We start from the raw sequence: 71,073 nt of genomic DNA, 5'->3' as shown, positions 1-71,073 counted from the left end.
AGGAAATGAATTTATTCATTCTGGCTGCTAGTCATCAAACCAACCGTGAAAAGTTGACTCCGCCTACTTTAAAGAAAAGGTAAATAGACTCACTAGTAAAGATTTGGGTGAAAATATGGAACTGGAAACAACTATGGTCATTTTGGGAAAATACAAACTGCCACAAATGGAAAATCCACACCCACAAATCTTTGGGTAGCTACTTTGCAGAACCCTGTATCCTGGAATATAAAGTTCTCAGTATACTCAGCGTGTGTGTGTGTGGCAGAAGTTGGGGGCATACCCAATGATGCTCAGCGTCAACTTCCAGTTGTGCTTGTAGGACCATATGGTACCAAGAATTTAACCATGTACAAAACAATTGCTGAGACACTCCCACATATGCACTAGCCTTTTGAGTTAACTCTCTGGCTTCTACAGTATATCCTTAACATCATACATAGATACTGGAATTAGAATTTCTTTCTTAACAGACTAAGTTTTGAAATTGGAGTTCCATAAGTGGAGGTTCATCCTAGAAATAAGCAGACACATGTGTGTTCACACTTATCTATATAGTCAAAGGCCATAACAACTGCACACAATTTCCATTTTTATTTATTCCTACAAAGAGAAACTTGAATTTGAATTTCACTACATTATCTCACATAAAACTATGACAATATAGGTCAATCATCCATTTTTCATCCTAATTTTATAAACTGCATAGTGCATGAAGTTGAGATCTGGGGATGCTGAAACTTTCACTCCTGAATGCAGCTAATTCATACATTTTGGCTGCCTGACATGGTATATGGGCTGTGAGATTTAGTGGTTTACACCAAACAGTCCTCTTCTGCTTATGTTCAGTGTCAGTAACAACCACCCTTTAAAGTACAGGTCCTTGCACTCACTGTAGAACTATGGACAAACTGATGATGGCCTCTGTATTATTCAATCCATAAACACTTTTCTGGGCACAAAGTAGCTGGAACTATTCTATAGTTCAAGTGTCCTCATTTGCTTATATTACGCCATGAGGTTTTATGCTTTCATGTTATGCCAGAGGGAAAGGGCTGGGAAAGGGTGGGGAAGCACAGTTTTAAGACAGAGGAAGACTCAACTATTTATCTAAGACAATGTCTTCTGTTCATCTGATATTGGTCTTATACTAGCCCCCTTAGTTTGGAAGTTCTGTTTGATTGCTTCAACAACTATGTATGTATGACGAAATTCAAAGATACGGATCCAGAAATATCTTACTGTGGGACTCAAAGTCAGTCTCTGAAATATTCCAATCCATATATTATCCTTTGGTGTGAATCTCTGAATCCCTGGTACAGGTTAAGGGAGGGAGGATAGGAAGAGAGTGGGCTAGAGAGTAGGCTAGCATAGTCAACCCTGGCACTTTATAATGTTTCTTGAGCATCAACAAAAGTATACCTAGGCACAGTACTAGCAGTAAGCCCTGACTACAGCCAGCTGTGACATAGGAAGGAAGGAAGGATGGAAGGAAGGAAGGAAGGAAGGAAGGAAGGAAGGAAGGAAGGAAGGAAGGAAGGAAGGAAGGAAGGAAGGAAGGAAGGAAGGAAGGAGGAAAGAAGGAAGGGAGGGAAGGAGTGAGGGAGAAAAGAAGGGGAGGAAGGGAGGGAGGAATGGGAGGGAGGGAAGGAGGATAGAAATAAAAAGAAGGAAAGAGAGAGGGAGGGAGGTTTAAAGCCAGGAATAAGTAGAAAGGGAATATTCCTTAGTCTCTTCTTTTTATTTTTCACGTTTTTTTAGTGCCAGAAGTTAAATCCAGGACCTCCCATTTGCCAGGTATATGCTATAACACAACCATCCATGCCTTCTTTTTTCATTCTTCTCCTCTTTTCTCACTTCATCAGCCTTCCCATCACTTTCCATCTTATTTTCCTAGTCCTTGTGTGGCTGCACCATGAACACCTCCACCAAAGATATACAGTGACCTCTTTGATTTACATGACTATCACACCAGTCACCACAGAGCCATGCTCTGAAAGTTCCTGTCCCAGAAGATGCCCTTTCTCCCTCCGTCCCTCCGTCCCTCCCTTCCTCCAGTAACAGATCTCAAGGTTGAGTGCAGCTATATTCCCAGGTAGACGAGGATACAAGCAGATCCTCCTGGGTTTTGCCCCACCTCTCATAGCCACATTAAGTAGCACACCTGCACCTGACAGCCACTAGAAGAACTCTGTAAAGACTCCTTGTCCAAATCTGAAAATGCAGCTTCATCTTTCTCATCGGTTCTTCCAAGGCTTTAGTCTTCCCTCTCATCCTCTGGCATCTCCCTGCTAAGAAGCAAGAGGAGGGAAAGGTGATTTTTTTTCCTTTTTGGGTCAATGCACTCCTGTGCACTCCTGTGCAATGCACAGGAGTCACTCCTGGTTCTGCACTCATGAATTACCCCTGGCGGTGCTCAGGGGACCATATGGGATCCTGGGAATCGAACCTGGGTCGACCGTATGCAAGGCAAATGCCATACCCGCTGTGCTATCACTCCAATCCCAAGAGAAAGGTGATTCTTGGTTTTCGCCTTTCAGGACTTCAATGCCCCCAAAAGACAGTTGAGGTTATGCATACTTGGGGATACAGGTAAGTTTTATATGTTTATATATGTTTTATATAAGTTTTATGCATATCACCTGCCAGTATCATGCAAATGCTTGAGTTCACTGGTATTGAGATTGAGGGCAGGCAGATAACCAGTCAACATCTTAATTTGGGGATAGAAGTTGAGAAATATCCAGAGTCAATTTTTTTTTCTTTTTGGGTCACTCCAGGCGATGCACAGGGGTTACTCCTGGTTCATGCACTCAGGAATTACTCCTGGAAGTGCTCGGGGGACAATATGGCATGCTGGGAATCGAACCTGGGTCAGCTGCGTGCAAGGCAAACGCCCTACCCACTGTGCTATCACTCCAGCCCCCAAGAGCCAATTTTCTAACAGTGCCAACCAGCTTCCTTCCATATCCCTGGGTTGAAATACCTACTGCTTCACTAAAAGTTTACACAGCTTAAACCAAGCATCACACCATTTCACAACTCAGATATCTTTAACTCAACTAATTTTTACTGTGTCAGCCAATGTACAGAACATCCAAACAGTTCCCTTACAGGTGAAGAAGGTTTGAAAGAGTTACAAACTCATTTCCTTGCTGCTCCTATTGCAAAAGAACTTCTTCATGGTCTTCATGTACCAAAGGACTCACATTTTAACACCTCTTCTTCTCTTCCTTTACTGTAACAGTTCACTGTCAGCAAAGTCCACACACTCACACATACTAGCACCTCTGAAATACAAAGGATGGTGAAGGGATTATAAATCTTCAGAGACCAGGACATGCTAAATACTTTTGTTCACTCTGCTTGACCCAGGAAAATAATGCTTTTTCAAACAATTCAAAGGAAAACAACACTTGTAATAGATATACTGGGTAGAGTAATAGAATTGAAATACAGATAATAGATTCAGTAAATTTTATGCCAATATTAGATTTCCTAAGGTTGATATGGGTATGTCTAATATGGGTGTATAAAGAAACCTACCTTGAAAATCAATTCTGAAAAACTCAGGAAAAGAAACTAAATGTTCACAACTTAGTATGAAATGTTTGGGGGAAAGATGATAATTATCTACATCTATTTCTGTAGCTGTAGCTATATGAAGAGTAAGTGGGGTAAATAATTTCTTAAAATTCTTGCAAATATGTTGCAAGTTTGCAATGATCTCCTAATAAATTACTTTAAAATACTATCCTATCGGCACTGTGGACTCAGACCTCAGAGACCACATAAGAAAAAAAGGCTACAGGGAGAAGCCTGGGGCTAACACCAGAAATTAGATCATTGGATCCCTTTCCTGGGTACCCACCCCTCATTGAACAGCCAAATTAGTTTTCTTCCTTCTACCTCATCTCTGCCTCTGTATCTTATCTCCAAGGATATGGGGGATTCATACTTAATCTCTGGGGATGTGAAATTCAAGGCACATTGAGCTCAGAAGAAAGATACACAAGAAAGTAGTGTACCCTTAAAACCCTCTTCAAACACACTGCCACTTTAAAACATCCTAGCTTTCAACTCCTTAAATCCGGGGGCCTTCTCCAGAAATCTTAATATTCTAGAAAAAGATTTCCAGCAACAGATTCAAGAGGGCTATCGAGAAACAAGACTGAGAACACCCCCAGGGTACCGACATGGAGAACACAGGAAACCAGAATGATACACAGACTGCCAAGGGGGACCACACTGAGCGAAGCCCCAGGGAACCCAGTAACTGTCGCTGGGAGAAACCTGGACCTGTGCCAACTTCACAGCAAGTACCTAGGAAGTTGGCCGGGGTGGGGGTTGGGCAAGGGGCTGATGTTGGCACTAAAAGCTCGGAGCCTTGGGGCCGGAGCGATAGCGCAGGGGGTAGGGCGTTTGTCTTGCACGCGGCCGACCCGGGTTTGATCCACGGCATCTTATATGGTCCCCCAATCACCGCCAGGAATAATTCCTGAGTGCAAAGCCAGGAGTAACCCCTGAGCATCGCTGGGTGTGACCCAAAAGGAAAAAAAAAAAAAAAAAAAGCTCGGAGCCTTGCACTGAGATAAACTGATGAGCTGAAAATCAGCACTCCGACTTAAATGCCCACGCCAAAACCTAGGCTGGAGGCAAGACACAGAGCCGAGAGGAGAGTTGCAGCATCTGCCTTCACCGGGCCCCAAACAAAACCAAACCCCAAAACATCCCCCTCCTTTCAACCCGCTGCAGGCCTCCTGTCGGCAGTGAGCTGAAAGGGGATGTTTGATCTACAGAGACAAAGGGAAGATGGAACCAGACCTACTCTGCCTGCTATTGTGACCAAATCTGGTTACACCTAGAGTGGGGCCACAGGACACCCCTAGGTCAGCTGGAGGGCTTGGTACACAAACTGGTTGGTGCCCAGCAAGCACTAATGGCCTTATCGAGACTGCGCTACTTGGTGTTCCAAGTGTGGTAACACTGCCTTGCCCAGTCTTACGGACTCAGCTGGCACAGTGAGTTTGTGGCCACAAGTTCCTAGCAGCATTGTAACTGCTCCACGTGCGACTCCAGGTCCCTGGCGAGCATGAGGCCCACACAATCTCAAAGGCACAGGCACAGACTCACTGTGTTGAGCTACTGATCATTGCTCAGGCCAGCTTGTGCACGGATACCAGCCTTCACGCAGCTACAGATGAGAAAACGGAGACATTCACTGTCATCCATGGAAGGGGACAGAAGGCCAGAAAAGTCCCCAAACATGTCAGAACTTTCTAAACTACCTGTGGAAGAGATCCAAGCAGTAGTCCTACCCATGTTTTTGAAAGAAGAAATCAGTGAAAGAGGTCGTCCATAAGCATGAGACAGTTTGGGAGCATGAAAACACTCCTCCAACCAGAAACAAGTACCCTAAAGAGAATACTAGCTGAGTTAAAAATCAACTTAGTACTTGGCAGCAAAAGAGAAGAAGGTGAAATTGGAATCAGTCACCTCAAGGACAAGACACAGGGCATCGTGAAGAAATAAATGGGAAGGAAAAGATTTTTTAAAAATTTTTTAAGTACTGTGATTTCCAAGATTTTCATAGTTGAGTTCTAGGCATACAATGTTTCAACACCAATCCCATCATCAGTGTCAATTTGCCTCCACCAATGTCCCCAAGATCCCTCCCACACCCAGGCTGCTTCCTTAACAGGCACATTTTTTAGCTTAGGTCTTATGCTTACAAAATGAAAATATTTTAATTAAGAAAACAGGGGCTAGAGAATTAAAAGAGGGGTTTAAGTGCTTGGCTTGCAATGTGACCAATGCTGGTTCATCCCCGGGACAACAAAGAGCCTCTTGGAGTCAGTCCTGGGCACAGAAGCAGGAAAGCCTCCCCCGGATACCACTGAGAATGGCCCAAATCATCTCTCCAGAGTGGAAAAGCATAAGAGATATGTGGAATAGGATTAACAGGATCAACATTGTCATCATAGGAACTCCAGAATCAAAGGAAAGAAAGGGGAAGAAATGCTGACAAAAGAAATAATAGACAAGAATCACTCCAGTAGGAAAAGAGAGACATACACTCTGATCCAGGAAACTCCGAGTTCCAAACATAATAAACCCAAGCGAATCACTCTGAGACATTATGATCAAAATGGCAAGAACCAAAGAGAGACAGACTTCAAAAGCAGCAATAGAAAATCCAAAACTAACATGTAAAATGAAGATATATTTATTTATATATTGAACTTTAAAATGTATAAACACATATAAAATATATAACCACATAAAATAAATATATATTTAGTTTTTAAATAAAGCTCTTCAATCTAGAAGAGAATGGTATGATAGAGCGATCCTCACCAATGGAAGGGGACAAAAGGCCAGAAAAGTCCCCAAACATGCCAGAACTTTCTAAACTGCCTAAGAGAGAGTTCCAAGCAATAGCCCTATCCCTGTTCATAAAGGAAGAATGATCTCACTCATAGGTGGCATATAAGGAAACAAAAGGATATGGTCCATGGAAAATGAACCCGTGGGCTCTGGCAACAGAAATGAGGGTGAGTGTGAGGGTCAGGGATCAGAGGAAGGTCACCAACAGTGTGAATTAAGGCAGACAACATTATCAGTATTAGAAATATAGCACTGTAGCACTGTCACGCTGTCATCCCATTGTTCACCAATTTGCTCGAGTGGGCACCAGTAATGTCTCCATTGTGAGACTTGTTACTGTTTTTGGCATATCGAATATGCCACGGGTAGCTTGCAGGGCTCTGCCATGTGGGACTAGAAATAGAAAACAAAAATATCAGAAAATAAACACCCAAGATCTCCAGGAACAGATATTTGCATGAACAAGTCTTTTTTTTAAATATTACATTAGTGAATCATCATGGGACACAGTTACAGATTTACAAACTTTTGTGCTTTCATTTCAGTCATACAATGATTGAGTACCCATCCTTCTACCAGCCCATTCTCCACCACCAATGACCCCAGTATCCTTCCCCCACCCCCACCCTCTCCCCCCCACCCCACCCCACCTCTATAGCAGGGCATTCCCTTTTGTTCTCTCTTTCCTTTGGGGTGTTGTAGTTTGCACTAGAGGCATTGAGTGGCCATTGTGTCTGATCTATAGTCTACATTAAGTTCGCATCTCCCAACCTGAGCTGGTCCTCCAAATACCCTTTTTTTGGTGTTCCCTTCTCTATCTGAGCTGCCCTTTCCTCCAGCATTTGAGGCTAACATGCAGAAGTCTTAAAGGAATTGAATCACCAGTCTCTGGAGTAACACACATCTATCTGTACACAGACTCTCTATATACAGTTAGTTTTCAATGTCGTCTACAGGTTATTGGAAATTGATTTAAGTGAAACAACTGATAACAAAATAAATTTAACCATATATAAATTGAAGAGTCCTACAGCATATTTCTGGTTTTAGAAACATCTTATGAAACCAAAATTCTAAACACATACCTGAAACAGTTTTAGTGATAAACAATAATCTGTATTTATTCATTTACTAACCTGCATGTTCTAGTTCAGGGTCAGAGGTAGCCAAATTCTTTTATTGGCCTGTTTGTTTGGTTTTGGTTTGGGGCCAACACTTGCTGGTGCTCAGGGCTTACTCCAGGTTCTGTGTTCAGGGATCACTCTTGGCTGTACTTGGAAGACTGTATGTGGTGCCAGGGATAAAACCTGAGTTGCACACATGCAAGACAAGTAAGTGCCTTAATCCGTATACTGTGATACTCTCTCATTCAGAGGTAACCTGATTCTTACCCTGGCGGCTCATGGCTCAGGGTAGGAACCAGCCCTGAACATTTCAGGATGTGAGCAGATAATACCCAATTTCACTCAGACTGGACAATTTTGACAGACTTGTGAACCTAATGTGCATATCCTTAGGATGTAGCTGGGGAGAGCAGGTGAGGGAAGGGCAAGGAAAGAGGAGAAAATGCAGTCTGCACATAGACACTGGTCTTGGCCAGTAATTTATTCTTTTTCTCATCAACATTCTACAAAATGACATTGAAAAAATGCTCATTGTCACTTATTATTAGAGATATACAAATAAAACCCGTTGGAAACATTACTTCACACCTGTGACAATAATAATCTCTCTAAATGATTGGATAGAACTATTGGTGAGGCTATGAAAAAGTAAAAAGAATCACTGATTCTGACAAGAAAGTAAAGGAGTTAAGGCACTTGCCTTCCACATGGCCTACCCTGGTTTGATGACCTAAACATATAGTTCATGGAGCAACTCCACATGTGATGCCTGAGCACAGAGCCAGGATTAAGCATTGAGCACAGCCTGGTGTGACCCTAACCTTCTCCCCTCAATAAAGCAACCACTGAACACAGATGGTGGGAAGGTACATTGGTACAGCCTCTATCGGAAAACAACAAGGATATTCCTTTTAAAAATTTATAGTGGGCTGGAGTGATAGTACAGTGTGTAGGGTGTTTGCTTTGCACGTGGCTGACCCAAGTTCAATAGGCAGCATCCCATATGGTCCCCCAAGCAGCTCCTGGAGTAATTCCTGAGTGCAGAGCCAGGAGTAACCCCTGAGCATCGCTGGGTACGACCCCAAAAGAAAAATAATTATAGTAATAGTGGATGAAGTCTGGGAGACAGTTCTAAGGGCAAGTAGATGCATGTTTTACATGTGGGAGGCCCCACTCTTATCCCAAGCACTTCATGTTCCCCCAAGAACAGTCGGGATCCCCAGCACAGAGCCTGGAATAGTCTCTGAGAATCACTGGGAGCAGCACCCCAAAACAAAAAATATATACAACTAAAAATCAATAAGAGTGGAAATGCCAATATCAAATGGTTATTTGAAATTATATCTGCACCCTATGTTCACAGCAGCATTATTTACAATAGCCAAAAAGTGAAATCAACCTGAATGTCCATCAACAGCTGACTGGATAAAGAAGCTCTAGTACAAATACTCTAATATATACAGTATGAAATTATCAATATAGTATGGAATACTTTAAGACTCCAGTATTATATGTGGTATGGAATACTCAATATAGTATGGAGTGCTTAAATGCTCTAATATTATATATGGTATGGAATACTCAACATAGTATGGAATGCTTTAATATTCTAATATTATATGTGGTATGGAATACTCAATATAGTATGGGATGCTTTAATACTCTAGTATTATATATGGTATGGAATACTTAATATAGTATGGGAAAGTCATGCCTACCTCCCACATCCATTTTCATATTGATTCACCCATCAGCCCTGTTTTACCAACTCCTGACTAAATCTCTGGGAAGATGCATACCAAGCGCCTAAAACTTGTGTAATCACCAGTCCCCCATGACTAAACACTCTGGGGCATCCTAGAGACATGGATGGGCCAAGTATCCACCCAGTGGAAACCTAGCAGCCACATCCACTCCTCACTGCTGCAGTCACGCCAAGGGCTCAACAGATGTTCTCTGCAGAGATGAAAAACTGCCAATAAATTCAGGTACCCGAATGGCCAGACTGAGAGCTCTGGTGTCTCTTGGAGTTGGGGTGGGAAATCTATACCACCTGATCCCACGGACTTCTGGAAGCCCTGGCAGCTATGCCCACCTCCTACAGCCACCACCATGTCGACTCATGCACTGGCCCTGCTCTACCAATTCATCACTAAATCTCCAAGCAGATGCACACTAAGCAGCTAAAATTCATGGGAACACTGGTCCCAGTGTTCAACTCATTCTCCCAGACCATAGATCCTGAAGTCTTTGTACTATGTGGCCATGTATGTGGCCATATGACACCTCCTAATTTTCAAACTGAAATTCCAGTAGGAACACACTAAATTAAATGGAAAAGTGACATAGAAGCCAGGTAAACTCAACAAGCAAACACAATAACAAAGAAGGCTAAACTACCCACAAGCAGCTTAATAAATTTTTAGATAAGGAAAAATTAGATAAGGAAATTATTTAGTAAGGGAAAAAAGACTCAACAACCCTTTGATCAGATATAATAATTTTCACATAAAACAATTGATTTTCATACTTATTTACTTTAAACTGGAACTTTGTTATCTAATCATTTTCAACTCTAGAATTGTAGCAACAGTTGTTGCTTTTATCTACATTAAAATCACTGTATCACTGTATCACTGGCATTTACTCAAGCAGGCACCAGTAATGTCCTTATTCCTCCCAGCCCTGAGATTTTGCAGCCTCTCCTTACTCGTCTTTCCCAATGATTGAAGGCTCTTTTAGGGTCAGGGGAATGAGACCTGTTATTGTTACTGTGTTTGGCATATCGAATACGCCACAGGGAGCTTGCCAGGCTCTGTCCATGCAGGCAGGATACTCTCAGTAGCTTGCTGGGCTCTCCCAGAGGTATACTATATATATAATATAGAGGTATACTATATATAATATATATCTATATAACTCTATGATTTGTTGCCTACTGTCTGAACTCCATCAAGTATGGTGTGGTAATTATGGAAAATGGGTAGGAAGTGTCTTATAATGTGTTCGAAATTGGCCTGGAGTGTGGCGGTGGTTGGCTAGTGGAGTTCGGCTGGGTCTCTAGGGCCGGGGAGGGTTCTCACCTGCTCCCCTCTGGGGCGCCCCAAGTGAAAACAGCCTGGTTCAGAGTCCCTAGGTTAAAATTAATTTTAAAAAACAAAAAATTATTGTTTAAATCCTCTTGTATCACTTGTTTCACTTGTCATCCGTTGTTCATTGTTTTGTTTGAGTGGGCACCAGTAATGTCTCCATTTGTCCCTGTCACATGCTAGTGTAGCCCAATGGCATCTGCTAGCTCTAGGAATACGAAGAGCCTCAAACCATTCATTCAGGATCTTGACGAAGAAGTCTGACCATCTCGTAGGTGGGCGGCCATGCGATATTTTAAATCTTTTAAATCCTCTAAAAATATAATATGGGATACTATAGTAGCACTGTACTGCAGCACTGTTGTCCCATTGTTCATTGATTTGCTCAAGTGGGCTCATTAACATCTCCATAGTGAGACTTGTTGTTACTGTTTTTGGCATATCAAATATGCCACGGGTAGTTTGCCAGGCTCTGCCATGTGGGCGGGATACTCTCGGTAGCTTGCCAGTCTCTCTGAGAGGGATGGAGGAATCAAACCTGGGACAGCTGCATGCTAGGCAAACGCCCTACCCAATGTGCTATCGCTCCAGCCCCAAATATTCTGAGTTTTTAATGAACGTTTGTTGCTCTAGCGTAAAGAGTATATGTACTACAATAATAATTGACAGAAAACAATGTTATAGGAGGGAATCTAGGACTACCTATAGTTCCTTTTCCTTTTAACCAGGTTCCTAAAGGTTGAGTAGAGATAGGAAGTTAACGATGTGGGTTAGGTTTTTCTCCCCCACTAAGCCCAGTTAGGTCTGTCTGATTGCGTGTTTGGGAGCGCAGGATGGGAATGACACCTTGGCTTGGGAAAAACAGCAGGATTGTGGGTACTAGTTTGTTTCAATGCCAGGCATGCGCCCTGACACCCGCACCATCTCTCCAGCCCGTGCCTTTGTTTTTAATTACAGGAGTGACTTAGGTTGGGATCCTAAAATTAGACTCTTAAGAAGGACCAGCTGTTCTAGATGAATCCAGGGGTTTCCAGTCTGAAAGTAAGGCAGAAAGAGGGTGTATTTAAGTGAAGTTCTTGAAAGTAACTATGCCTTGGAATGGACCAATAAGAGACCAGACCATAGAAATATTCTTTTGGAGCAAAACCCAGCAGTGCTTAGGGGTTACTGTGGTGCCGGGAGAATCAGATGGGATGTTGAGGTATCCACGAGTTGGCCAAATGCAAGACAAGCACCCTACCTAATGTACTATCTATTGCTCTGGCCCCAGACTGTACGAATATTTATACTCCTGTCAGTTATTTGTTAACTGTGGGCATGGACCTGGCGTGTGGTTTATTGGTGAAGCATGTGCCTTACATGGACCTGGCGTGTGGTTTATTGGTGAAGCATGTGCCTTACATGCAAGAGACCTGTGCTTCCTCCCCAACAGTTCAAGAAGGAAAGGAGGAGAGGAGGAAAGGCAGGAAGGAAGGCAGGAAGGAAGGCATGAAGGAAGGCAGGAAGGCAGGCAGGCAGGAAGGAAGGAAGGAAGGAAGGAAGGAAGGAAGGAAGGAAGGAAGGAAGGAAGGAAGGTGGAAGGCAGGTGATTTTAGCAGGCATTGATACCAAGGGACAGCTCTATTAACGTCTTAGAAATTATAAGTTGTATATTCTAATAAGATTATTTCTTTTCTATTAATTAGAATAGTTCTGTGAAGGACTGGAGCCATAGCACAGCGAGTAGGGCGTTTGCCTCGCACGTAGCTGACCCGGGTTCGATTCCTCCATCCCTCTTGGAGAGCCTGGCAAGCTACTGAGAGTATCTCACCCACACGGGAGAGCATGGCAAGCTACCCGTGGTGTATTTGATATGCCAAAATCAGTAACGACAAATCTCACAATGGAGACATTACTGGTGCCGACTTGCGCAAATCAATGAACAATGGGACGACATTGCTACGGTGTATTTCTGTGAAGAACTCTGTACCCTCATCTATAACTTAGTTATACAGAAGTATAGTACACAATGGAATAGTGGAATAAAGCTTGGTTCTCTGCTCCTTGTACCATACCCATAAAGATACATATTTCAGTTTGGGGGCCAAGTCCAACAGTGATCAAGGCTTACTCCTGCTGTATGAGCAGGAATCACTTTTGGCAGTGCTTTGGACCATACAGTGTGCTGGGGAACAAATCCTGGTCAACTGCATGTATAGCAAATGCCCTACACCTGTGCTATCTCTCTGGCCAACAATTATAAAAAAATATGGACATGGTGGGCACTGCCAGAATTGAGTCCTGTGCATAGAGCCAGGAATATGCCCTGAGCACCACTGGCTGTGCCCCTGAAAGAAAAGAAAGAGGGGATCAGGGAGACAGTACAGGGGCACCAGATTGACTCCAGACATCACATGGATTCTGGCACTGCAGGCCCTGAGCACCACCATATTCTTGGACCCAGCATCCAACCATTTGGTCCTGGGCAAAGAATCACTGGGTGTGGCCCCTAGCTCTTTGAGCACTGCCTGGGAGCCCCAGCCCATCACAGTTTATTATAACATTTCCCCCAGTTTTCCGACCTTTTCATATGGCCATATAAACCCATGATTTTAAGAGTTTCTCACTATGATTATACATATTGAAGCCAAAATAATTCCATTGTCTACTGAGGGCCTCTTCCCAACTGGCACCTAAACTCAGTTCTCAGGTTATGGGGGTGGGGGGTGTCATCATTTAAACAACATTGCATCAGAACTGATGTTAAACTGTATTGCAAGCCACAATGCCCAAATGGAGAGAAGGGCGGGAGAGAGAGAGAGAGAGAGAGAGAGAGAGAGAGAGAGAGAAGAGAAGTGCCTATCATAGAGGCAGGCTGGGGGTAGTGGACACTGGTGCTGGGAAATGTACACTGGTGGAGGGACGGGTGTTGCAACACTGTATGGCTGAAACCTAATCACGAACAGCTTTGTAAGCGTCTATCTCACAGTGATTCAAATTTTTTTAAAACTTAAAAAAAATAAAACTACATAATTTCTTATTGTGTTCCAGGCCATGTCACTCACAAAGCAGGCTCAGGGTAGCAATTTTAACATTATGACTAATAATCCATATAATAAACTGTTTATGAAATAAACATTAGACAATTTAATAAGCAATTAGATGGTTTAATAAACTGCTCATTGGAAACAGTTTTAACTTCACCTGAAATTTGTTCATTCTTATCTCTCATTTAATGAACTGATTAAATCTGTGTTGCCAGGGATTAAAGCCATTGTAGGCTATATCCTCTTCTTAACTCTCACTTCAAATTCTAGGAGTGACCATAGTCACTTTTGGTTTTGTTTTAGTTTTTGGGCCACACTCAGCAATGCTCAGGGCTCACTCTCAAGCTGTGTTCAGAGATCATTCCTGATGGAGCTCAGGGGACCAAATCAGCATGCAAGACAAGTGCCCAACCCTCTGCATTATCTCTTTGGTCCACGAGTGACTATTTTCTCACTGTGCAATGCTAGAACTAATATTGATGTCTCAGGTCACTTGGTTGTATAATGTTCATTCTTTTTTATTCCTTGGAACTAATTATCCCTCCCCCCTCTCTTTTTTGGGGTTTTGTTGCACTCACACTCTGATGGTGCTCATCAGAGGTCACACACTTGACTATAGTATTTGTGCACATTTTAGCTCAGGTGCTCACCAGCAGATTGTATATACTCAGTTGTGGTACCCAGAAACATATGTGTTGGGGTGCTACGGACCCCAACTGGCAATGCTACACCACTAGGATGCACTCCAGTATATGAGAGACAGCCAGGTCAAACTCAGCTTGAAGCTTGCAAGGCAGATGCAGTCATTGAAGTACCCCTAGGAACATGATGCTTCTTTGTGGAAGCTATTGCTATATGATGGGAATCCACTGAGAAATTAGTTGCTAGATGGTTTTGCAGAGTTGTTAGATGGTTTCATATGTTTTTATAGCAAGGTTGTCATAGAGTGTACTTACACAGACCTAGATGGTATAGCCTACAACAGACCTGGCCTCTAAAGAGGAATCACTATGCCATCAGCAGTACCATCATTGACTGAAACTTCATTATGTACATAGTGGTAATCATTTCAGAAGTGTCCCTGGAATCAAGATACTCCAGGAAATATTTTTTATTGAGTCAACACTGGTTGACAAGACTGTATATATGCCTTGGGGTTATTGATTCACACTTCAAATGTGTGTTACCATATTACACCTACCAAAATATCAACAACCTTTTACCCTATCAATCACATTCCCTCTCCTCCTTTTATCATTCGCCTCCACTCCTAGCAACCTCACTCCTGCAGTTTAATGCAAGCATTTGTTCTGGTTTTGCTTTGTATGCTCTTTTGATTTGTCCAGTACTTTTCTTTCTCCATCTACTTACTTTGCTTAGCTAATTGCCTCAAGCTTAACTCACGTTTGTACACATGACAATAGCTCATCTTTTTTATATAGCTGAATACCATTCCGTTGTGAATATACACCATCTTCTTATCTATTCATTGACTATTGTAAATAATGCTGCAGTAAACATAAGAATGCCTATATGTTTTTATATTAATACTTATATGGTATTTTTAATTTTATTATATATTAAGGCATCTTGACTTATGTAGTTATTCTTAGCTCAGTTTTGGGAGTACAATGTTGCAGCATCAATCCTACCAGCAGTGTTGACTTCTCTCCACCAATGTCCCCAGGTTTCTTCCTACCCCTCTCCACCGCATCCCCAGGATGACTCCTTGATAGGTACATTTTTTAAAAATTGGTTGTTGTATAGTCTTTGAAGAGCTACTGGAAGTGGAATTGCTGGGTCATATGCTAGATCTATCTTTAAAATTTTAAGCAGCATCGTGATGCTTCCCACAGAAGCTGAACCAATTTACTTTCCTACACACAGGGTCTAAGTGTAAAAGTTCCTTCTTGCCACATCCTTGCCAACGCTTGTTTCTCGTCTTACTAATAAGGATTATTCGTACAGACGTAGGTGATATCTTACTGAGCTTTTGGTTGACACTTTGCTCATAGTCAATAACGATGAACATATTTTCAGGTACCTTTGGTCTTCTGTCAGCTACTTTGGAGAAATCTGTGTCTATTCAGTTCTTCCCATGTTTCAGTTGGCTTATTATTTTTTGTGGTTGTTGAGCTGTATGAATTATTTATAGATCTTGAACAGCAACCTTTTGTTGGAGTTCGTTGGGTGAATAACTTTCCCATTTAGCAAAATGCCTTTTCATTCTCATGACAGTTTCTTTGGCTCTGCAGAAACTTTTTAGTCTGATATAGTCCTGTTGTTTGTTTTTTATTTTCTTTCCCATGACATTAGGCAAAAGTTCCCAAAGACTGCCTCGGGTTTAGGGCCAGTGCTGTAGAGTGTCATGCCCATGGTTCCTTCTAAGTATTTTATGGTTTCTGGTCTAACATCTGTGTGTATGTATATGCGTATGTGCATGCATGCTTGTGTGTGTATGTGTGTGTGTGTGTGTGTGTATCTGGGTGCCAAGTAGTACAAGTAGTGGCCTGCTTTCATTTGTTTTATTTGTGCTTTTTTCCAATTTCATTTATTGAAGACACTTCTATTTCTCCACTGTGTGCTTTTAACTGCCTTGTCATAAATTAAGTGCTCAGATACAAGTCTGTTTATTTCTCAGTTATTTATCCTGTATGTGCATCTGTTTTTATTTCAATATCTTGCTGCTTTGATTGCTACCACATTGTGGTCTTGATTGAAGACAGGGAGCAGGATACCTCTATTCCTTTTTGTCCTTATTTTAAAATAAGCATTGCTGCCCAAAGCGAGAGAGAGAGAGAGAGAGAGAGAGAGAGAGAGAGAGAGAGACAGAGACAGAGACAGAGACAGAGACAGAGAGACAGAGAGAGACAGAGAGACAGAGACACAGAGAAGGAAAGAAAAGGGAGGCAGGCAGGGAGTGGGGTAATGGGAGGGAACCTGGGGACACTGGTGCTGGGAAATGTACACTACACTGGTGGAGGGATGGGTGTTGGAGTACAGTAAAACTGAAATCCAATCTTTAGCAGCTTTGTAATGGTCTATCTCACAGTTATTTAATAAAAAGGTTTAAAAAACAAAAAATGAAACGAGCATACTTAGCCTGAAGAAGCATTTAGGACAATAATTATAATAATGCTGGAAATGATGCTTGTGCAAAGCATCATTAAACTTGAAGCAAGTTTGATGAAAAAGAGGAAAGAAATCATCCAAATAGAACTAAGAAAACTTAAAACTGTGGTAGGAAGCCTTAGAAACAATATGGATGAAGCTGAAAAGTCAATCAGTACACTTTAAGATATAAAAAACAAATAGAAAGAAGAGGAACTAACACTTTCATCTGTAGTTCTTGTAAAGTCCACTAGGAATCCATTTTCTCCATTTCTGTATATGATTCAAAACTGCTAGTAAGATTTGAGGAAATGGGAAAAAAAGATAAAATGTGGTGTGCTGTGTATGTCAACCTTGACAGCAGACATTTCACTGAATAAAACTGAACTTTGATACTGAGGTATCCAAAGAGGGTTAGCCTAAATCAGTAATCTAGATTAAGAGCCCGGCTGTCTCCAGAGACTCCTTTGTTTTTCAGATTCTGGGTGCTTTCAGTTGCTAGATTTAAACCTCAGATCCTAGAACCATGATTGTCTGCAGAAATTCCCCTGAGATCCGTAAAAGCCATCAACATTTAACTGGAGGTGATTTTCCATGCCAGTTCGCTGCTGTCCACTCCTAAAAGTGATTACTTTCCATACGCATTCTATTCACTGCGGTTTCCCCTCTTTCCTACTTTTCCTTCTCATGCTTTCATTCCTGCACTTAGATTTTATATATAATTTGGGTCATACCCAGAGGTAAGGTATTACTGTTGCCTCTGTGTTCAGAGATCATTCCTGATGGGACTCGGGGTACCTTATGGGGTTCCGAGAATCGAACCTGGGTCAACCATGTGCAATGCAAGCGTTTTCACTCCTGTATTATCTCTCCAGTCCTATGTTTTAAATTCATAAATAGTGAACTTAGAAGACTCTACAATCTTGACTTTATCCCAAGAATGCAGAATCCCAGATCCTTGCTCATACTTACTGAGTCAATGTTCACTCTCATTCTCTCCTGGTCCTCTCTCCATCTCCCTTCCTCAAACTTCACTGGACCCCAATAGGTCCTGCGCAGTTTCTAGTTCTTATCAAATACGCCCCTATTTGCCCCCTAAGTTTTCTAATCATGGTTGCTGAAGTTTATCTTGCAATTATAAGAAAGACCACAAGAGTTGTTTCAGTCATATTACTAGTTCCTGAAAAAATGAGATAGTACGATGGGGTAGGGAATGCAGAAGACCTGAGTTTGATCACTGCATATGGTTCCCAAACCCCACCAGGTGTGACCCCTGAGCACAGAACTAGGATCAAACCTTGAATACTGCCAGGTATGGCCCCCAAACCAAAATAAATACAATTATAAAGGCAGAAGGGAGCAAAGATGCAAAGATAATTAGACTCGTGAAAAAAAAAAAATAAGCCCTCACTCCAAGTCCTTGGGATCACAGGGTCATTCCCAGTGATGCTCAGGAATCACTACGGCTATATCCAGTGAATGTCTGGGGAAACAAGAATAAGCAAATCACATAAGTGCCCGTCCTTGTGCAACATGATGTTTGAATATGACTGTGAATATGGCTGTGAAACGTGATGTGTCCTCTGAAGGAGAGACAGGTAGTTGTATGAGTATTCTTTGGGTGCAGGGTTGGGTGAGCTGAGTACGGAAGGGGATTTAACAACGTGACACTGCTGAGCAGTAAAGGAGGAGAGGGAAGGACTGGGGACAGAGGGAAGGGAAGGACATGTCACTCTGAGAGGACAGCCTGGGCAGCAGGCATTGGAAGTAAGCAATGCCCAGATGAGGGAAAATGAGGAGATCCTGTGCTAGATAATGCTCTCAGGATTGTCCTCACCCCCAGCCCTGATCCTTCATCATGTACAGGAGACTCAGAACCTGCCATTCTCTTGCAATGTGCCAGGAACTTAAGCAGCTGGGTGTTGACTGGCACTTAGTGCCCTGCTTCCTTCACGACAAAGTATCATATGCAGAATGAGTAGACACACTTAGCATGGATGGAATTCGTATTTTGCAGGAAGCAATAGTAGCAGCTCTGGACCAACAGTAAGTCTGTAAGCTACACATTGAGTAGCATCACTTACACCATTGTAAAGAGATTGACGTGTAGTCTAAAAGCAATGGGAAGTCCAGAAATGATTGAAAAAGGCGGCAACAGCGATTGCATTATGAGGCAGAGTGTGGTTTTCATTGGCTTTTTTGTTTGTCTGCTTTGTACACAACCAGCAGTGCTCAGAGACAACTCCCAAAGGTGTATGTGTGCTACCTCCCTGCTTAGAGCTTGCAGGTCACACTAGTAATGCTCGGGGGATGCTCCCCCATTGAGTGTTAGGGAACCAGGAAGTGCCAGGAATCCAAGCTGAGGCTCCAAAATGCAAAGCACATTCTCTAGTCCTTCGTGCCACCTCTCTGGTCCCTTAGACATAGTTTGTAAGGCAGAGAGGAAAGGGAAAAGGAAGAGAGAAAGAGAAAGAGAGAAAGGGAGAGAGAAAGGGAGGGAGGGAGGAAGGAAGGAAGGAAGGAAGGAAGCTTTGTTCAGGATTTATTCATGGCTCTGTGCTTAGGGATCACTCCTGGTATTGTTCCTGGGACCTTATTTGGTTGTCAAGGATTGAACATGGGTTGGATGAATGCAAGGCAACCATTTTACCCCTGCAATCTATCCAGACTCTAGGAAGATCATTTTTACAACATTGGTCCTTGCAATCTATAAGCACAGAAAATATCTCAATCTCCTTGTCTCCTACTATTTAATGGTGAGTTATAATTTTGGGGGTGGAGATTGGTCTACCCTGTGGTATTCAGGGTTTAGTCATGGTTCTGTGGTCAGGAATCACTCCTGGTGATGCTCAGGGCATCATATGCAATGTTTGAGATTGAACTGGGGTTGGTCACATGCCAGGCAAGTGCCTTAATCCCTGTGCTATCTCTGCAGTTCAACTTTGTTTTTAATGTACAAGTACTTTGCCTTCTTTACTAAGTTTGTTCCTAAAATCTTAACTCTTATAGATGTGAATGCAAATGGAATTTTTAAAAATTTTTAAAAATTTTCTACTTCACTGCTTATATATAGAAATGCAGGATTTTGAATATTGATTTAAGAGCCTCCCACTTTATTGTGTTGGTTTATTCATTCTATTGGGGATGTTTTAGTGGGGGTATCAGGATTTTTTTATATGTAGGATCATATCCTTTGTAGTTCTTTGGCAGTTTGGAACCCTGTTATTTCTTCAATGTGAAGTTATGCTCAGAAAAGCATATACATAGAACCCACCAGCTGCTGGAAGGAGAACTAAAGCCACTATTCATCTCTAATTCATAGAAGCAGAACAAAAGTTATCAGGCAGGTCTGGGAAGCAATTTTACTGGACAAAAAAAAATTAGGTTCATGGAAAAATAAAATTTAAATGACTATGCAAATGACAAATTCATCTGATGAAAGGATCCTTGAGCTTTAGCTGAAGACAGCAGTCCTGGTGTTAGTGAGGATTTGGTGGGAGAACAGAGGAGAATGTTCTCATGGTCATTATTTAGCATTTTCTCTCTTTACCAACAAGTGCTAGGCACAGGGATGCGTGCAAGAGCAAGGAGGCATGGTCCATGGCTTATAGCCCTGGACACATTCAGGGTTGTGAGACAGGGAGACCAAGGAGGAGATCAGTGAAACACAAACAAATAGAAGAGACAAAGCTCTGGGGAAAGAAGGCCTCCCCAATTCAGTTCTGAAAACAAGCGAAAGACAAGAACTAAAAAGTTATGTGGAAACAACCTTTCAGTATTGCAAACCATAGTATCTGAAAGGGGGAGGGGGAGGGAGGGAGGGAGGGGGGGGGGGAGAGAGAGAGAGAGAGAGAGAGAGAGAGAGAGAGAGAGATAGAGATAGAGAGAGAGAGAGAGAGAGAGAGAGAGAGAGAGAGAGAGAGAGAAGTGCCCCTGCCATAGAGGCAGGCTGGGGGTAGGTAGGTGAGGTGGGAGGAAAATTGGTTGGGGACACTGATGCTGGGAAATTGGGAAATGTGCACTGGTGGAGGGGTGGGTGTTGGGACCCTGTAAGACTGAAATCTAATTATGAACAGCTTTGTAAGGGTCTATCTCACAGTGATTTTAATTAAAAAAAATCATGGGAGAGAAATATTTTAAGAGACAGCATCTCTAAAGGAATCCTGGAAAGCACAGAAGAGAGAGCTTCTATTTTATTTTATTTTATTTTATTTTTATTTTCTTATTGAATCACAGTGAGAACAGTTACAAAGCTTTCCAGTCTTAAGTCTCGGTCATACAATGATCAAACACCCATCCCCTCACCAGTGCACACCCTCCACCACCAAGAACCCCAGTATACCCCTGTCTCACCCCTCCCCCGCCTATGTGGCAGATGATTTCTACCTTACTCTCTAGAAGAGAGAGCTTTTAGATGGTGAACAATAACAAATGATGCTGGAGCCTTACAAAATGAATGCAGCAACAAACAAATTGTGCCCCAAAGCTGCAAAAGTTCACATTCCAATCGACAAGAAACTCCTGTAATTTTCTACACAGGAAAGACTCTTATGCAGCAAGGAAAACGCGTGAACAAGATCTTAACAAGTCAGCAGAACCTTGGTGAACCTAAAGATGTTACCGTGAAAGAGTATTTTCCTGAGCTGGTGGGCTCTTAAGAATTGTATGAAAGATTTGCACACAAAACTTAGGAGATTGGAAGTTAGTTTATTGTGCAGATGAAGTAGATGGGTCCCTCCCCAGATGTCCAGGCCTCTCCTTTACCATAAATGGCGCCTCCCGTCCTGTCCCCGCTGCTGACTGGTCCTATGAACGACTTCCCTGTCCGGTCCTACACGGTCCACTCATTTCCCACGAGTGCTAGATCCTGTCCCCACGTTGCTCTCTCTACCCCTTGCACTTTCCCCAGTCTACGGCCATAGCTGTGTGCTGGTGGGCAAATTCCAGTGCTCTGTGCCTGTCGTTGGGCCTCCCCACTGCACCCCAGCAGCTTCTGTCATCCTGTCCCAGCTTTCCTAGCCTCCAGCCGCCACCAAGCGATGTGGGTGAGACTCTTATGCTTGGCACCTTGTCACTACTGGGCATCTGACCCGTGCCTGAACCTGAGCTATCCTGGGAGGCTGGCCTGCTGCCCTCTGCCTGTTGGGGCCAAAGCAGCCTGTACTGGACCCTGTGTCCGGGCACACAGCCGGACCTGAGAGAGGAGAGTTCGGAGAGCACTGCAGAGAGAATCAGGGGAGGGTGCAGAGGGAGGGAGAAAGAGAGAGGGGAGTGGAGGGGACACTAGGGGGGAGAGGGGAAGGGGAGAGCCAGCTGGGGGACTTCCTTTTACCTGCTGCCAAATCCCACCCCAGCCATCCCATTCCCCATTCTGACTGGCTACTGTTCCCCGGGCAGATCCTGCAGCTGACCTACATTTCTGCTCCTGCTGTTAACATTAAACAGAGCAAGGAACGGAGGAAGCAGACTGTTGCTTATTAGACTGTTGCTTATTACCCTTGCACATGTAGCAGGAGCAAACGACGCACTGCAACGTTCAGAAAAATAATTATCCAGGGTCAGTAGGGAATGGCTGTAATTCGGAGAAGTTACACTGGCTCTTCAACGGGTGATCACATTCCACTTCAGAAACTGCTGGAACGTTAGAACGGGTTTGCATAGACATGCCATTACTGACCACATCTGGGGAAGTTTAGTGGCTCATATATGTCCGGATAGAGAATGGAGATAGCACCTGGCAGCGAATGAGGGCTCCGTAAACACAATGCCCAAAGCCCCAGAGACAGTCATTGTTCAGAAGTCGGATGATGCAAACATTGGTTCTGAGGCCAATGATCTGAGTCTCCCACTTAGGAAGCTATTATTTCACTCATGTACTTCAACTTGTCTCTTGTGAAGTGGATGTTCAGCAGGATATCCCTTGCAGAGTTGTTAGGGGAAATTAATGATTTCACTCTGAAACAGGGCTAAAATAACACCCAGGAGACCCAAAGCAGAGCAGCCAGCAGACTCTTAAACATCCTTCTCCATCAGTACGAAACAACGTGAAAATTAGGAGTCATAATTCTGTCCTGAATTCACGCAACATTTCACAGGTTGCCAACACCCAACTACAGAAAGTGGGGGTTCTTTGTAGAAACAGCCAGACAGTAAAGGTTGGACCAGCTGACACACCAGTTGCTCTCGAGTGTGCAAGAGCTGAGACGTCTTTATAAATGGGTTGCTGCACACGTGCTCACCTCGCTTCAGATTTTTTGGAAACTCTGAACTTGGAAAAATACCACCTCTGGTCTGACTTTCAGGCCCCGCCCCACCTCTATACCACGCCCACCCTCGGGCCCCGCCCCCATTCTTCAGGCCCCGCCCCCGTCTTTGCCTCAGGTCCCGCCCCGTCTTTCAGGTTCTCTTGGGCCCCGCCTCGCCCCGCCCATCAGGTCCCGTCTCTGTCTCTCAGGCCCCGCCCATCCGTCAGGTTCCGCCCCCGTCTCGCAGATTCTCTTGGGCCCCGCCTCGCCACGCTTTGTCTCTCAGGTCTCGTCCCGCCCTCCAGGTTCCGCCTGTCTCTCAGACGCCGCCCCGCCCCCGCCGGCCCCACACCACCACTCAGTCCGGGCCACGTTATTTGGCTCCGCCCCAAGGGGCGTGGCTGGCGTGCCGGCGCACGGCGCGCTGACGTCTAGGCACGCCCCTGGGGGCCGGGCCAGCCCGCGCGGGCCGCGGCGCGGCTGGGCTGGGGGCGGCGCCAACCGCCGTCTCCCGGAGCCGGCGGCTGCGCGGGAAGCGGCTCGGCAGAGGCCCGGCGGGTATCGCGCGTCTCCCGGCCAGCTTGGACGCGGCGCCCGGGCCCCGGCATGCTGGACGCGGAGCCGCGGCTGCAGTGTGCGGCCGCCGACTTCGTGTCGCAGTACGAGAGCCTGTGCGCGCTGCAGGACTCGGCGCCGCTGGCCGACGTGCGCGCCTGCCTGCGGGGGGGCGAGCTGGACGTGCCGGCTGACCGCCTGCGCCTGGCCGACTGGACGCCGCTGCTGCGCGCGCTGCAGGCCGCCCGCCACCTGCCGCGCGTCGCCGTCCGGAGCAGCTTCCAGCCGCGGCCGGGCGACGCAGGTCCGGGGCGGCGGGCCGGGCGGGCCGGGCGGGATCCGGAGCCCAGAGCATCCCGCGGGGCCCGAGCGGGGGGCGGGGCAGCCTCGCGGGTGGTCCCCAGGGACCCGGACTCCGCCGGGAGGACGCTGCCGCCGCAGGTGCAGGCTCTGGGCCGCCGGCGCGGTCTCTGGAGGGCGTCCGGGGAAGGCTCTTTAGCCCCAGGAGTTGGGATTGCACGTCGCGGCCCCCCGAGATCGTGAGGACCACCGATTCCTAATGCAGGGGGATTCTTTACTGTTGTGCACGGTCGGGGTTCATGCGTCCGACTCCGGAGCAGAGGGAGAGTTCAGCCCCGAGCCCCTGCCAGGAGTGACACCTGAGCACCACCAGGTGTGAGAGCCAGGAGGAATCCCTTGGCGTGGCCCGGTGTGGCCCAAACTCACTTCCTAAACAGACAGAACGCCCCACGCCCCACTGAGTGACCTCTTCCCTCCACTGTTGTCCCAGGCCCCGCGCTGGCTGAGCCCTGTTCTGCTGACCGCTCCTCGGCTTCTGTTGCCTTCGTTTGCGCAGGTTATCGCTACTGCCAGCCCACAGGTGTAGACAGGGTCTTTGATGAGCGCCTCCTTCGTGCAGTGACCTGACATGCTGGCCTTGCCCTGCACACTTGCTCAGGTGCCCGGCAGGAAATAGCGAGCAGTAGGCGCTTAGCACCACCCGGTGTGACCCCGAAACGAAAAAAAGAAGAAAAAAACTGTGAATTCCTTCTCTGCATCTTTATCTCTTGCAGCCAGTGAGTTGGTCATGAGGCTGCTACTTACATTTTCTTCAACACTTTTTTTGAAGAGGGGCATACCCAGTGATACTCAGGATTTACTCCTGGCTCTCTGCTCAGGGATCGTTCCTGACCAGATGCATGGGACCATATGGTGATGCTCGGGATCAACCCCAGGTCGTCCAATTATCAGGCAGGCTTCCTACCTTCTGTATTATCTCTGGCCCCTGGAGACCCCTTTATGCCTGAGAACTCCTTACAGGGCTCTAGGGATCCAGGTGTATGGATGAGGTAAACACATCAAACGCTTTCTGAGGATGATGCTGTGAACAGAGGTGCTAGAGACCTTTGGGGTGGCACCATGGGAATGTACTGAAAAGCGGGGTGGCTGCAGCACTGGGGATGGCGCTCTGGAGCCCTTGACCCGAGGCACCTTTTCTGGCCCTGCACAGGTGCGCTAACTGTCCAGCTCTGGGACATGGCCTCGTGTCCTCCCTAGCGCTGTCAGCCTCCCTTGGTTCCTGACACTTGTTCTCCAGCCTGCCGTGCTCCCAGCTACAGCCTTTGCAGTCTGTAACTAGTTCGTTGCAGGCGTTTCTTTGGCGTTGACTAGACCACCCCACAGATCCCATGTGCCTCCCACGTCATCCTGGTCATTGAGAGTCTTGGACGGTTATCCTGAAACTGTCGCTTTGGTGTTTGCTTCCATGGGAACATGTGTAAACACCGTGACTCTGTGTCTTGGAGGCTCAGGCTTTTGTTTGTTTATTTGGGGGAAGGACTCAGTCTTTTGAGTGAGTCCATGTGCTTCCTTTGTTAAAAAGGACTTGGAGGGCCGGGATCCTTTGACGCATAAGCACAAAGCAGATGCTTTCTGAGTAAAAAATAAACATGTGATTAAAGTCACAAATTTTGCCACCGTGTTGCTCTAGGTTTCGAGAGAAGTAAAATCTGCAGAAGCCGCATTCCTGCCATACGCAACAAAGATGTGACATATCAGTTGTGCAAATCTCTTAAATGCTGTTTGAGTGCATCGGGTGCCCTCAGGAGCCTGGAGCTCAATGGACTAGCTCTGCGGGAGAGAGATTTAATTGTCCTAACGAAGGTAAGCCTGGGAAAGTTTGGTCGGTGGACATTGGGTACTTGCTTCTCAGGGGAAGCTAAGCTTAATTTTTCTTTGTTTACCTTTCTTCATTAAAGGGATTGAATAAGTCTGCTACGTTGGTGCACCTGTCTCTTGCCAACTGTCCAATTGGAGATGCAGGTTTAGAAAGTGAGTTTCAATCATGTTTAAGTCTCTTCCCGTCAGACTGCTGCCGTGTTCGTTCCTGTCTGCAACTTCTCTGTCTTTGTTTTTGTTTTGGAGCAACACTCAACAGTTCTCAAGTGCTTGGGGGACCATTTGGGATGCTGGGGGTCGAACCCGAGTCAGCCGCGTGCAAGGCAGATGTCCTTCCAGCTGTCCAGTGGCTCTGGCACTTTGTCTGCCCCTTTTCTCTTTTCCTCCATCTGGAATACCTCCCATGCTTGTCCCAGACTTGAACCAGGTCTCTTGCCACCATGAGAGCTTGGTTGTATTTGGGGCTGGGCTGTGGCCTGACAGTAATCCCAGGCTAAGTGACCATGGATGGGTGTGCTGAAGAATTTGTGTTTGCTCTGTGGGCAGTTTTGGTCTGGAAGCTAAAGAAACCTGTGTTTTTAGTTCCAGGTTTACAGATTCTTTTCTTTTATTCTGTATTTTATTGCTCTGGTAGATTGCATACCTCCTCAAAATTCTAGATATAGAGTTGATACTTAATTGTTGGTCGCAGTCAGGGTATTGGGTCAATTTCATTTCAATGTAAATGAAAATAGGAAGCATTTGATGTATTTTGAAGTTTTTTATTTGGACTAGAGTGATAGCACAGCGGGTAGGGCATTTGCCTTGCATGCGCTGACCCAGGTTCGATTCCTCCATTCCTCTCGGATAGCCCAGCAAGCTACCGAGAGTATCCCGCCCACACGGTAGAGCCTGGCAAGCTACCCATGGCGTATTTGATATGCCCAAAACAGTAGCAACAGGTCTCACAATGGAGACGTTACTGGTGCCCACTCGAGCAAAATGAACAACGGGACGACAGCGCTGCAGTGCTTATTTGTCTCAGTGCTTTATAGAGTGTTGAGACTAAAGTTTGCAATGTTAGGAATATTCAATAATTGTATATAAATGTAATTAATTATTTCTGCAAATTAGGAAAATTCTATCACTGATATATTTTTGAGTGCACCAGTTCATCAGTTAGCCAGGAAGACTGTAGTAATGGCCTTCGAATTGTGGGAGATCATCGGCCTAACAATGTCCAACCCCAGGGTCAGGATGGTCCCCTGGCAGCACACCGTAGGTCTCAGAATACAAATGGGCAGGAAGAAATGCACCCAGGAAAGAATAGAATAGATTACAGGACCAGCAAAATGTGCCCGGAGAGAACAGCATAAAATACTTTCGTTTTCTAGACATAGAGGGCAGCATGGGCAAAAATAGAATAGGAAACTGTCAGGTTCTTACTCTGTATTTAAAGGTGCTGCTGGTGGGCCGTGTGAAGTACCCAGTCACTCCTCTTAATCTACCCACTGAATTTTGCTGTGCTTATTAACTGTGCTTAAGGTTTCTGTCAACTTAAACAGTAACTCCCATGTTGGGAGCAGCGTGGGGGAGTGATGCTCTGTTGAGTAAATGATGAGCCTCTATGCTCACTCATGGCTGCCAGGAGACCATAAATCTTGGACAGGGACAGCCCAGGCTCTGTTGGGTCTCCTTCTGTGTTTGTCTCATTCTCTGCAACCGACCCCCGCTGGATGGAGGTCAGAGGTGCCAATCCTGCTGGCTTTAGATAGTCACTTGGAAGCTCAAGAGGAATGACTGAATCAACATTGATCTGATGTCAGGCTTTTCTTCTTAACTGTGGATATGATCTCTTCCCTTTTAGTTATTTGTCAAGGAATAAAGAACTCTGTCACTCTGAAGACAGTGGACTTCACGGGATGCAACCTTACGTGGCAGGGGGCTGGTCACATGGCCAAGATCTTAAAGGTGATTTTATGCTCATGTTTTCCCAAGGACATACACAAGATTGAAGCTCACTAATACTTCGGTACAAGATAACAATTATTTTTGTGTTTTGATGCATGTGGCAAGTGCAGTCTTAGTTTACTGAAAGAATACAGATATATTACAGCTTGGTATTCTACCATTTAGTAAAAGTGCCCATCATATTATAGGAATAAAAGATTAATGTATAAAATATGAACCCTGTGGGGGCCAGAGAGATACTGCAGGGGTAAGTCCTTGCATGTGGCCATTTGATCCTTAGCACTTCATATGGTCCCTGTCCCTGCTAGAAGTCAATCTCTGACAATAGGAGTCAGCCCTCAGCAGTTGGATTTGGTCTAAACCGAACCCAAACAAAACATGAGCAATACTTTCATGGAGTTTAATTAATGAACATAGAGTGGTACTGGGAAAAAAGCTTCATGAGTTTCTAAAATTCTTAGATGACCATATATCATTAACTTTTATAAACTAGTAGCTCCATTAGCATTTATGGTCACTTTTTAAATAACAGTTTATTGTGGTTATAATTGGGGCCATACCCAGGAGTGCTCAGGGCTTACTCTTGGCTCAGGGATCCTCCGGGGCCAGCCACATGCAGGGAAAGTCCTTTACTATCTCCCCGGCCCTTAAGTCACTTAATTTGATGTTTTATGATTTTGATGGTACTGGTTAGTGGTAGATGAAATGGCCACGTCCTGCTCTTCCAGCCTGCATTTGTAAGAGTGCTTTGGAGGGAACTTCGCTGCCCCCTTTGGCTCTCAGTTGAGTAGTTACAGCAGAAATTGCGGGGCAGCTTGTGTGGCTGGAAGATTTTGTTGAGGTCCTATACAGAGGAAATCCGCTGACCCTTGATTTGGAAAATGGTCAAGAGCATGGATCTGGGGCTGGAGCGATAGCACAGCGGGGAGGGCGTTTACCTTGTACGCGGCCGACCCAGGTCAATTCCCAGCATCCCATATGGTTCCCCGAGCACCACCAGGAGTAACCCCTGAGCATCGCTGGGGATAACCCAAAAAAGGGAAAAAAAAAAAGCATGGATCTGAACCCAAAATGTAAGTTTAAATCCTGGCTCTTTTCATTTAAGTTACTTGTGACTTTGGACAAATTATTTAAACTCTGTTTCATAGTTAAGGTTAAGTGGATTGGTTTTCATTAAATAGTGACTGACATAAAAAAAATACATATTATGATACATTTTTCCCACTTGTTTGCCTTTATATATTATTAATACTGAAATGACAAGATTTTAACTTTCACGTGACATAGGAACTTTGAGGCCTTTGTTGTTCAAGAATGTAATAAAGAGATTGGAGAGAGAGAACAGTTGATAAGGCACTTGCTTGCATGCAGCCAACACAGGTTTGGTGTCTGGTCTCCCTGAACCACTGCCAAGAGAGATCCCCGAGCTCAGAGGTGGGAGTAAGCCCTGAGCACTGCCAAATATGACTCTAGATTTCCTCTCACCCCCCCTCACCCGAGACAAAAAACTACTAAAGTACTTTTCCTTGAAAGTCAGTTCTTCCTATAACCAAGTTTACTCTCTGAACCTAGAGAGCTAAATGTATCTCTTAAAAAGGCATATTTTCAAAGTGAATCAGAAATCACATGAGGTGTGTCAAATTTGCGTTGTGTAGTCCAGGCCTCTGCTATTGGCTTGCAGACCCTAACTAGTGCGTGAGATCCACTGGCGGAAGAGAAGAAAATGGTCAATTCTGATTTATATTTTTGTTTCATGTATGGAACATGCAATTTTTAAGGATCAGGAAAATAGAATTGCTGTTTTCTTTTTTTGCTTGTTTTGGTTTTGGACACCACACCCGTTTGTGCTCAGGGGTTCCGCCTGGCTGATGCTCAGGGTTCAGTCCTGGTGAGGCTGGGTGACCATGTGGGTGCTGGGGATTGAACCTGGGTCAGGGGCATGCAAGGCAAGCCCTGTACTATCTCACCAGCTCTACCATGAATGATAGAATTTAGAACCAACTCCCTGACTGGGCAGATAAGGAAATCACATGTACAGAATAAATATCATTAAGTTGTCTAAAGTTTGCATAAATAGGCATAATTGGTCACTCAGTGGCCAATGTGAAGCTCAACACTAACAGACTAACATCCTGGTCTTTGAACTCCTAAACCCGAGACACTGTTTAATCAGACTGACTTGTGTGTGCTCGGGCCATGTCCATGGCCCCTGGGAGTTCCTGACGTAGTGAGACTGTCTCCGTGGTGGGCACACCCTCTGCTTCCTTACTCACATGTCTTCTTCATCTCACCCTTTACATCTTCGAAGTATCAGACCATTAGAAGGCATGAAGAAACCTGGGCTGAGAGTCTTCGTTATAGAAGACCCGATCTTGACTGTATGGCTGGCTTAAGACGCATCACTTTGAATTGCAACTCACTCATTGGTGACCTGGGCGCAAGCGCTTTTGCAGAATGTCTTAGTGAAGATTTATGGCTTAGAGGTAAATGCTACACTAGGGAATACTGGATTTCATAATACTCAATGAGCTTTGCTTTTGGCCTGACAGTGTTGCTATGGGACTTTCTATTTTTTTTTAAGCCTACTATTCTCTAATAGCTTTTATAATGCTTCTAGATTTTTCTAAAATTTGCATACATTCTTTATAAAAACATAAAGTAATCAGAAATGACCCCAGACTCTTAATACACGGACATAATTATTGTTCACTTGGCCTTTTCATTTTAGGTCTTTTTTATGTAGACTGATTTGTATACTTACAAGCTTATAAAAGTGTAACCATAGTATACAATTTCATATCCTGCTTTTTCGTAATGATTTGTGATGTGATGCTGTTTCAGTGATGGAGAGCATTTGTGCCTTTCTCTCATGTTGGGAACCATGTGCAGTAAACATTTGTGTGTCTCCATGTGACCTGGGGTCCTGCTTGGAAGAAAGCAGTGTCTGGGCAATCACTGGCTGGGCAGATGGTGTCGAAAGCAGTCCCGGGTTGCTGTGTGGTTCGGTCCACCTCACAGTGTATGAAAGCCCTTTACACTTACACAGTGGTATGTGCCACTCCTAAAACCTGTAAAGCTGGAGGAAGAAGTACAGCCTTTTTTAATGCAAATTTGATCCTGTAGTTTTTCCACGTTGTAGAGTTCCAGCATCTTCACAAGCATGCCAGTTTACACCCGCCACATCATTTCTAGTAGAGTTCATTTCTAGGAGTCTGCATAAACTCATTCTGTGTTTTCCTTTTAAATCAGTAGACTTTTTCCAGTTTTTCACTCTGCGGGCATCCTGTCTCCATCTCTGTTGATTTCCTTTGGTTAAATTATTAGAATTGTTCAGCTAAAGGCATTGCATTTGAATGGCTTTTTGTTAAATGATTTTGGCCTAATCTGGTTAGGAGGATGATCACATTTTGGTGTTTTAGTTTGTTTTCTTGTGATTTGCTGGTGAGATTTTCTGGCTATTTTTATTCATTTGGCTAGTTGGTTAATGATGGCCTGGGCCCACTGCACTGTGCTGACACTTCATACAGGTCATATCATGTTTTGGCAAAACCCTTGTGCATCACAGGGTTTGAAAGCTTTGTCGGTGTAATTCAACTTTTTTTTTCTTAAGCTGCCATTAGAATGAACTCATACATTTTTATTTTTTTAATACCTGTACTTTTGTGCCATTTCCTCTGCTTTAAATGATTGTTCAGTCTCATCCCAAACATCATTTGTTCTTTCTTACCTGTAATAGGGATAGTTTTCAGTCATCAGTCTTTATGATTATTTTTTTCCCTACATTTAGTATTCACATTGTCTTTAGCTTTGTGGTTATTTGCATCCTCTTAGATTCTTTGTCTAAAAATAAGTTTTTAAAATTTTCAGTTTTCCTTTTAATTTGATCTCGAGACTGATTTGGAGCCTAAGATCATGATGGAAAGAATACAGTACATTTACTGAGCTCTACTCAGGCATCGCCCCGGAGGGGTACATCTGCTGTGAACCTTGTCATAGTAGCAGGTTATTATTATTATAATAGTAATAATGTAAACTTACAATAATATTAAATTGGGATGCAGTTTGTGATTTTTTTTTACCTATAAGCTAAGTGTATATTCTTTGAGTCTATAATAAGATATGTGATATGTTGGTTCTAAAGACAGAATAATCTTGGCACATCCAAGAAGAGGTTTTACTTTTTGTTGCTAACAACATTGTGTATACTTTTCTCTTTATATTTTTATTTTCTTTTCTCTTTTAATTTTTATTTTTTTCCTCTTTTTTATTTTCTTTTCTCTTTTTTTTTTTATTCATCCATGTTTTCATTGATCCATGGGTGAAACTCTACGCTGATTCTCAGTATACAGGAATCTCCTTCCACACATGAGTTTGTGAGTGTTGTCTGTATGTTCAGTGCATGTAGAATTGCAAATGATCTCTTGTCTTTTGTCTGAAGCACTTGACCTGCAGGCCTGTGGCATCACTAACGAGGGAGCAGAGGCTTTGTTGAAGGGCCTTGAAAACAATAAAACGCTGGTGGTTCTGGACATAAGGAAGAATCTGCTCATTGGTACGTCAACCACGTGTTAAAAACTTGATTAGCAAATAGCAAAAAATAATAATGATTTGCTCATTGTTTTCTTTCCTAATCAGACTTTACTAGTCTGGGACATCTTGTATATTTTTAGCAAGTAATTTATTAATTAAAATGAGTTATTTTTGTATGTTACTTTTGGCTAGCTGCTACTTTTGAGTAGATGATAAGCCTGTTTCCACAGAGCATTATTTTCTTGTTGGGAAACTATTGAATTCTTACAAAGAGCATTTCATTCATTGGTCAGTTTTGTGATAGATTTTTTTCTCAATTATTTTCAGACATTTCTTTAGGCACCAGAGGTGTAAAAGTGAAGCAGATAGAGTTGGAGAGATCGTACACCAGGGAAAACATTTGCCTTACATGTGGCCAGCCCTGGTTTTTCCCTGGCACCCCAGATGGTCCTCTGATCCTCACCAGGAATAAGCCTGGGTGTGGCCCCCCACCACACAAAAAATAAATAGAAGTGAACCTCATCTCATGAGACAGGAATCTCATCCTTATGAGTTTATTGCCTATTGGAGGAGCTCAGATAGAAATGAGTCAGATAAAGTAATACCATTCTGAATGATAGAAAGAAGAACAAAAGCCCTTTGATGCCAAGAGAGGGAAGGGAACAGGAAAGACCATTCGATGGGCTTGTCGGAGGCGGCTTCAGTGGGGCAGTGACGTGAGCCGATGGCTGAGCGCAGAGAGGGACAAACCTTGGGAGACCTGGGGGTGCACCCCAGGACAGGGAAGCCAGCCCCTGCGAGCAGCTCAGTGGTGTGGCAGATGGGCTGGTGGGAGGAAGGGAAAGGATGATGGAACTGGAGCATTTGAGCGAGAGAGAAGGGGACATACTGTGAGGTCAGGGATCTGGTCAACACTGGTTCTTGTGAGTTCCGGAAGGCCCAAGTCAGGACGTGTTATTTTCAGTGGGAGGAACGCAGAGGGGGATTCGCACAGGATGAGAAGTGTCCCATGCAGCGAGAAGCTGAGGCTTGGAGGATGAAAGGGGCACAGGAAGCCTAGGAAGGGTCTGTTAGAGGGCTGCAGTGACAGTCCAGTGGGTGGGCATGGCCTTGTATATGGCCAACCCTGGTTCCATCCCCAGCCCCTGCAGCAGTGATCCCAGCGTACTGCCAGGTGAGGCTCCCAAACCAAACAGAACAAGACCATCAGCAGCTCCAGTACGAGAGAGATCTTTACCTTAGCTTGGGGAGGAACGTTGGAACTGGTTCAACATGGTTGTATTTTAAGACCAGCTAACAAGATGCGCAGCTTTGTGAGATGCTTTGCAGGAAATCGTGCTAAAGAGCCAGAGGATGGTGTGTGCACTGGGCAATATTGTTGATGAGAATGGAGGCAAAGAGTGTCCTGGGGGAGTGCCACGACCGTGGGTCCTTGGTGTCTGAGCAGTGCACAGGCTCTTTGCATTCTTTCCAGAGGCGCCCAATGCCACTTTAGATTTGGTGTTTGCATTTGATCTTCGCTGCTGTCAAAATAGCCATCTGAGGGCCGAGTATAAGCTCACATCCCTGCTTGGCTCTGCTTCAGTCCTGGGAATCAAGCCTGGGACCTCAGTATTCAAAGCCTGTGTTCTTCCCACGCGCGCTGCGGCCCCCCCAACTGCTCTCCTCCCATCTGAGGGGGACATAGCATCGTTGCATAATAGGGGTCGCATACTTAATTAAGCATCAGAACCAACTGTTAGTTGGCTTTGTGTTTAAATGGAGATGCGCACTTTCTAGAAACAGTAGCTATAATTTCCATTTCTGTTCTTTAGATCATTCTGTGATGAAAGCAGTTATCAGAAGGGTTCTCCAGAATGGAAGGAGTGCAAAGTCAGAGGTATAATATGGTTTCTCTAATCAGAATTTCTCTTTAGTGTTTGTTTTCTTTTTAAAAGTCAATGGAGGGGCCAGAGTGATAGGACATTGGTTAGGGTGTTTGCCTTGCATGCGGCTGACCTGGGTTCAATCCCCCCACATCCCATATGGTCCCACAAGCACTGCCAGGAATAATTCCCGAGTGCAGAGCCAGGATTAATCCTGAGCATTCTGGGTATGACCCAGAAAGCCAAAATAATAAAAAAAAAAAGAATGAACTGAAATGGGCACGGTACTTTTTTACTAAGACAAGTCGATTATCTTGTTTCTGTTAAAATAACTTGATTCTGTTATACAACTTGATTATCTCCATTCAAGTCAAATTGCTACTCTGCTGTTTATTTACTTTTATTTGGAGGCTGTCGTAGGCGGTGCTGGAATGGGGGGTCACTCTCAGCGGTGGTCAGGGAACCATGTGGAAAAGGGATTGGACTCAGATCTACAGCATGAAAAGCATGCATCCTAGCAGCACCCTCTAGCCCTACTCTGTTATCTAAAGTATTGTGTGACTCATTAATCTGGGGCCCCCGAAGTTCAGACTGTGAACTTGTTAACTTAAAATATCTTAATAATCTCTTAACTCTCCTCAGTTACCTTTAGCTGAAATAAGAATATTTCTATTTTTCCTCTAGTACCAATGGATAACTTCTCCATCAACAAAGGAACCATCAAAAACTGCTAGACAGAAAAAGAAAACTATAATTTTGGGAAGTGGCAGAAAAGGAAAAGCTACTATTCGAATCGGTAATCTTTTCTGTCTTGACTTGTTAAAAATATTAAAATACTACTAGAAATTATACTCCTTGTGTATTCCAGTGTGCCAAAATCTCTTTAAGATCTTATTTCATGATATTGTAGGTAATAATTGCAGTATCTACATGTCCATTAGGATATTGTTTTGATACATACATAAAACATTTATAGTGTTGCAGTGGGAAAGGTTAGTCAAGATGTCTCGAATATACTTGTTTGCTGAGTCTAAGAACCTTTATAACCTGCAGTGGCCGCCGATCCTGAGAGCAAGGGTCCCTGAGTACTGAACATTGAAATCCAGCCCCAATCTAATCTCTAATCACGAAATCCCGTTGATTGTCAAGTTGCTCGAGCGGTCTCAGTAACCTCTCCATTCATCCTATCCCTGAGATCTTAGAAGCCTCACTCTTCTTGGCCTTCCCAACGATGCCCCATTGGAGGCTCTTTCAGGGTCAGGGGAATGAGATTCAGCTGGTTACAGGCTTTGGCATATGAAATACACCATGGGAAACTTGCAAGGCTGTCCCATGTGGGTAGGAAGCTCTCTAGTTTCTCCCAGATGGAAAGGTAGGTTATAAAATATCGCGCGGCTGCTTTGCAGCCGAGCGCTTCTGGGAGCTTGCTTTTAAGTCTCTGGATGTTGGCCGTTGATGGGATTACAAACATCTGGGTTCCTCTGCCGGTACCTTCATGCGTGAGGCTTGTCGGACGTGTGGAGAGGGGTCTTAAGCATGGCTGTAGCTAGGTTCTGGTGGTCTTCGGCTGCCAGGAGCTCTGCTCAGGGTGGGGAGGGAAGCTGGAGCCCATCCCCTTCGAGGGGCCCCGGGGAAGACAGCCAGGCGTGCGGGCAAGAGACTCTGCCAATCTAAGTCCAGACAAAATTTTTATACATTCTTATCACATCCTGCATGGCAACATCAATTGAGTTTCTTCTAGCTAAGCAAGCAATCATCATTTTAGTACAGAAGCCAGATGTTTGTGGATATCATTGAGTGGTTAAAAATTTTTTTATTTGGCAGCTGGAAAGAGTAAGGTGTGACAGCTACTTTGTCTGAACTCAGGCGAGTCCCTGGGCAGCCTGTCCCTGTGTCCTGGAGCGTGTCCTCCTGCTTCTCAGTTAAAAGTTAGCAGCCAATAAAAGAATAAAAGAAAAAAAGAAAGAAAAAAAAGTTAGCAGCCACCTGCTTTTTTCACTAACTTTGCATCACCTCATCACAATAGGACATAGAAATATAAATGAATTTAATGGAAGAATGCTAGAATTTTCCTTTTATAAATTAACCAAATTATAGCTTCTGTTGTACTGTTTACTTTACATATATTTTCTGGTTAATAGTTTGCAGTTTGGGCTTGGGCTGTATTTTCACACTTTTAGTAATGCTTTTGAGTATAGCACTGATTAACTAGCAATGCTTTTGAATGATTTTTTTTTTCACTGAAGAATTAACCTTTTATGCTCTAAAAATCAAACCTTGTTGCCACTTTCACTTTATTTCTTTGTCCCCTTTTTTCTTTCAAAATCCTCTCTCTCTCTCTCCCCCCTCTCTCTTCCCCTCTCTCTCTCTCTCTTACACACACGCATACACACACACACACACACACACACACACACACACACACACACACGCGCGCGCGCGCGCGCGCTCTCCCCTGATTTTTGGGCCACTCACACTCGGCAGTGCTCAGGGGCCTATGTGGTGCCAGGGATCAAATCCGGCTCACCCACATGCAAGGCAAGATAGCACCACCCAGTGTCTATCTCTCTGACCACTCTTTCTTGCAGATTTTTACCTAAGGTTATGGAATCAGGTAGTCCTTTGCTTCTTCCCAGTGAAGAGCTGTTTTCTTTCTACGTCGATCAGATCAGACAGTAAAACATGCTGTCCCCTCCCCCCTCAGTGCTGTTACACCACCAGGAAGATTCTCACTCGAGAGTGCTGGGAGCCAATTACTGTCCTCCCTAGAAGGAAGGAACTATGTCAAAGCTAAGATGACCTATCTCTCGGGGAGGGGAGGGAGCAGCCCCCCAGTGGGGCTCAGACCAGGGACCCCTCTAGCCGTTCTCAGCTGAACTTCCTGCCAGGGCCTGAGGATGCAGTGATGCTTGGAATTCTAGCACCCCCCAGGTGTGCTCGTGGGGGACCTCTGTGGCTTCACCATGCAGTACTTGGGAGGGCGTGGGGCCGGGGATCTAACAGGGGCACCTGGCCCGCACTGAGCCCCTGTACTACTCCCAGGCCTCCCCAGAGGATGCTGAAAGCTACAGCCTTGCTGTCAAGTGCTCTTATGTACTCGGCTTTCCAGTGCGCCCAGTGATCATGGCTGCGTCCGTGCTTACTGCATCTTGATTCTTTGAATGCTTTCTCAAACCTAGGATTGGCCTCCAAGAAATCTGTGAGTAATGGAAGAAAACATAGCACTGGAAAAGATTATTCTCCTGAGCCCTTACCGCCTGGCGTGTCTGGCTTCCTGCCCTGGCGCACTGCACATCGTGCCAGAAGAAACAGGTAGATGTCTTCCTTTCCTGTCTGCAGGCTCTCTGAGTCCTGGATTGGGAGCTTCCAGCAGCGGGGCCTTTCACTGCTGGCTTATGTGGAGAAACAGAGAACTCGCATATATTCCTGCCCAATGGGTCCTTGAAGGAAGAAAAGCAAAAAACTCATCGTAGTTGGGAATTTCACATTATTTCCTGTCACAGCAAAATATAGTAACCCTGTGGAGGTCCAGTGGCTGAGGCATGGAGCTGTGCAGAAGAGTACTTGCCTTGTATGTGTGAGCCCTGAGCTCAGTATGAGAGAGAAAGAAAGTTGGGGACAAGGAGAGAGGAGAGAGTTTTCCTTAAAAGTGGGTGCTATTGTATCAAGCCTTATGAACAAAGGGAGAACTTTGGTTGGGTGGGAATAGAATGAGGAAGAATTTTACAGAAATTGTTTAGTGCAGAATGGATGAAAAGTCTGGAATAGACAGGTGGTGTCATGTAAAAAACTAAAGAACGCCGAGGGGGCGCGTGCACTCGGGCTCTCCGGGCGACTCTGTCTCACCGCCCGCGTTCGGTGTCCTGGAACTGCAGTGTGTGGACAGGATTGGGACGGCCGGTGGTCAAGGACAGGCGAAGGAAGAACGAGGACTAAGCTGGTTGCTGATTAGTTACCGTTTATTCAATCTTCCATCTTTCTCATCTCCCTCACTCCCAGCTCCGGCCTCTCTCTGGATCAACTGCTAGCTTCTCTGTCTCCTCCTTGTCTCTCCCACCTTGCCCTCTAGGCTACACCCAGCCAGGTAGCAAAATCAACATAAGAAAGCCCTTCCTGAGGGCAGGGCACTCCAAAGCCCTTCCTCACTCTTAAGGTTTTTTTCTTTTCCTTAGTCCAGGAACTTATTAACATCTTAATACTAGTTATTTTTGTATGGACATAGCAAGGAATACATTGAGGCTTGCAAGGCAGCTCTCCTGGCAACATCTTGCCACAGACTCAGAATACAGTACTTAGGCCAGATTAATCATTCCTCACCCTAGCAGGGTGCAAATCTAGTTATCACTGTTTGGATCATGACAGCATTTGTTCATGATCAAGCTCTTAACTTATAGTTAAGCATTAGGCACTTTGGCCAGGCCCATCTCGATGCCAGGGTAGCACACAACTCACCGCTTGCCCTGGGTCCTTCTTGTCCCACGTCGGGACTGTGCTTTGGGGGTGCTAGGAAGTAAGGGCAGCTGAGGCTTAGGTCAAGAGAACAGATGCCCTGGAGGAAAATATCATGTAGAGTCAAATGACTCCCAGGTTACAAAAGCATAACATTTGTTAAGTCTTCCTGTGTCCATACAAAAAGGACTTGTTCTGAATAAACTATGCAAAGGACTCAAGGAGAAGAGAAAAACATTATTTACAAGTCAACAGAACACTAAGAAAGGAGCTACAAATAAACAAAGAGGAATAGGAGCACTGTAATGGGAGTAACCCAATAAACCTAAACTACTGAGGCTATGTTATCCTACAGTGTCAGCCTTCTAATGTAGCCCACATTTTAATGAATCCGATGTAGTGAACCACATTGAGTTCGTTTTCATTGGGTACTTAGTGGATAGCTGTTCATAGTGACTTTTGTTATAGGGGTGTCTTGTAAAGTTGTACAGAGTGAATTAGATTATTAGGTTTATTCTCAAGGACGTAATTGGTTGTATTAAACATACTTGGGATTAGCAGTAGTTTAAAAAATAATTGAGGAGCTGGGCAAGAGTACAGTGGGTAAGGCCCTTCTTACTTTGCATGCAGTTCACACAGGTTTAATCCCCAGCACTGCATATGATCCCCTAAGCCCACCAGGAGTGATCCCTGAGCTCCAAATGCGGCACAAAAATGAGAGAGAGAATTAGAGGATGGGTTGCAGAATCTGATTTCTCACATTAATTTGATGTTGATAATCTTTGTTGAACGCAGTTTTTTTTCCAAACAGTTCATTAAGTGCAGTCATTCATTTCAGTTGTACCGATTTGTGACTTAGAGTCTTCTAATGTCACTTCTGACTTTCTGCTTCATCCTGGTCATGAGGACTCAGTGAAGGAAGGGGATCAGTGTCACCAGTTAGTGGAGGTTAGACTGGAAATCTCAGCCTTCCCAAATGTAGGAACCACCTTTCATCAGCTCCAGAGTTTTTCACAAAGCCAGTCTGCTAACTTTAGCTTTCTGCATAGCAGAGACTTTCAAGTCTTCAATTTGAATTTGTTTTTGGCATAGTTTTTTGTGGATACTATGTATAATACTGACAGGTTTTGAGTGGGGTTAAGTGGTAGTATATTGACATCAAAATATAACTCAATTTGTCAATTTTTTCTAGGTGTTTCCCGTTAACTAAAACTCATGAGGACTATAATCAGTTACAGGTATGCAGTGACATATTTGAAATAAGTGGGGGTTGGAGTGGGAAAGGTACAGAACCACACGTTACCTTCAGTATCACCAGGGACCTCTCCTGAGGTCTGAGCCAGGAATAGTCCCTGAAAACTGCCCGAGTATGGCTCAGACTTTAAAAAATGAATGCATGGAGCTTGGTGAGCACTCTAACGATGCCACCGGGTGACTTGGGCCTTGAGGTTTCATGTGTAGGCAAGGAAGCTTTTCTCTAGCCCTTGAATCATCTGTTCGGCGAAAGGAATTTGACAGCCATTTCAAATGTCATCCTTAAGAGTGTTTCCAAGAAATGGCGTTTGGGGCTAGTGTGCATTTCAGATCTTACAGCTGAAACAAAGCCCCGAACTGCAAAGCTTCTGTTTTGCTGGGCCTGTCCTTTTTCCCCAAGGACACACACACACACACACGCACACGCACACGCACACGCACACGCACACGCACACGCACACACACACACACGCATACGCACACACGCACACACACATTGCTGCCAGTTTGGGAGCTGACCAGTGCCCTGTGTCAGGCCGGAGCGCCGTGGCCCAGATGAAGGCTCCAGCCTGACCCACAGCCAGCCCTGTTCCTTCCAGCCTGCATCCTCAGCCTTGCTGCTCACCGCACCTGGCTGGCAAAGAATTCCTGGAGGCCCCACAGGAACCTGGCCGAGTCCCGAGACTTTGAGAAGAGCCACAGGGCGGCACTGTTGGCCCGTGCATGCCCACAGCAGCGGTCACAGCCCTGTCACTGGCCTCTGCTCAGGTCCCTGGTCCCAGAACACTTGTTTGTTCTGAAAACCTTTGCGTTTTTGGGACAGGGACCACCCATGGAAGTACAGGTGCGTGTGTGAGGTGTGGGGAAGGAGCCCCAAGGCAGCCTACCCCTCTGGGCAGAGCCTGGTCGCTGAGAGCACCCGTGGTTCCGGGGAGCTCAGCCACATGCATGTACAAGGTGCTTTTTCTTTTTTTTTTTTTTGCTTTTGGGTTACACCCGGCTATGCACAGGGGTTATTCCTGGCTCTGCACTCAGGAATTACTCCTGGCGGTGCTCAGGGGACCATATGGGATGCTGGGACTCGAACCCGGGTCGGCCGCGTGCAAGGCAAACGCCCTACCCGCTGTGCTATCACTCCAGCCCCAAAGGTGCTTTTTCTTCCACTCGGTCTTCCCAGTCCCTGAGGTGTAGACTTTGCTTTCCATGCTGTTTGTGACCAGGTTAAGTTTTACTTCTTTTAATTAAAATTTTTTCATTTTTATTTTTTGTATGCCAGGGCCTCACACAGGCAGGCGTGTACTCTGACTGCGCATTCTTAAGTGGAACTGCCATATTCAGTCCCATTCAGTGGCTGTACAGCTGGTGGATAGCCATGGTGTTTACTCCAAACACTACTTTTGGGTTTAGAGCGCTAAGAGGTTTGGGATGGATCTGTGAGTTGTCTGCACGTGATTTTAAAGCTTCAGCTTCCTCATGTTTTAAGTATCTCGACTTTCTGGTTCTTTCATTTTTCTTTATTAGTTCTCCATGGTGGCTTTTCCTCGTGAAATTTGCTTTTCCCCCACTTTTGGGGGGAGGGGTTTACTGAGATTGTATCGGTTGATCACACACCCTGTGTTAGCAGCTGACATGCGTGGATCACACTCCAGTTCACGTGGTGCCGTGACCCTCTGCGGCCAGGCCTGGTACTCCTCGAACCCCTGGCTTTGCTTTTCTCTTTTCCTTTGCTCTGTTTCTTTATACTCCACATGCTACCTTCTAATACTTATCATTCACCTCCTTGCAGACATGTTTCACATCACATGTTTTTCTCCAGTTTTATCCTTCTAATCACAAATGACCAGATTCACACCTTTTTTTCACCTTAACCTAAAAAACTCCATATTCTCCTCAGCTTTGCTTCTGGTGCTGTAGAACACACACATTGTCTAATGGTGCAGAGCTGTTGAGAAAAAGATACTTATCCAGGATCTTCACTTGGCTCCTGTGAAATGCTTTTTGTTAAATAGTGCAGGCAGTTCCTAACAGGGGCAAAAGCCTCCTAGATAAAGCCATAGTGAGTCACTGTCATTCCACTGTCATTGCTTGGTTTAGACTTAGGGACTAGGGAAGGCTTTTTCTCTGTGATATTTCTCTGTGATGATTAGACAGTGCAGAAGGTCCGTGTTCTTCAGTAGCCCTGATGCTTAGTATCTGCTTCATTTTCTCTCTCCCGGCCCCTCCTCCTGTCTCAGCAACGTTTTCCCGTGACCGTGACCTTGGAGAGCCCTTCGTCCTCGGACATCGAAGAGATTGACGGTTTCTCAGACAGCATTCAAGAGGCGCCTTGGAGCCCCAGTGTGAAACAAGAAGTGCTGCAGGTAGGTGGTGTTTCTGACCCCCTTTCACTGGCAGATGCTTGGCTCCGGCACTGTGCGTCCCTCCAGGGGTGCCTAGACCAAGGTGCAGGAAGCTCCTCTCCCTCAGCGTCCCGGTGCATGAGATTCAGGGAGGACCGTAACCCCGTCCTCTCCAGAAGGCAGGTTCTCAAGGGCACGGTCAGCTGATTCGGGGCTTTTATGTAGACTGGGAAATCCACAGTTCTTACTGAACATTTTTTAATACAAAGGAAGATAGAATGTGGGTTCTAAGTATCACTGTATCACTGTCATCCTGTTGTTCATTGATTTACTTGAGCGGGCACTAGAAATGTCTCTATTACACTCAGCCCTGAGATTTTAGCAAGCTTTCCTTACACTTCTTTCACAATGATTGGAGGCTCTTACAGGGTCAGGGGAATGAGACCTATCATTACTGTTTTTGGCATATGGAATACGCCACACGTAGTTTGCCAGGCTCTGCCGTGTGGGTGGGATACTCTCGGTAGCTTGCCGGGCTCTAAGTAAAAGTTATGAATTAATTCTCTGGCCTTTTCCCACTCTGGAGAAGCCCATGTTCTTTTTTTTGGCGGGGTCACACCCGGTGATGCACAGGGATTACTCCTGGCTTTGCACTCAGGAATTACTCCTGGCGGTGCTCAGGGGACCATATGGGATTCTGGGAATTGAACCCGGGTTGGCTGCGTGCAAGGCAAATGCCCTACCTGCTGTGCTATCGCTCCAGCCCCCAGAAGCCCATGTTTTTATTGTTTTGTTTTTTGTTTTTGCTTTTTGGGTCATACCTAGCGATGCTCAGGGGTTACTCCTGGCTCTGCACTCAGGAATCACCCCTGGCAGTGCTCAGGGGACCATATGGGATGCTGGGAATTGAACCTGGGTCGGCTGCTTGCAAGGCAAACTTCCTACCCACTGTGCTATCGCTCCAGCCCCAGAAACCCATGTTTTTAAACACATATTTCTCTCATACTTCTCTCTCTCTTTCTCTCTCATATCTCTAGATTTCTTTCAGTAAAACTATTTTTCTTCAGGTAAACAAAATTAATATTCTTTACTAAAATAAAATAAAATTTAAAAGTTTCAAGCAGCTAAACACAATGTTTAATGAACAACTTATGCCATTTATAGTTTTTTTATTTTTCATTTTATAAAGTAATTCACAATATTTGATTAATATTCAAAAACCAATCCCACCACCATCACACATTCCCACCACCATACTTCAGATGTTTCCATCCCGAACCCCAACCCCTGCCCCAAAGCAAAACCGAAATAATTTATTTTGTATTGTTTGTTATGAAAAACCGCTGTATGCTTGTGTGTACGTAGTGGAAAAATTGGTTTTCATAACAAATATTTACCTAAAAAATACTTTTATTGCAGAGCTGATAATTTAGTAAATTAAAGGAAACCATGTTTCATGTTAAAATATGGGAGGGTGGGGGTTAGGGGAGGTGGGATCACACCAAGCAATACTCAGGAATTATTCCTGGCGGTGTTCCAGAGACCATATGGAATGCCGGGGATCGAACCCTGGTTGGCCGCATGCAAAGCAAAAGGCCCTACCCACTATACTGTCATTCTAGCTTCTCGGTTAAAATTTTTAATGTGATTTGATTTTAGCATGAAACGGTCCAGAACTTGGTCATCCCATCTTCTAGCACTATGGAAATAACTGTTTGAATTTCAAGAAAGGGAAAGCCATATTTTCTTTTTTTCTTTCATTAAAGTAATGATGTTAATAAAAGATTAAGATAAATATCTGGAAAAGTACAGCGTGTCACATAGGAAGAAATGTATAATGTGGTAGAATTACATAATCCTTTCATCTTAAATATGATCCCTAAGTTTGTAGTACTTACGTGGCTTACTAAGAGACAAGATCCTAGGGCCAGACAGATAGTGCAATGAGGAAGGTGCTTGCTTTGCATGCAGCCCACCAGGCTTGAGCCCGGCACAACATAATGGTCCCCTAAGCACCACAAGGAGTGATAATTAATTCCCAGGTGGCAGTTTGTCTGTATTAAAGATTTCTCTCCAAAAAGGGGTACCATTGGATTCTCAGTAGTGGCTTCTGAGAGCTTTCCCCCTCATTAAGCATGTACCAGTGGTAAACTAAAAACAGTTGATGTGCTTTGTTTTGAGTTGTAATGATTTGATTGTTTGAAAGTCTTTTAAATCAGTAAATATGACATGTGTTCTTTATTAAGTACATGTGTGTTTAAATTATTACAAGAAACCACAGTGAAATAGTTTGAGTCATTTTGCTTATGAACTAACAGTATTTTATAGTATATGTTACATGATGTTATGGTATATATTTATAATATACTATTCAGCATCAGGGCTAGAGCGAGAGCACAGTGGGTAGGGCGTTTGTCTTGCACACAGCCGGTTCCTCTGTCCCTCTTGGAAAGCCTGGCAAGCTACTCAGAGTATCCCGCCCGCACGGCAGGATATTTGATATGCCAAAAACAGTAACAACAAGTCTCACAATGGAGATGTTACTGGTGCCTGCTCGAGCAAATTGATGAACAACAGGACAACAGTGCTGATAGTATATTAGTTGCCTCTTGTGAGTATAGTAACTTAAATAGCGTTGATTGGGAACAGAGAGATAGTATGGGGTTTAGACACTGGACTTGCACGTGGCCAACCCTGTTTCACGTGTGGTCCTGTGGTCCCCAAGCGCTGCTAGGGGTTGCTACTCTCCTTTATTGTTTCTATTTTGTTTTGGGGCCACATCTGCGATGCTTAGGGCTACTCCTGTCTCAGCTCAGGAGTCATTCCTGGTGGTTCTCAGGTGACCATATGGGATTCTGGGGCTTGAAACTGGCCTGGTTATGTACCACGCAAGCTTCGCTGTACTATCTTTCTGGGCCCTGAGGCTGTCACTCTTCAGTAGAGTCCAGAGCCTGAGTATGGCCAGGTTTGCGTTCATCCCCCACACCTCGCCCCTCCCCCAAAAGACTGAGAAGCAACCCAAATTTTTATTAGCTCACCGTTCTGTAGGCCGGGGTTGGGATGCCACATGAAGGGTTCTTAGAGTCTCATAGCGAAGCTATTAGGATGGCAGTCAGGGTGTGGGATTGCAGACCCTCCTGAGCGTAGCAGCTCATTGACACAGTTCAGCTTCTGCAGGCGCAAGACAGGCTAGTCAGGGAAGCTTAGTCTCTAGAAGACTCCATTCTGTACTCTTTGCTCAAGGTCCTTGTGTTGCATTTCTGTAAAGCCCTCTCAGGAAGGAAGATGGTTCCTTTTAATGGAGGGGTCTGGTTAGGTCATGTCTACCGGGACTCATTTTCGTATCTGACAATGATCTACTGACTTCAGAGCTATGTTTACACCTGCCACATCTCTTCACCATAGCACCTGAGTTAGTGTGTGTTTGGGAAAGTGCGAAGTTTGGGTGCTCTGGCAGGTTAGGAGTCTTAGAGGCTAATTTTAGAAATTTGCCTGCCAGAGTCTTCCTTTTAGGGATCTTAGAATCTTCAAGGAAGTTTGCTGATACCCATTCAGTGTTGTCGGTTTTGGTGATCGAGAGCAGCTCTCTGAACCATCCAGCAAGGGCCGGAGCATTAGTACAGCAGGTCTGTCCTTTGCCTTGCATGCAGCCAATCTGGGTTCAGTCCCCAGCATCCCACAGGGTACCTCAAGCCCACCAGTATGGTCCAACAGTCAGAAAATAATAATAAAAAATGGACAGGAATGGTGAGCAGTTTCTTGAGAAGTGCCCTTGGTTCGTCAGCTTTCATAGCTGTGTATCACAAGTGGAAGACATGATTGTTCTTTCCTTCTAGGGCTCTGTGACCAAGTGACTGAGTACTTGAGAGACTCCTAGAGCAGTGCTGGAAATATACATCCCTTTAAAGTACTTGCTTTTAAGAGATGTATTTGAACTACAACTTTATGTTAAGCATATTAATGGGGCTTCCTCTTAGAAAAGGACCCCCACAAAAAACGTACATTTCTTTTTCTTGTCCTTAACTTTGTATTTCTGACATAGACCTTTTATGGTGAGTTGCCTTGATTATCAGAAAGAATGGAATTTAAATCTTTAACATCTTTAACCCAGTTTCATTTTTTTTGTTGATTAGATTCACTAGAATCACAAGATACCACAAGTGTGGATGGTAATCCTGAAATCTGAATTCACTTCTGACTCCGCTCTCAAATACAATCCTAAAAATTTTTTGGTAATAATTTTATTTCTTCATACCAGGGAAAACTGGATGAATGCCTGAAGCAGTTAAGAGAGGAAAGAATAATAAGACTTAAAACTGATAAAAGAGTCAGTGAGGTAAATAAGTTTTTTTTAAATACTTTTGAGAATTTTTTCTTTATTTTGCTTTGATTGTAAATTACAATTTGTGGTTTAAATATAATAAATACAATTGTAAACGTTAATGTGAGAAAATACAATACCAAATTCATACTTTACCTAGGTATCATATGAGTTAATCACAGAAAGCATGATTTAAAAATGAGAAAGGTGATTTTGTGTTTATGTGTCTTATGTGACTTTAACTTAATTTACCATTCACGATGTTTCCATTCAAGACAGCACTTTGCTGACATTTATTAGACCATTTACTAACAGTGAGAAAATTAATAGTCTAAGTAAGTGTAAGATATGGAAAATTGCTAGGAGTACAATAAAAAGTGAAAATATACAATGGAAGTTACATTAGAATAATGTGCCGTGAGAGCAAGACAAGTGCTAGGAAGTTTTGTATAAATACAGTTTATTATTACAAGGTAAATTTCATGAAGAGCTTTTGTAATTCCCTCCTCAGGGAAATTGAACTGGAGAATGCCCATTTAATGACTATTGAGTTCCTACTTATGCAAAACAAAAAGTGTTTCATGGGAATAAGTATTTTTAAGAAACCAAGGAGAATATTCCTAAATATACAACTAGTAAGTTGGGTGTGATTTAGGACTTTTTTACTTACTGTAGCACTGTAGCACTGTTGTCCTGTTGTTCATCGATTTGCTCGAGCGGGCACCAGTAACGTCTCCATTGTGAGACTTGTTGTTACTGCTTTTGGTATATCAAATACGCCACAGGGAACTTGCCAGGCTCTGCCATGTGGGCAGGATACTGTCGGCAGCTTGCCAGGCTCTCCGAGAGAGACGGAGGAATCGAACCCGGGCCAGCCACATGCAAGGCAAATGCCCAGCCTGCTATGCTATGGCTCCAGTCCTTGAATATTTTGTTCATTAAACTTAATCCTTAGCATTAACAGAATCATAGTCGTAGGCTTTATTGAAATCAAAGTGCATTTTATTTTCTAGTGTAATGGAAACCGTAAGCTAATTTTCTAATGGATGGAGAATGAGATATGTCAGTTACTAATATAGAAGGACTGGAGTAGGGCACAGTGGGTAGGGCATTTGCCTTGCACACGGCTGACCAGGGTTCGATTCCTCTACCTCGCTCAGAGAGCCCGGCAAGCTCTGGAGAGTATCCCACCCACATGGCATATTCGATATGCCAAAAACAGTAACAAGTCTTACAATGAAGACGTTACTGGTGCCCACTTGAGCAGATCGATGAGCAACAGGATGACAGTGACAGTGATTTATCTATACATCACCTACTTGTTTTATAGAGAGCTTTGATCTGTCTCTGGGTTTTAAGAATTATGTGATACGGTCCCTGTCTTTAATGATGGAGAATTAGATTAATTGCAGATTCTATTTTAAAATGTTTTATTTTTATTGTGTTATATAAAAACTTTTGATGACAATAATGTCAGACATTTTCAATCTTCTCTTATAGCTTGAACATGAAAATGCCCAGTTAAGAAATATAAATTTTTCTTTATCTGAAGCTCTTCATGCACATTCATTGACAAGCATGGTTCTGGATGATGAAGGGGTTTTGGGCAGCATTGAGAGTTCTTTTCAGAAGTTTCATGCTTTCTTGGATCTTCTTAAAGACGCTGGGTTTGTACATTTCTTCCCAAGATTTGTATTGATTTACTGTTTGGAGATTTGAGGCCATACCTGTCGGTGCTCAGGGCTTATTCCTAACTCTGCAATTCAGGCATCACTTCTGGGTCTGCTCAGGATCTGTAAATAGTGCTGGGGATCAGGCACGGGTTGGCCACATGCAAGACAAGTGCTGTTCTTTTTCTTTTTTTTTAATTTATTCTTTTATTGAATTACCATGTGGAAAGTTACAAAGCTTTTAGGTTTAAGTCTCAGTTATACAATGCTCAAACACCCATCCCTTCACCAGTGCACATATTCTACCACCAAGAATCACAGTATACCTCCCCCTCTCCCCCCACCCCCCCAGCCCCCCACCCCGCATGTGTAACTGATAAATTTCACTTTACTTTCACTTTACTTTGATTACATTCAATATTTCAACAAAAAACTCACCATTATTGTTTGGAGTTTCTCCCCCCCAAAGTCAGACCTGCTGAAAAGGAAGCATTTGATAATTTGTTTTCCATTGCTGAGAATTAAGACATATGAGGTCAAGCGGCCGCACTAGCAGCCACACAGATTTGTATTTCTGCATTTTAGTATTTTAGTAACAAAGTCCAAAGAAATATCTGCCAGAAATTGCATCATTGCAAGCTTGTACTTCTCAGCTACTTTATATCCCACATATGAGTGCAATCTTTCTATGTCTGTCTCTTTCTTTCTGACTCATTTTACTCAACGTGATACTTTCCATGTTGATCCACTTATATGCAAATTTCATGAATTCATGTTTTCTGACAGCTACATAGTATTTCATTGTGTAGATGTACCAGCGTTTGTTTAACCAGTCATCTATTTTTGGGCACTCTGTTTTTTTCCAGATTGTGGCTATTGTAAATAGTGCTGCAATGAACATAGAAATGCAGATGTCATTTCTTTTTTTTTTTTTAATTTAATAGTTTATTTTTAATTAGTGAGTCAACGTGAGGGTACAGTTACAGATTTATACATTTTTGTGCTCATGTTTCTCCCTTACAAAGTTTGATAACCCATCCCTTCACCAGTGCCCATTCTCCACCACCAGTAAACCCAACATCCCTCCCCCCCTCCCCAGTCCTGTCTCCCCCCACCCCACACTGCCACTATGGCAGGGCATTCCCCTCTTTCTCTCTCTCTGATTATGTGTTGTGGTTTGCAATAAAGGTGTTGAGTGGCCATTGTGTTCAGTCTCTAGTGCAGATGTCATTTCTACTATACCTTTTTGTCTCTCCGGGATATATTCCCAGGAGTGGTATTGCTGGGTCAAATGGAAGCTCAATTTCTAATTTTTTGAGAATTGTTCATATTGTTTTCCATAAGGGCTGAACGAGTCAGCATTCCCACCAGCAGTGAAGGAGGGTCCCTTTCTCCCCACATCCACGCCAACACCGGTTGCTTTTGTTTTTTGGGATGTGGGCCAGTCTCTGTGGTGTGAGATGGTATCTCATTGTTGTTTTGATCTGCATCTCCCTGATGATTAGTGATGTTGAACATTTTCTCATGTGCCTCTCAGCCATTTGGATTTCTTCTTTGGGGAAGTTTCTGTTCATTTCATCACCCCATTTTTTGATCGGGTTGGCAGTTTTCTTCTTGTGGAGTTCAACCAGTGCATTTTATATCCTTGTTATCAACCCTTTATCGGATGGGTACTGCATAAATATCCTTTCCCATTCTGTAGATTGTCTTTGTATTTTGGTCACTGTTTCTTTTGAGGTGCAGAAGGTTATTAGTTTGAGATAGTCCCATTTATTTATCTCTGTTTTCACTTGCTTGGCCAGTGGCGTGTCTGCTTTGAAGATACCATTGGCTTCAATGTCGTGGAGGGTTTTGCCAACCTTGTCTTCAGTATACCTTAGGGATTCTGGTCTGATGTTGAGGTCTTTAATCCATTTTGATCTGACTTTTGTACATGGTGATAGGTGGAGGTCTAAGCCCATTTTTTTGCATGTAGCTGTCCAGTTTTGCCAGCACAATTTGTTAAACTTGCTTTCCTTGCTCCACTTCACATTTCTTGCTCCCTTATCAAAGATTAGATGATCATATATTTGGGGGTGTGTGTCAGAGTATTCAACCCTCTTCCATTGGTCTTCAGCTCTGCCTTAAGACAAGTGCTTTTCACCCTGTCCTATCTCTACTGCCCATGTCCTTGATTTTTTTTTTAATTGAATCACTGTGAGAACAGTTACAAAGCTTTCAGGATTAAGTCTCAGTTATACAATGATCAAACACCCATCCCTTCACCAGTGCACATGTTCAACTACCAAGAACCCCAGTATACCCACCCTCCCACTCCCCGCCCTGCCTATGTGGCAGATGATTTTCACTTTACTCTCTCTTTACTTTGATTACGTTCAATTTTCGACAGAAAACCCACTATTATTATTTGGAGTTTTTCCCCCCAACAGTCAGATCTGCCAAAAAGGCATCACTTGATCATTGTTTTCTGTTGCTGATAATGAATAGCATATTATGTTGCATGGCTGCAAACGCAGCAGTGCGGTTTTGGAATTCTGGTATTTTAGTAATTAAGTTCATTGGTATTTCTGCCAGCAGCTGCTGCATTCTGAGATGGGTTTGTGTGCCTTTGGGATCATGGCCGTCAGCCATGTCCTTGATTTTTAATGGGGAGTCAAAATTTCAAAGCTCTCTAAAATGGCAAACCTGCCTCCACAGAGATCCCATGAGAAAGCAATAATTGAAACCACTCAGGAGTGCATTGGGTTCTCTAAGGTAGGTAAAGTAATTCTCCATTGGGAGGCATTTTTCTAGAAAAAGATTCTGTTAGAACTGGAGATCGATAACTAATGGAGTGATATTTTGCAGGTGAAGTGTTGGGAAAGAAGGAACAAATTTGTCCTTGAAAGCTGGGAAAAGAGCATAAAGAGGTGCAGGGTCAGAAACGCAAGGCTGCTGGGGAGGAGGTGTTCAGAAAGGAAAGGAAATACAATTGAGTGATGTTGGGTGCACTGTTGGGACGAGAGTACTTGGAGGAAGGATGATCTTATGTGTTCCTAGAGCTTGATCTCCAAGGCCAGAGCCTGGGCTGGAAAGTTAGGACAGCAGGGAAGATGCCCGCCTTGTACACAGACAATCCAGTTCTGACCCTGGGCACCACATTTGGCAGATGGTCTCTCCAGCCCTCAAGAAATAAACTCTGAGCACAAAGCCAGGAGTACCCTTAGCATCACCAGATGTGGCCCAAAATTAAACAGGGAGGGGGAGGCAGGGCCAGAAATAACTCCTTCACTGTCCTGTGTGGCCCCCTAAGGAAAGTAAACAGGGCCAAAAACTAAGGAGACGTGGGGTTTCAGAGGCTATTTGGCTTGATATTTGAGAAGGCACTTCAGCGGTGTTACACTGCACATGTTTAAAGCCTGGTTTCCATCCTGGCCTCTCCAGAAAAGTGTTGAAAATATTCCGAAAGCATTTCTTAACTGTTGTAATATCAGATCTAAGCTGGTTTAGCATCATCTGTGTCTCTAATAATCTTGGCCTTCCCTCCTCACCTCCTTTCCTCCAGGCTTGGCCAGCTAGCATCAATGGCTGGTATAGATCAGTCAGATTTCCACGTACTGGGTCATCCCCAGATGAATTCCACCCTTAGTAGTCCACCGAAAGAAGAGAAGAAGACCATTGAAGAAGAAAAATCAGAATCAAAGCACAGTGCCTTAGGACAAATGCAGAATATCCAAGTAAGTAAACAGAACTTGCCAAGTTTGAGGATTTAGCAAAAAAAAAAAAAAAAAAAAAGAAATGACCAAGGCAGAGAAAATATGAGCAAGCTGTCCCTAATCATTCACAGCCTCCAAAACTAGAAAACTCCTGCCCAAAATTCCCTGCTTCCTTTCAAATCTAACACTTTAAGTAAGTGCCTATTTTGTGATAAAGTAGTCGGGTATATAAGAACACAGTTCTTTTGACAACTTATCATTCAGAACATGCTGTCCTTAGGGAAAAAAAATAGATTAGTGAAAATATCCCCAATTCTAAGTGATATAAATGTATTCTATTCATATCTCATCTAGGTTTCTATTTGTATGCAGTCAGCTTACAATGAAGGAACACGAATGAAGGTACAAGTTGCAATACAGCTCATGTTTAATTCAGTGACCCAGATAAAACTAACAGGCAGTAGGTCCTAGAAAATCGTGCGGTTGTGGGAATGAGGGCAGTGTCTGTCGGCCCTTCCTCCACCCTCCTCACAGCCCCCAGCTCGGCTCGGCCACCTCAGAGGGGAATTGGCAACTTGAGAACAGTCAGTCACCACTTGAATACTAAAAAAATAAAAATAACTGGAGCTAGAGAGATGGTACAGCGGGTAGAACATTTGTCTTGCATGCAGCTGACCCGGGTTCGATCCCTGGTGTCTCATATGGACTCCTGAGCACTACCATGAGTAATTCCTGAGTGCAGAGCCAGGTGTGGCTGCAACACAAAACAGAACAGAAACAACTTGGATACTGATGTGTGTGCCTGGAGTAGAGCAGGGGAATTAAGGTTCTTAAGAGATAAGAGGAAAAGGGTAGTTAGTGAGTTAGGGTTATCCAGACACCAAACTCTGGAATTGTGGTGGAAATAGCCTTAAATATTGTATTTGCACCTAGCAAGAGAAATACAAGTTGGAAATAATAAAAGGCTCTAAAATCTGCTGGGCAATTTGTGGATTGCTGTAATAAAATCACGTAATAAGGGCCGGAGCCATAGCTCAGTGGAGGGCGCTTGCCTTATACGTGGCCTACCACGTTTGATGCCTGCCACTCTGTACGGTGCCCTGCGCACCACCAGGTGTGGCCTCAAAGCTCAAATTATTTTTTAAAAGTCACAGAGTTAACTGAAATTTTGAATTTCTATTTTCAAATGTATTAATCGCTGAAGTTTTGCTTTCTTTTCTTTTCTTTTGTTTTCCCTTCCAGTTTCAGCAAATCACCAGTGATGCCCGAATTCCTTTGCCCCTTGACACCTTCCCGGTTGCAGTTTCTACTCAGGAGACCTTAGAAACCCACAAAGACGGTGTGGAAATCCCTGCCTCAGAGCCACAGGGGAAATCTTTACAGGAATTTATTGCAAGGACATGTTCTTCAGGAGATCTGATTTCTGGAAATGCAGGTCCAAAAAATGAGGAGGACTTGTCTAGACATAGCGGATCATTTTCTGAGAAAATGGCGCAAACAGGTGACTATCCAAAGAAAGCCCACTCTGTTAAGAGTCAGCAGGAAAAGGACCTGCGCCCCCACACCAGCTCATCTGGTAGTGGGAAAAGCAAAGGGATTGGGCGGAAAAGCTCCTTGGTTAGTGAACCAGCTAAGAGTGAATCTTTGAAAAAACACATTTCTGTCCAGAAAGAAAGTAGAATAGTGACTGTCTCGTCCAAGACAACCACAAGCAAACTCAATGTATCTGAAAGTGACACTGTTGGGTCTGATTTTGAATTTCAAGAAAGCATCCATACTCTGTCACACCTGACGTAGGTGGGGATCTTTTAGAATTATGTTTTTGCCTTGAAACTTTAATAAATTTCGTATCTTTTCCTTATGGCTTGATGGTGTTTTAAAATGAATGTAGCAGTACATACCATTAGAGATTTTTCTTTTACGTAACAAAACTGTTGGTGTCTTTTTCCATCTGATGCTTCATACCATTCATCCAGTATTTATAGAGAGTCTCATCTGTATGATATTGATTTGGACATGGTAGCTTTGAGCAATAAACAAAACAAAGCCTTTAGCTCATGAAAGTAATACTCTGTGAAGAAAGAAAGAAAAAACCAACAACACAGTGAACTGAGAGAGGGAAGCCAACGACTGGGCTTGGTTACCCTGTATTTAGATATATAAATATGATATACTTGACTAGACATTATTGATAAATTTTTATTTATAGTAACTAGAGCAGTAAACATTCACCAAGGCCCTTAGCCATGTTTATGGTTTATAGTAACCCTATGAGGTAAGACGGATATAATTATATCCGTTTATAATAATAGTTTATATATTTATATAATATAAAATTATATCCATTTATAATAATATAATATGTCCATTTATAATAATTTCTGGAGCGATAGCACAGCAGGTAGGGAATTTGCCTTGCACGTGGCTGACCCGGGTTTGAGTCCTCCGTCCCTCTCAGCCTGGCAAGCTACGGAGAGTATCCCATCCGTACAGCAGAGTCTGGCAAGCTACCTGTGGCATATTCGATATGCCAAAAACAGTAACAACAAGTCTCACAATGGAGACATTACTGGTGCCCGCTTGAGCAAATCAATGAGCAACAAGATGACAGTGACTGTGATCCAGTGTTCCATTTACAAAACAAGGCTCCCAGAAGAGAGCGATGCAGAATCTCGCACAGCAGAGCCTGGCAAGCTACATGGTGTATTTGATATGCCAAAAACAGTAACAATAATGGGCCTCATTCCCCTGACCCTGAACTCTACAGGGATGAATGGAGACGTTACTGGTGCCTGCTCGAGCAAATCGATGAGCAATGGGATGACAGTGATACAGTGACAGTGATTTTACAGAGAAGTCCAAGCAGGGAAATCACGTGCTTCCCACCATTCCACAGCACAGGGGTTGAGCTGAAATACAAACCAGAGCCTAGGTCTTGGAAAGGGTGGTCCTTGGGTCAGTGAGACTGACTTGATGGGTAAGGTCAGAGAAAAGCTAAGGTCATGTCCCTTCTGGAAGCTCTTGGCTAGCTTATCACCGAGAGCTACGCCATTCTGCTCAATGGATAGTAGGGGGAAGAGGCCAAAATCTAGGCAGTGTCTGTGCCCTTTGATGGAGGAGGAGGAGACGCGAGCAGATGCTGCTATGAGGGGAAGACTCTGGAACTTGGTCAGGGCTGGTGAGGAGGCGAGAGCTGCAGGGCCAGGAAGGTCCATGTAAAGGGAGACACACTAAGTCATCGAGGAGTACTTAGAGATGGGTGGAGACGGTGATGAAGGGAAGAGATGCGCGGACGTAGGGGAAGAGCAGGACCGAGTGCAGGGTGGAGAGAGGTGTGTTCGGGGACCTGGGGATGAGTGGTTTGGAACTAGAGGAATGTCAGGAAGCAGCCAGGAGGACACGGCAGCTCTGAGAATCTGGGTGGCATGAAGCCATTGTTTGTCCTCAGGAGATAGCTCCAAGCGGGGATAGTCAGATTTGGATTTCAGATCATTAGCTTCAGCTGGGAAAGGAATCTGAAGAAGCCTCAAGCCTTGTTTCTTATTGTTCAGTGGACCTTCTGCCCGCCCACTTCCACCCAGCCTCCCAGTGGAAGGCCCCAGTGCAAATAAAGGCACAAGGGTTCCCTTCTGCCCAGGACTGCTTTCGCTTATTATTATGAACCCCTCAGACAGGCAGAGCGCTATGCGGCCCTTCTCACATATATTTGATTAGAGAGTCCTTTATCTTTGTTTTTGGATTTTGGACCACACCCAGCGGTGCTCAGGAATCATTCCTGGTAGGGCTCAAGGGATATGCTGTGTGTGGGGAATGGAAGGAACCAGGGTTAGCCATGAACAAGGGAAGTGCCTGAAACCCCTGTACTAGCTCTCCTGCCTAGAGAATCCTTTTTTATTTTTTTGAATTTAATTTTATTTTTATAAAGTTGTTTACAATATTTGATTACATTCAGTATTTGAACACCAATCCCATCACCATGACACCTTCCCTATTTTGGGAGTTCCATCCTGAATTCCAATCCCTGCCCCAAAGCAGAACCGAAATGATTTATTTCGTATTGCTATGAAAAAAACGCTGAAAATGATCCAAAAAAGTTTCCTTAGAGGAAAGGGTGTGAAGATTGTTGTATTTCACCCAGGGGCCATTAAGCCCTTCTATAAGAGATTACTATCATGTTGTTAAAGGTTGAGCCTTATGTGCATATATATATATATGTGTATATATATAAATATATATATGTACATATATATACGCACACATATATATAAATATCTGTAAAAATATATTTCCTTCTAAGATTGGTTGCCTTTTACTTTAAGCCCCATCAAATGTGGTGCACTACTCTTGGAATATTAGTGGTGTGAGGTATGAGATGTGTGGGTTCTGGAGGTTTTCGGCTTCTTGGGCTGGGTCCTTCTGGGTTGCCCTGAATGTAACAGCCTGGAGTGGAGTCCAGAAGCATGGCTATGGCGAGTCGTTTTATCAAGAATCCTTTTTTTATAGAAACTATAGGACTTGGACAAGAAAAATGTAGAGGGTTCCCACTGAAAAATATAGCAATGTAACAGCGTTCATAGGAATTGGATGGATATGGTCAGTTTGGAGAGAAGAGGGTGGGGAGAGTCCAGAAACTATGAGTTTCTAGTGAAAACCTCACAAAAAATTTTTTTAAAATAAAACTATTTTGGGAGAGCAGAACCTAAGTATAGTAGTAAAGGCATTTGCCTTAAATAGGGCCGACCTGAATTCGATCTTTGGAACTTCATAGAGCCTTGAGCCCCACCAGGAGTGACCCCTAACCACAGAACCAGGAGAAAGCCCTGAGCACCACTGGATTTGGCCCCAAAAACAACTGAAAGGAGATTTCTTAAAATATATATAGTTTTAAAGTTCTTTATTATTTTAGTGTTTTATCCTTTAAAGGGAGACCATAAATACTATAAATGTGGGGCCAGGGAGTGAACTCAAAGCATTGGGCTGGAAGCAAACTTTGCATGCTGAGGGCCTGGGTTAGGCCCCCAGAGCAGGACCAGGTGTGGGCCTGTGGCCTCCAGCACTGCCAGCTCAAAGAATTGACCCATCGGCTGGGCTGACAGAATATAGCTGGGAGTGGCAATAACTAGAGTGCCCAGAGTGTCACCTGAGCATTGTTTGGGAGCAATAGTACAGCAGGTAAGGTACTTGCCTTGCATGCGATCAACCTGGTTTTGATCTCATAACCCATATAGTCCCCTGAGCGTTCAGGAGTGATCCATGAGTGTAGAGACAGGAGTATCCTGAACCCATCTGGGTGTGACTCAAAAATAAAACAAAAATAACTGGGACTAGAGAGAGCTCAGAAAGAGCAGAAACAGATGCTTGGCATGTGGAGACCCCCACATCCCTGGCACCCACATGGTCTTCTGAACCCTGCCACATTGCTGGGAGTGGACCCAAACCCCGGCCCAGCCCAAAAGAGCTACAAGTATAGATCCTCGACTGCTTAACGTGTGCTGGTTTGTTCTCTCGATGTCAGATCCCAACACTCAGCAATGCAATACTTTAATTTGGATTCTGGGGACTGCTAAGAGGGTCCGACAGTGTTGTGAGTTCCTACAGCGATGTGTGCGAGTCAGTAGTGGGCTTTTTCTTGTTTTGCAGTGTCAGAGACCAAACTTGAGGCCTCAGACCTGTGAGGCTTGTGTCCTGCCACTGAGCCATCCCCACGCTCCGTGTTTTGTGCTGGGTGAGCTGGAGAGATCGCACAGGGCCGGAGGAGCTCGCCTTGTTAACTGATGGCCCAGGGTCTCAGGACCTTGTTCCTTTACTGCTGACCCAGTTTTGAGTCTCAGGCCCACAGGGTTCCTGGTGCATGTTGCTGGGAGTAACCCCAATATCCTCTGGCTGAGGCACCAAAAGAGAAAGTGTGGACTATGAATCTGTAATGAAAGGCTCATTCTCATACCCTGAGTCCCTTTATAATTACTGGTGGTCAAGCCTGTGTACTGTCTTCAATAATTGGTCTAATATCAGATGGATAGTTTTAAAACAGTTCCTTATCTCAAAACAGTAGCTTAGTTTTCAAAGAATCAACACAAAACATTATTTTGGTTTGGGGGCCATACCAGTGATGCTCAGAGGGTACTCCTGGCTCTGTACTCAAGAATTCCTCCTGGCGATGCTCAGGCGACCATATGGGATGTCAGGGATGGAACCCAGGTTGGACGCATGCAAGGCAAACACCCTACCTGCTGTACTATCGCTCTGGCCCATGATGATTAATTTTTCAAAGATTCTCAAACTACCTAACTGGAACGTGTGATTTCACATGGATTACTGAGCGCATTCTTGTACTCTCATAGAATCCCATTGAGATAACTGGAGAAATATTAAAACAAGAGAGAATCAATAGATTTGGGAAGCCAGAAAATAAACAACGGGGAATTAGATCAGTCCATGAAAGAATTGAACAGCTGAGCCTTTTCTCTGGTCTTTGAATAGTCTCATTCTAGAGTATGCCCAGAATATGAACTGAGCAGAATGAATCCAACTGAAGCTGAAATTTGTGAGGCCAAGGTTTGATTGAGGAGCCCATAATATTTTGTGCATAGGAATAAAGATTATGGGGAAAAACAATCCCAGGAAGCATAGGGGTTGGGAGGTGGTGAATGCACAGATGCTTGTTGAATTGAGACTATTGAACACCAGTTGGTATAGACAACTAGATTCCTCAGCATAGACCTTTCCCTAAGAATTACTCAGCAAACTGAACAGTGAATCTCTGCAATATTCTAAATCAAAGATATTGACAATACTTGGAGAGACACCCTCACACTGCACAGGCACCCTAGATGCCTTTTTTTAATCAAGAAAATTCTAAACATCAATGTATATGTGAAAGTAAAGTGAACTGAAATTGTAGGTTTTGACACAAATGGAGGGCAGGCACTGAAAGAAGAATTATTTTATGAATTTTGTTTTACAAATGAAAGAAGGATCTACTGTTTACATCCAGGTGATGATTAAAAAGATCTATTACATGGCTGGAGAGAGAGTACAATAGGTAGAGCGCTTGGTTTTCATGCAGCTGACCCCAATTCTAGTCCTGGCACCCCATATGGTCCCCAAGCCTTGCTAAGAATGATTCTTTTTTGGAGGGGATCACACCCGGCGATGCACAGGGGTTACATTCCTGGTTTTGCACTCAGGAATTACTCCTAGTGGTGCTCGGGGGACCCTATGGGATGCTGGGAGTTGAATCCGGGTCGGCCGTGTGCAAGGCAAACGCCCTACCTGCTGTCCTATAGCTCCAGCCCCAGATCCTTGAGTACAGAGCCAGGAGTAAGTCCTGAGCACAGCTGGATGTGGCAAAATACGAATACACTAGACCAAGAAAGCAGTTTTTATTGGGTTCGATCTCCAACATCGCATGGTCCTCCAAGCATTTCCCAGAGTGACATGTGTACATTAAAGATTGGTGGGCTGAAAAGATGGTGCAGTAGGTAAAACATTGGCCTTGCTTGTAGCAATCCAACTTCAATCCCCTGCACTTCCGTGATCACTCAAACACTGCTGGGAGTGATCCCCAGATACTGCAGGGTTTGGCTCAAAAGCTCAAATAAACAGGTAGGGTAGTAAACTAAAGTAAAATAAAGCTAGGTAATGCTGTAGTCAACCAGATCTTAATGACCTCAAACAACAGGTTTGTTTATGCATTTATGCACAGGCTGTGTGCCTTTGGCAGGGTGGTGGAGGTCTCCACAAACCTCAACCTGGGGGCTGGTGGAGTTCACTAGAAGGTTGATGGTTGTAGTGGTACCCAAGGCAGGAAAATGGGGGAAATGACTCTTAGGCAGTAGAAGCTGACTTGATGACATGGTCTGCATGTCATCACTTCTCACATTTAAGTCACCACAAGTCACACAGTGAGGAAGTACAGACGTGGCGTGTCTGCAGGGGACACACAGAGAAGCAGCTTGCAGAAATAGTGCCAGAAAAGAGGCATAGGATTCTAAAAGCCAGCTAAGGGCCTCCACAGAAACAGGTTCCATAGACAAGGTAGTGAGACCAAATGCTCTTTTCTCAATGAGTGTGAATTGACTGGATTTTGAAATTCCTAATGCTTGAGTAAAAACAAAATCCTACTGTTATTTGCAAAAGACATCAAAAAAAAAAAACCTATCACTGATTATACAGAAATTATAAACTCTCACTGCTTAAATTACAAAGCTCTCACTGATCATAAACAAAAGTAAACCTGATAACTGCTAACGAAAGTAGGTGTGGCTTTGCTATAAAATAAACAAAACGAAAGTGAAACTGTTAAATGGAACAAATAAAAAAAAATGTTCTTTTTTGGCTGACAAAAAGTACCATATTGCAGAGAACCTTCTTAAAGAACATATCCACAGTTTTAAGCTTAAGTTTCCAGATTTACAGTAGAGTGTTCCTTGCTATTCCCAAGTAGAATGTTCTAGGCAGGGAATGAAGCCCAGTGGCAGAGCACTTTTCTTTACATGTGTGAGGCCTAAGGTTCAGCTTCTGACACCACAAACATAAATAATCCTATTTAGCATCATATGATAGGTTGATTTTGGGGTCTGGAAATGCTAAGAAAAATTTTCCATCTAAGTTAACTTATATTCCCAGATGCAAAAATATAACTTGCCAAATAAAAACATTCTGCATTGGATTACAGGGAAAATCTCTGATAATCCCAAACGTGAAAAAATAGAAGGGGATATGGGGACATACTGATTGAAGAAACTGTCATACTTCTCTTGAGAATCATTAATGCCCTTCTTATTAAGACGACAGTAATAAAGTGCAGTGCCAAGTATGGTGAGACTGCAGAACTGGGATTTGCATAGATTGCTGAGAGGAATGCAAAAGACCTTGCTCAAAACGCCTGGCCGTGTCTCTTGATATCAAATAGGCTGTGTAGCCATTCCTGAATATTTGTCCTAAGGAGATGAAAACTGCTCCCACAAAAACCTGTACGTGGATGTTTGTGGCAACTCATTATCACTAAATTGGCTTCAAACACATCAAGAAATAAAATCTGTAGCATGCAATGGAACACTACTCAGCAATAAAAAAGAATAGATTATTAATACTTTAAAAACTTGTTTGGGCTGGAGTGATAGCACAGTGGGTAGGGTGTTTGCCTTGCATGCAGCCGACCCAGGTTCGATTCCTCCGTCCCTCTCCCCACCCGCATGGCAGAGCCTGGCAAGCTACTGGTGGCATATTTGATATGCCAAAAACAGCAACAAGTCTCACAATGGATATGTTACTGGTGCCCGCTCGAGCAAATCCATGAACAACGGGACGACAGTGCTACAGCTGGAACAACTTGCTTGAATCTCATAGTTATGCTTAGTGAGAGAAGCCAAGAGTGTGTCTTTCTGTAGCCTCAATGGGTTAACTTTTTTTATTCTATTTGTAGGACACTCAAAAAGGCAATCATTAGTGATCAAGATAGAATCAGTGTTTGCCAGTTATTGATGTGGTGACAGAATTTGATTACAAAGAGTGCTAATTTATTAATTTTTTTCTGATTGTGGTGGTGGGAATGTGAATAAAAAAGAGGAATTGGAAAATATTACAATGTTAAAGATTTCACTGCAACTATAAGTTGAAAAGACTAAGGAATGCAAAAGTAGTTTTTGTAAAGTAATATAAATATGTTTAAACTTTCCTCTTCATAAACAATCAGGCCTACTTGATAATAAATTAGAACTATTTGTTAATCTCTTGGGATGACAAATATAAAATATCTGGAGAATGAGAGATGAGTATCTTATTGGTTTTTTGTTTTGTTTTGTTTTTTGGTGTTTTTTTTTCTTTTTGGGTCACACCCGGCAATGCACAGGGGTCACTCCTGGCTCTGCATTCAGGAATTACCCCTGGCTGTGCTTAGGGGACCATATGGGATGCTGGGAATCGAACCCAGATCGGCCACGTGCAAGGCAAATGCCCTACCCGCTGTGCTATCACTCTAGCCCCTGAGTATCTTATTGTTGAAGGAAGTGTAAGTCTATGGTTTTGGGGGTGGAAAGTTTGGCAGCGTAGATCAATACTTAGATGTGTTTGGCTCCGGATTTAACGAATAATTCTTCTGTTGTTTTTTATTTTAGGTCACAGCGGGCAGTGCTCATGGCTTCCTCCTGGCTCTGCTCTCAGATATCATTTCTGGCGGTGCTGCAGGGAACTGAATTTGGATTGGCGGCATGCAAGGAAATGCCATACCTACTGTACATTTTCTCTGGCTCCTGCAACTCATTCTTAGTGATCTGCCCTAAATAAATTTTCACACGTCTTAAGTCAGATATTAGAATTCATACTGAGGGGCCAGGGCAATAGTAAAGTGGGTGAGGCGCTTACCTTGCGTGCAGCAGACTTAAGCCCCAACAACACATGTGGTTCTCTGAGAAGCCAGGAGAGATTCATGAGCACAGAGCCACGAGTAAGCCCTTGAACACAGCCAGGTGTGGCAAAAAAAAGCACATTTAAGCATTTTTTAAAGTAGTATTTTTAAAAAATGACCAGGGGATGTAGCTCAGGGGCTGAGCACTTGTTTTGCATGTATGAAGTACTGGGTTTGGTTCCTGACTACACACACACACACACACACACACACACACACACACATACTGGAAACAACAGTTCTGCTAGATGCAGAAATCACTGAATCAGTACTGCCACGCTAAAAACAGTAGCTGCATAGTGTAGATAAGAGAATTTTCTAAGACTGATAAGGAAAGTTGCACATTAATACTGCACATTTCTGTTTACATTTATGTGGTTAAAAATCCATTCACAGGGGCCAGAGCAATATTACAGTGTGTAGGGTATATTGCACACAGCCAACCCGGGTTTGATCCCCAACTTCCCATGTGGTCCCCTTAAAAAATTGCTAGGAGTTATTCCTGAGCACAGAGCCAGGAGGAGTAACCTCTGAGAACTGCTGGTGTGCCCCCCATTTTTTGGTTTACATATGTGTAGTGTTTGTGTGTGTGTGTGTCTGTGCACACTTCTGAAATAATATGTAGTAATAAACCATCAACAGTCTCTGCTGAGGGTGGTAGGACTGGAAGGATCAGAAGGAAAAGCATTTTCACATACTACTGTATTTACTTCTCAGAGGTTTGATTTTTCTGAAAAACCCTGTTTTTATGGATCAAAAGCCAGTTTCCAAATAGGCCTTTATTACAAAATTCTAGGTAAAGGCAAATAATGTATTATTCCCATGTCCTGTGTCCATTTACTTTTCAAAGTACCTGTCCTGGTATCTGAATAAACATGTGTTTTAGTTATATAAACTTCTTAGGTTTTTGTGACCCTGAAGTATTCCTACACAGCAAAATCTTTTTTAAATAAAAATCATAATGCTCAGCAAAAATTGTGTTTTAGGGCTGGATAGCTCACAGGGCCGACTGCCTACTTTGCATGCATGGGGCCTGGGTTTCATGCCTGGTACCAAATGCTTCTGGAGCACTAATGGGTGAGACCCAATAGCCAGCTGAATAAATTGGTTCTTTCCTGTAACTGTCTTTACAGGCGTATTGACAGACACAGTAGGTAAAGTAGAAGGTAATAATCTTGACTCAAGCCTACTGTGTGCAAAATAATAAATGAGAAATTTCATCAGTTACTTCCATTCTGGAGACTTACTCTGGTAACTTCTGTTTCAGTTCTTTTGTTTAAAGAAAATTGCCACCCATTGAACGAGGTTTGCAATCCACAGTGGGTCACATCCTGCAGTTTGAAAACACTGGCTAATGTTTTCCAGACATGCATGTGTGCCTTTCCTGAACAAATCGCTGGGCAGTGTTTGCTCTGGTTTATCACCTAAAGCCTCGGTGTGTGCTTTCTTCCAAAGGCCAATATTCTTGAGTCTTTTAATTGTCTTAAGATAATTTATGTTAAATCCCTCATGTAAGAAAAACAGTTTCGCTATCCGAAAATGTGAATTTTTGCAAGTCTGACTTATGGGATGTTGAAAATATAGTTAGGTCCAAAAGTTTGAAACAAGACAAATGTCCCTTGACTCCTTCAGGCAATGACTTGGTGTCCCCTGCTCGCAGAGCACAATGTACCACAGGGACTGAAACAATTCACCTCACACCCACATTCTCTTAGGGCAGTTGGTCAACTCTAAACCAGCGTGACTTTAAAAACTGTGCAAATGAGTTAGAAGTAAATAAGGACTCCCTCACACAGCGTTAATGGCTTTGTTCTTTGGGCCCGGTGAGGATTAGTTGGTGTATTTACTGCCTTCGAATTCCTCGGAGTCCTTGAAACGTGAAGGGAGTTTTGTACCTATGAGAAACATGGAAAAGAAGACCAGAGAGACAGCTCCGAGGGCTGCATGCTGGCTTCAAGCGCAGGGACCCCAGGCTCCATCCCCAGCACCACAGGGTCCCCCACAGTGGAGCTGGGACTAGCACAGAGCAATGACAGGCATGACCCCTAACGAGAACAAAGGGAGAACAGAGAAGAGCAACTCACAGAAATCTTGAAACTAGATGATCAGTTCATTGTCCACCATGATAATAGTTGATTAGGGTTTGAAAATCAGATTGATTTGCTCACAAGCCCTAGTTTCTTTGAAGCAGGTCAGACTTTATTTAACTCTTTCCTGAGTGGAATTGTGTTGTGTCCTAGATGGGAAACATTTTCATCCGCTGTTCCAAGACACACAGGGCCTGGGAGGCATCAGCCTTCTGTCTCCTACCACCACCAACAAGTAAACAACAGCATTGGCAGGTTTTGTGATAAATGACTATAATAACAGATGTGAGAATTTCTTGGGTTTCTGTTTTCTGTTTATGATTCTTGGTCTTATATAATTTTCTGCAGTTGTTCTTTCCCTCAATAAATTGCAAGTTTAAATTGACTAAGGAGAGAGTCAGTACAGGCATGTGCCTTGCATGTAGCCCAGATAAAGTGTTTTTGCCTGATCCGTGTTGCCCAGCCAGGTGAGCTTGTAGAGCTCAGGTATTGACAGTCACCAGGAGTCTGTAGCAGTGGGGAATTAGATCTCTTTTGTCACGTCCCCCTGAGACCTTTGGTTTAGGGGACAGTGTTAATCATTGATTTTCCCCCAAAACTTGGAGCTCTGCTGGACTAAGTCTTACACTCAGTGGTCAAGCTGCATTAGTGAAGGATGGAAATGCCTGAGATGAGAAGAGCAGAGAAGTCCCTGCAGCCCTCCTCTTCGGCAGCACTTGAGATAAGATCACCAGACTGAGTGGAGTCAAGACAGAGCCTTTGTTTTTCAGCCTCTCTGACTGCCTCCCCTCACAGGCATCCCCTTTGGGGTTGAACTCTCTCCCCTCACTGCAGTATCACGGTTCAGTGGGTCCTATGGGTCCTGTGGTTCTGGGCAGAGACAGATCACATCATCCCCAGGCTGGTTTCCAAGTCAAGGAAAGAGAATCACTTCTTGCATGGAGAAAGTTCGTGGTGCCTGCAGGCTAGATGAGAGAGAGAAGCAAAGATAGAAGGGGCTGCTCTTGGCCTGTGGAGTTTGGGTGCAATTGTTCCCAGTGAGAAAGCCTATCCACATGTCAAATTCACCCGGTGGCGAAGCCAGACCCAGGCAAGAATCCATTGGTTCTTTCCTGAAACTGTCTCTACAGGCATATTGACAAACACAGGAGGAAACAGCCCCTGTCAGCCACATGTCCTAAGAGGGTAACATAACTCCTAGGCTGGGGCGTGGGGGGCTGGAGAGAGTATTGAGGGTAAAGCCCTTGCCTTGCATGCTGCTGACCCAGATTTGATCCCCAGTATCCCACACGGTTCTGAACCCACCAAGAGCGACCCCTGAGTGCAGAAGTAAGAGTAGACCCTGAGCAACATAGAATGCAACCAAAAAGCACATCACTCCATCACATTCAGCAAGCTTGTCAAGATTGAGGACCAGTGAAAGAGAGCAACAGCTAACTTAGTGATAAACAGAGGAAAGGGAATGAGAATTCACGTGGGACAATGAGTGGCTCGTACATCTATAGAGAAAAATGGAGACGTTTGACCCAGGCTTCTAAAAAAGCATGGATTGGACCGGAGAGATAATGCTGTGAGGACACTTGCCTTGCCAGCAGCCAGCCTAGATTCAATCCCTCACACCACATAGCGTCCTCCCTGCACCACCAGGAATGATCCCTGAGCACAGAGCCAGGAGGAAGCCCTAAGCTCTACTGGTTGTGTCACAGGAAATAAAAGCATCAAGAGCATTGGTTGCTTGAACTAGCTCGGGCAGGCTGGGAGAGCACCTTCAGGGGGCGCCCCCTGCACACCACCTACAGTCCAGGACTCCTGAGCAGAGCTGTGGGGTCCAGACACTTCATGGGAGAAGGACTCGTTGCTGCAAGGTGCCAGGGCACGCTGGCACGTCCCTGCTTGTTGTGCTTCCTCTGCTCTGCCCCACACTGCCTAGATACCATCTCTTGCCCCAGGATGTTCATCCAGTTCTCAGCAGAGAAGCACACTCCCTGTTGGACAAACTGAAAAGACTCGACTGACAACTTCAAATCATTAAGAAAATAAAAATAAAAAGGAAGGGAGGGGGCAGGGATAGAGCTCAAGTGGTACAGCCGATTTTTAGCATCCTTGGGCTCCCCTTAAGCTACGTGCACCCATGATAGAGTGGAGCAGAAGGGGATGAGCCAGTTCACATAACTGTTTAATTTTAAACCCCATGAAAAGTCTCTCCAGTCAAGATAGTAATGATTGATGGGAGAAAGCAGGAGATAAAAGGAAGCTCCCAGGGGCTGGAGGCTGGAGACAGGCTCAGACTTGCCTGGACAGCTAGTAGGACACTTGTCTTGCACATGGCAGACCCAGGTTTGATCCCTGGCATTGCATTTGGTACCCCACCCCTCCTCCCAACCCAGTACTGCCTGGAGTAACTCCTGAGTGCAGAGCCAAGAGTAACCCCTGAGCATCCCTGGACATGGCATACATACACAATGAAATACTATGCAACTGCTGGAAACGATGAAATGCAATTTGCTGTGACATGGTTGGAACTGGAAGATACCATGTTAAGTAAAATAAGCCAGAAAAAGAAAGACATAGGATGATCTCACCTAACAGTGGATTATAGAATACTAAATGAGGAAATGCATTGTAGTAAACGGAGGAGGCTTAGATTGCCCTTGGCCCCAATGTCTAGAGAGAAGGACAGAGAAGGAAAGAAATCAAGGAGAGGAAGGAGAGACAAGAAATGATGGGTGAATAGGCATCTGGACTTCAGTTACACTGATGATATAGGTGAGCAGTCAGCCATATTCCAAAACACAGACTCAACAAAACGGAAAACATGAGCTCTAAGAGGCAACCACTGGGGCTGGAGCAATAGCACAGTGGGTAGGGCATTTGCCCTGCACTCGGCCAACCCAGGTTCGATTCCCAGCATCCCATATGGTCCCTTGAGAACCGCCAGGGGTGATTTCTGAGTGCAGAGCCAGGAGTAATCCCTGTGCACCACCGGGTATGACCCAAAAAGCAAAAAAAAAAAAAAAAAAGAATAAAAGAGGCAACCAGTGAACTTTGTAATGTGCCTATCAGGTTAATAGGTGGGGATGGGTGGGGGTGGGGGTGGGTTGGGAGGGAATCTGGGAACACTGGTGGAGGGAAGTTAACCCTGATGGTGGGATTGGTGTTGAAATATTATATGCATAAAACTCAACTATCAATAACTTTGTAATCATAGTTCTTTAGTAAAACGTTTTTTAAAAGGAATTATTCCTGTTGGGCCTTGGGGGACCATATGGGATGGTGCAGCTAGAACGTGGGTTGGCCTTGTGCAAAGCAAATGCCCTACCCTCTGTGCTATAGCTCCAGCCCAGGGGTTGCTACTTTTATAACCATGATTAACCAATTTCTACCCTCTGTAACTGCAGAGTTAGAATAGACAGTTTCTTTTATGAAGTCCTTTGAGTTCCATATAATCGGTATACCAGGTCATGGGTCTTTGGTAATCTTTAGGGGCCAGAAGACAGCACAATGGTTAGGATGCTGGGTTACTGAGCACCACGCAGTGCAGTACTGGGGGCCCAGCACTGAAGAGACGTCCTGGGGGCTCCCAGAGCCACAGGACTCAGGCATCCCCATAAACTTACATGGAACCAATTGTTGGGAAAGACGAGTAAGGAGAGGCTGCTGCTAAAATCTCAGGGCTGAGAGGAATAGAGACATTACTGGTGCCCACTTGAGTAAATCGATGAGCAATAGTGTGACAGGAATTACTGGACCAGTTGACTGAGAATTGTCAGTAGGACCCTGCACCTCCAACCCCACCTGGGCACTCTTTGGAGTACCTCCAAAATAATAGTAATCCTTAGTTACCCAAGGAAATTTACTCAGGTGTAGAGACTTGGAGACTCATTGGTGCTAGCCTGGGCACCCAAACTATTCAATATTCCCTATGGTTAAGTGACAAGAAGGCAAGACTGACAATACAAAGAGGGGAATGGCGGAGATGATTATTTCTCTAACCCATTTCCAGTTCTGTATGCACAGACACGTCTCAGAATGGCTTTGTGCTGATTTCTAGGGCATTAGAACTTCCTCCCCACGGTCCCAAAATGATCCTGGAAGGGCCACTCTCGGAGCGTTTGGTAGATGATCCCGGTGGTATTTCAGCAGTCTTTCCAGATCTGGGAGTCCAGGAAACAAACGTGCTCCTCAGCTCCTCCTCGGCACTCCCTCCTGACAGAAAACATGCCTTGGACAGCCAGGACTCACCGCGGCCTGTCGCCACCTTGGATGGTGGTGGAGACAGAAGTGATTGAATCCAGTGCTAGAAGGGCGTGCTGTGAAAACCTCAGCTGCCAGGGAAGACGCTGACCTAGAAATTGAATCATCAGTGACATGTTCGCACTGGAAGCAGCTGCCGGCTGTTGAGCTTCAGGGGCAGGTCGTGGGAGGACCGGCCTCAGCGACCACAGTCTCTCACAGCTGCCAAGTGGTGATCGGGGCTGCTCTGTCTGTCATCACCCTCTCATGAACTAACTGACCTTCCAGGGGCTGGAGACAGTGCTGGGATGCAGATGTTCGCCTCGAACACAGCAGACCCTGGTTTGATCTCTGGTGCCCCACAGGGTCACGGAGAACTGCCAGGAGTAGTCCCCGAGAATAGTCCAGTTTTCACCCAGACCTTTACCTTTGATAAATATGTGCATTTTCCTACGAAAAAGTTCTGATGCTTTTTCCCCATCATCATCTTTTTTAGGATGTCAAGGGGTAGAAAGTAGTTTGGTTGTGGTTTTGTGTCTAGTCCAAAGCGATTCTCTTAGAATGACTTCTTTAAGCTGCTGGTGGAGCATTGTCTCTCCGGTTCATTTTTTATTTTATTTTTGGTCTTTTTTGGGTCACACCTGGCAGTGCTCAGGGGTTAGTCCTCGCTCTGCACTCAGAAATTCTCCTGGCAGTGCTTGGGGGAACCATATGGGATGCCAGAGATTGAACCCCGGTCAGCCGCGTGCAAGGTAAAGCCCTATCTGCTGTACCATCACTCTGGCCCCTCCTCTTCATTCTTAAATGAAGCAAAGGGCAGAGAGGAAGGCTGACTGGGTCATTCATGGAAAATTTGTAGGGAAGAACATTCTGTACGATACTATAATGGTCTGTACACTGGATATTTGGCTAAGTCCATAGGCTATATACAAAGTGAACCCTAGTAACTGATGGACTTTGTGTGAAAATGATGTGTTAGTGCTACTTTATTGATTGTAACAAATGTACTTTGGTGGGGAGCATTGATAATGGGGGAGGTTGTGTGTATGTGGCCAGAGTGGTGGATTGGTTCTACTTCCTAATTTCCTGGGAGCCTAAAACTGGTCTAATAATAAAGACTACTCTCACTGTCACTGTTATCCCATGGCTCATCAATTTGCTCCAGCGGGCACCAGTAACGTCTCCATTGTGAGACTTGTTACTGTTTTTGGCATATCGACTATGCCACGGGGAGCTTGCCAGGCTCTGCTGTGCAGGCGAGCTACTCTTGGTAGCTTACCGGGATCTCCAAGAGGGACGGAGGAATCGAACCTGGGTCGGCCAGTGTGCAAGGCAAACGTCCTGCCCACTGTGCTATTGCTCCAGTCCAATAAAGACTACTTTAAAAAAAAAAAAACCTTAAAAAATAAGGGCCAAAGAGTTAGTACAGGGGATAAAGTTCTTGCCTTGTGTGCAGCCAACTTGGGCCTGTTCACCAGCACCATGTCTGATGCGTCCCCCTGCTTTCCCAGGAGTAATTCCTCAGCCCAGAGTAGGAGCAAGCCCCGAGCACCACCCAAACAAAAATGAGAACCTAGTTTCAGCAACCTAGTTTGCCCATCCAGCCTGGACCAGTTAGGTTTGAGCTGCATGCTTCCTGTCCAGCCGTGTTTCAGGTGAGGTATGTCACTAGAACAAGGATATTCTCATTTAGTGAACAAACCCAGGGAATTTTCTTCCTGGGTCTAACTGATGGGTCGATTACACACACACACACACACACACACACACACACACACACACACACACACACTCACTCAGTGGAGACAACTCAGCCACACTTCCTGGAGATAGGAGATCAAAGGGTTGTGGGGTTCTACCTCCACCCCATACTCTGGGGCTGCTGTTTCTGCAGTAAGAGACTACGAGGGGGCACAGAAGCAGCCTCTCCAAGATTCAAGCGAAGGCATAGAATAGAATAAAAATATGGGAGGGCGGGAGAGCTAGTCCACTGGGTAGGGAGGCTTGCTTTGCTTTTGACCAAACTCGCTTCTCTCCCCAGCACCATTCAGCATCCTGAGCCCTGCCAGGAGTGAACCCTGAGCACCACTGGGTGTGACCCCAAATCAAAACAAACAACCCCCCCAAAAAAAGCAAACCCAAGAAAACAAGTAAAAGATACATGACAAATCTTATGTACCCCCGATTTTGTGTAATGGAGATTCATATCCCTTCGCCATGACCCAATTTTGCAATTTAAAGAATGCCTCAGAAGAGGGACATTTCAGATTTTTCTAGAACTTTGACCTCTGACTCCCAACTCAAAGCAATGTCTCTGTTCTCAGCCCCATTCTAGCTACATATTGTCAGGAAAATGCAAACAGTAAGCCTGAACTCTGACCGCTTCCAAGCCTTTTTCAACTGGGATAGGTGAGCTGCTATAGCAAAGAAATCCCAGCTCTCATTTTTTTTCTTTAGTTCAAAAATTAGTTTATAACCTTAAGCTTTACTTAATGGCCACACCTGACCTTTTTTTTGGGAAAAGAAAGTATTTTGACATAAAATCTGTGATCATAAA

The 71,073-nt window shown here is 44.3% G+C and overlaps 1 protein-coding gene across 2 annotated transcripts; it reads left to right on the top strand.

Moving 5' to 3' along the window:
- The first annotated feature begins 23,453 nt into the window (after positions 1–23,453).
- On the top strand, positions 23,454–53,649 carry CEP78 (centrosomal protein 78). Of its 2 annotated transcripts, XM_055123711.1 has the most exons (16): positions 23,454–23,841; positions 25,528–25,700; positions 25,796–25,868; positions 27,562–27,665; positions 29,974–30,148; positions 32,104–32,217; positions 34,010–34,074; positions 34,745–34,856; positions 37,240–37,372; positions 39,702–39,747; positions 41,998–42,123; positions 46,361–46,438; positions 47,924–48,090; positions 51,638–51,809; positions 52,143–52,190; positions 53,031–53,649. In XM_055123711.1, the coding sequence occupies exons 1-16, from the start codon at positions 23,589–23,591 to the stop codon at positions 53,583–53,585; spliced, it is 2,394 nt and encodes a 797-aa protein (XP_054979686.1). In that variant the 5' UTR covers positions 23,454–23,588; the 3' UTR covers positions 53,586–53,649. The 2 variants fall into 2 exon arrangements, with proteins under 2 accessions (XP_054979686.1, XP_054979687.1); XM_055123712.1 differs by lacking the exon at positions 52,143–52,190.
- The last annotated feature ends 17,424 nt before the right edge of the window (positions 53,650–71,073 follow it).

Source organism: Sorex araneus, chromosome 1 (genome assembly GCF_027595985.1).
Source record: "Sorex araneus isolate mSorAra2 chromosome 1, mSorAra2.pri, whole genome shotgun sequence".
In the NCBI taxonomy this organism is placed as follows: Eukaryota; Metazoa; Chordata; class Mammalia; order Eulipotyphla; family Soricidae; genus Sorex; species Sorex araneus.
This window is presented reverse-complemented; position numbering and strand designations above follow the sequence as displayed.

Bases quoted from the DNA above. Each gene is read 5' to 3' on its own strand.
- CEP78 (XM_055123711.1), top strand. From the start codon at position 23,589: ATGCTGGACGCGGAGCCGCGGCTGCAGTGTGCGGCCGCCGACTTCGTG. The intron at 23,842-25,527 runs GTCCGGGGCGGC...GTGTTGCTCTAG, and splicing joins GCCGCGGCCGGGCGACGCAG to GTTTCGAGAGAAGTAAAATC. The intron at 32,218-34,009 runs GTACGTCAACCA...TCTGTTCTTTAG, and splicing joins AAGGAAGAATCTGCTCATTG to ATCATTCTGTGATGAAAGCA.